The 72089-nt window shown below is 38.7% G+C and overlaps 3 protein-coding genes across 3 annotated transcripts; 2 read left to right on the top strand and 1 right to left on the bottom strand.

Moving 5' to 3' along the window:
- Positions 1–48303: 48303 nt before the first annotated feature.
- LOC141618931 (uncharacterized) lies at positions 48304–48735 on the bottom strand. The gene has a single exon (XM_074435988.1). It carries the CDS (start codon positions 48733–48735, stop codon positions 48304–48306), a length of 432 nt encoding a protein of 143 aa, XP_074292089.1.
- A 4981-nt stretch (positions 48736–53716) lies between these two features.
- On the top strand, positions 53717–54316 carry LOC141618929 (uncharacterized). Its single transcript, XM_074435987.1, has 2 exons — positions 53717–54117; positions 54205–54316. Exons 1-2 carry the CDS (start codon positions 53717–53719, stop codon positions 54314–54316), a joined length of 513 nt encoding a protein of 170 aa, XP_074292088.1.
- Positions 54317–56034: 1718 nt separating this feature from the next.
- Positions 56035–56655, top strand: LOC141618928 (uncharacterized). Its single transcript, XM_074435986.1, has 2 exons — positions 56035–56235; positions 56422–56655. The coding sequence occupies exons 1-2, from the start codon at positions 56035–56037 to the stop codon at positions 56653–56655; spliced, it is 435 nt and encodes a 144-aa protein (XP_074292087.1).
- The last annotated feature ends 15434 nt before the right edge of the window (positions 56656–72089 follow it).

The raw sequence follows: 72089 nt of genomic DNA, 5'->3' as shown, positions 1-72089 counted from the left end.
CAACACTGTATTTCTTTGGCTTCGATGTTCGGGTAGGCGAAACATCGAGTCCGAACACATTTGCGAATTCTACAAGGGTCATCATCCTTGAAACATTTTCTAGCCTAAACTCTATGTAAATTGTTTTGTTCAAGGTTGTAATCTTCAAAAAGCTCAGAAACTCAAGCACAAGAGATCGATAAGTTGGTTCATGCATGTGAAAAAGGGTAGAGAGACCAAATACTTCAAAGAGAGCTTCTACTTGGTGATAAATTCCAAGTTTCCTCAAGGTATCATGACATAAAAACTTAGTGGGAAGAATGTTCTTACTTAGAAGCCGGTGGAAGACTAATCTTTGCTCATCATTGACAAATTCCACATTTGAGAAGTCATCAAGCCTTGTGAGATCTACAATCTCTTCATGCTCCCTTCTTAAAGTGTTGACATGGGAGGTGGAAGAACTTCCCCTCATCCTTGGTCTTCTCCCACTCCTAAAAGAGGATCTCCTTGGTGCCATTCCTTGATTACAGAGTTGAATTCCCTTGATTTGTGAAGGAAGAAAGATGCTCCTTGTTGATTGAGTGTTGCCTTTGGAAACCCTAGAAAATTGGGGCTTTTTGATTTTGTGGGTTAAGAGAGTGGTTTGGATGTGTATGGGAGTCATAAGGAGGTGGGTTTTATAATGCAAGTGGAAGGAGTAGTGATGTGTCACTATATGTGTGGTGGGGTGTAATTTAATTAGGGAAAAGTCGGGTCAAAACACCGTGGGAGGACGAGCGGATTCGAGCTGAAGACGCTCGGATTCGTGCTCCTCGGGACGGGCGGATTCTGGGATATACGCCCGGATTCTGTCACAGCGTAAATCTCCAAAATTTGACACCTCACAGACGGGCGTCCCGAGCATAAGACGTTCGGATTATTTTTCAACGGGACGGGCGTCTTCTTCTAAAGACGGACGGATTCCTTTACAGCAATTTTCCTTGAAATGCACAGGTAGAAAGACGAGTGTCTTTCTTCAAATCCGGCCGGATTCATCAGGACGGGCGTTTCTCCTTTCGAGACGCTCGGATTCAACCTCAGTCCAAAAATCTTCAAATTCTCAGCGTAGCGGGACGGACGGATTGTCCTCAGAACGCTCGGATACCGGTAAGATGGCCGGATTCCGGGGAACACGCACGTGTTCGGGCTGTGAATTCATCCTTTGACTTTCTCTCCTCTTTTAGATGCGTCCCCACACTCGAAAATTGGTCCCTTCCTTCATTCAAAATTCATTAGTAATCCTCCCTCACTTACGCTCATAAAAAGAGTTCATGCTAATTATTGAAACAAATGCAATAAAAAAATAAATACAAGTTAGAGGGTTAGTATATTTACAAGTGGTGGTTTAGGGAGGACTCCACCAAACTCTCCCTTCGATAGTTCTTTCAAGGATTAGAAGGCCCGAGGTAGGTGACCTCGACCTCTCCAACAAGCGCTCCCTCATAGTATGGCTTCAACCTTTGACCATTTACCTTGAACTTGCTTCCATCTTCCGCCTTGAGTTCGAAATCTCCGTATTTTCCAACTTCGGTTATCACATAGGGACCCATCCATCTAGAGTTCAATTTTCCCGAAAAGAGTCGGTAGCGGGAATTGAATAGAAGGACTTTGTCTCCTTTGTGCAAGGCCTTTTGTCTAATTCTCTTATCATGAAGCAATTTCGTCCTTTTTTTGTAAATCTTTGCATTCTCATAGGATTGTAGTCGGAATTCCTCCAACTCTTGGATTTGAATCATCCTCCTTTGACCGCTCAATTTGAGATCAAGATTAAGTGCTCGGATTGCCCAATAAGCTTTGTACTCCAATTCGATTGGCAAATGACATGCTTTTCCATAGACAAGCTTGTAAGGGGAGGCTCCTATGGGAGTCTTATAGGCCGTCCTATAAGCCCAAAGAGCATCATCAAGCTTTGTGCTCCAATCTTTCCGAGTCTTGTTCACAACTTTCTCAAGGATTTGCTTGATCTCTCTATTTGAAATCTCAACTTGACCGCTTGTTTGAGGATGATATCCCAAGCCGGTTCTATGTTGAACACCATATTAGGTCAAAAGGGATGCAAGTTTCTTCTCATGGAAATGCGTTCCTCCATCACTAATGATTGCTCTAGGAACTCCAAATCTTGGGAAGATTATCTTCTTGAAGAGCTTGGTGACCGTTTTTGCATCATCATTTGGGGTGGCAATTGCCTCCACCCACTTTGAGACGTATTCTACGGCCACAAGGATGTACTTATTCCCATTTGATGTCACAAAGGGGCCTTGGTAGTCGATTCCCCAAACATCGAAGATCTCCACCTCTAGAATGCCCCTTTGTGGCATTTCTTTCCTCCAAGAGATATTCCCCGTTCTTTGACAAGCATCGCAATGAATGATGAATTCCCTTGTATCTTGAAACATTGTAGGCCAATAGAAGCCCGATTGAAGAATTTTTGCAACGGTTCTCCTTGCTCCATGGTACCCACCGTAGGGTGATGAATGACATCCTTCCAAGATTCCTTGGATTTCCCATTGAGGGATGCATCTCCGGTAGAGCCCATCACTACACTCCTTGTAGAGGTTTGGGTCATCCCAAAAGTACCTCTTCACTTCGAATAGGAATCTCTTCCTTTGGTTGTGGTTCAAATTTGGAGGGAGTACCTTTCCAAAAATATAATTGGCATAATCGGCAAACCATGGGGTGATGTGCCTTTCAAGTTGTGTTTGAATGGCCATCAAAATATCGTCGGGGAATGAGTCATTGATCGGGGTTTCTCCATTTTCATCATGAAACCGGATTCTTGACAAGTGATCCGCCACTACATTCTTGGCTCCTTTCTTGTCTCTTATTTCCAAGTCAAATTCTTGAAGGAGAAAAATCCATCTCAACAATCTTGGTTTTGCCTCCTTCTTTATCAAGAGATGTCGGAGAGCACGATGATCCGAAAATACAATCACCTTGGATCCAAGAAAGTAGGAACGGAATTTATCCAAAGCATAGACAATGGCGAGAAGCTCCTTTTCGGTTGTGTCATAATTCACTTGGGAAGGGTCGAGGGTCTTGCTTATGTAATAAATGGCGTGAAGAGCCCTCCCTACCCGTTGGCCAAGAACCGCTCCAACGGCGTAGTTGCTAGCGTCACACATAATCTCGAAAGGTAACTCCCAATTCGGGGGTTGGATGATTGGTGCCGAGATTAATGCTTCCTTGATTCTATTAAAAGCTTTAACACACTCATCAGTGAATTGGAATTGGGCATCTTTAAGCAAAAGTTGAGTGAGGGGTTTCGCTATTTTTGAAAAATTCTTTATGAAACGACGATAAAAACCCGCGTGACCGAGAAAACTTCTCACCCCTCTAACATTCACGGGAGGTGGGAGTTTCTCTATCACCTCAACTTTAGCTTTATCGACCTCGATGCCCTTTTCCGAAATCAAATGACCCAAAACAATTCCTTCATTGACCATGAAGTGACACTTTTCCCAATTTAAAACAAGACTAACATCTTCACATTTTTGCAATACAAGAGAAAGGTTATGCAAACATGAGTCAAAGTCCTTTCCATAAACACTAAAATCATCCATAAAAACTTCCATTATGGTCTCTAAGTAATCGGAAAAGACACTCATCATGCATCTTTAGAAAGTGGCGGGGGCATTACATAAACCAAAAGGCATCCTCCTATATGCAAAAGTACCATAGGGGCATGTGAAGGTGGTCTTATGTTGGTCATCCGGGTGTATAGGGATTTGGGAAAATCCCGAATACCCGTCAAGGTAACAAAAGAATTTGTTGGAGGCTAACCTCTCAAGCATTTGGTCAATGAATGGTAGGGGAAAATGATCCTTTCTTGTTGCGGAGTTTAATTTTCGATAGTCAATACACATACGCCAACCGGTGATCATTCTTGTGGGTATTAGTTCATACTTTTCATTTGTCACTACCGTGGTGCCTCCTTTCTTAGGTACCACTTGGACGGGGCTAACCCACAAAGAATCCGATATGGGATATATGATTCCCGCATCAAGTAATTTCATGACTTCTCCTTTGACAACTTCTTGCATGTGGGGGTTCAATCTTCTTTGGGGTTGAATGGTAGGTCTATGGTCTTCCTCTAGATGAATTCTATGCATGCAAAAGTTGGGACTTATCCCCTTAAGGTCATCTAGACTATAACCTATAGCCTTCTCATGTTGTTTCAACACATCAAGCAATTTTCCCAATTGGTCATCATTAAGTCTATCATTAACAATCATGGGTTTGGTCTTTGATTCATCAAGGTAAGCATATTTCAAATTTGGGGGAAGGGGTTTTAAAGTAGGATTTTGTACCTCACTTTCCTCCTTTGGAGTTTCATTGAGAATTTGCTCCATCTCCATTAGACATTCCATTCTCATAGCATACTCAACTTCATTTTCAACAACCTCATCATATTCAAATTCCATGATGGGTTCCTCTTGCTCTTGAGCTTGTAAAATATCTTCTAGGATGGATTGCTCATCTTCTATGGGTTGACATGCTTCCACAAGGATGTTATGCACTAGTACGGATTGTGCATGAGTAAGTTCTTTGTTAGCTAGAGCGGCCTCGAAAAGATCCACCTCCAATTCCCAATACATATTTTTAGCCTCACTTGCTTCCAAGGCCTCCAATGCTTGCATAGGATCTTTGAAGAAAGGTATACTTAAGTGGTCCTCTACAAAACAATCTATAAAGTCCATCTCGAAAAATATCGAACAACTTAAAAACGATTAGAACGAACCTTGAGGAGTTTTACTTCCCCAAGGCAAAGAAAAGACACAACTAATAACAATAAAAGAAAATCTAAATCAAGTAAACACCGTCCCCGGCAACGGCTCCATTTTTGATCGGTCCGTTTCGTGTTCACAATTTAAGGTGTGGTCGTTAGGTCACGTCCGAATCAAAATACAATTTATAGCTTCACAAACAACTCTACAATTAGTAAAGAGGCAAGTAAAGGTCGGATCCCAAGGGACGGGTATTGAAATGAGATTTCTATTGCAACTAGTGGTGTCTTAGGGGTGTCACAAATTGGGTTGATGTAGAAGGTCACTAAACTAAAATATCAATAGAAATAAACAAGCAAGATGAATTAAAGAGTTGTAAACAATTGATTAAAAAGCACTAGGGTGTCATGGGGTCATAGGGGAATCATGGGAATTGATCATACAAACATGTTCTCAAATTATAAGCAAGCAATTATTGTTGTGATGGATTGAGTTGGGTTATATCTTCCAATCCTAGGAAAGTTTGGGTCCCGGAGCCAAATCGATTAGATTGTACAACACCTACAAGTCGACTTAGTCTTCCCTACTCAACAACATGCATGGTCTAATGAGACTCGAGTTGGGTTATGTCTTACAAGTCTCATTGAAAAGATAGGAGATGGTGGTAAATGCAAGGATTCATAGGCTTAGCATTTCATCAAATATAAGATGTGCATGAGTTGAGATCAAAACAAGCAAGCAAATAAAACATGAAAGCATATTAATTTAAGCATGAATCATTCCCTATGTTGGTTTCCCCTAATCACCCATTAACCCTAGCTAAGAGACTACTCACTCATTATCATGTTGATCATGCTAGTAAGGTTGTCAATAATACCAACAAAATGAAACATGATGAATAAATGAAAGTAATTAACAATAATTAAAAAGGGATTAAGAGAATTATACCTACTAATGATTCCAATAATAAAGAAAAGATAAAAGAAGTACTTGATGCTTGATTGAGAGGTTGTCAATCTCCCGATAATAACCCAAATAATCATCAATTACCCAAAACAAAGGATGAACAAAAGAGAGATTAAGGAAATAAAACTTGTATTATAACTTGATTAATTGTTGATTACAAAATTAAAGAGATATTTGATTGGTATTAACTACTCTAAGAATTGACAAGAAGAACATGCTCTTCTAATTAGACTAATGGGGTATTTATAGTGGAGATTAGGGGGATGCATTAGGGTTAACTAAGGGCTAAACTAGTAATTACACTTTTTAGATTGAGCAGGGAGGAGCCGGTATTTTTCGAAGGAAGGGCTTCTTTCTTTGTAGCTTGGAGAAGACGAAATTGCTGAGAGGAATCCGAGCGGATTAGTGTCGGGACGGGCGGATTCTGGCGGTGGAACACGAGCGGCTTTGGAGGAATCCGGGCGGATTGTGGCAGGGCTAACCCGATCGTCTTGTGATGAAACCGCACAGATTGTGCAGGTGGAGGACGGCCGGATTGTAGTCAATCCGCACGGATTGTTCTTCAGCAAGATTTCTTCTTCTTTTCTTCCCTTTTCTTCATAAATTCCTTGGGGATTTCCTTGGGGACTCAAGGATCCTTTCTCAACATTGCTCATCTACTATAATATGTACAAAGGCCTTCTAATCTTGTCTCTCCTTGATGCTTGGTCATTGGATTCGATCAATTTAGTCTCGTTTTGCCATGAAAATGCAAGATTCTTACTCCTTTCCTACCAAGGGATCAAAATCTCAAAGAATATGCAAAACAAAGAACTAAAGATAAGAAATGACCCAAATATGCACTAAAAAGCATGGGAACAAGGCTAATTTGGGGGCTAAATATGCGCTAATTATGGTCACATCAATGTCACTCATCCCCTTACGGTGGACACCATGGAGCAAGGAGAACTATTGCAAAAATTCTGCAATCGGGCTTCTTTTGGCCTACGATGTTCCAAGATGCAAGGGAATTCATCCTTCATTGTGATTCTTGTGAAAGGACGGGGAATATCTCTTGGAGGAATGAAATGCCACAAAGGGGCATACTAGAGGTGGAGATCTTCGACGTTTGGGGGATCGACTACCAAGGGCCGTTCGTGACATCCAAAGGAAACAAATATATCCTTGTGGCCGTAGACTACGTCTCAAAATGGGTGGAGGCAATTGCCACCCCAACCGATGATGTAAAAACGGTCACGAAGCTCTTTAAGAAAATAATCTTCCCAAAATTCGGAGTCCGTAGAGCAATCATAAGTGATGGAGGAACGCATTTTCACGAAAAGAAGCTCACATCAGTTTTGACCAAATACGGTGTTCAACATAGAACCGGTTTAGGGTACCATCCTCAAACAAGCGGTCAAGTTGAAGTCTCAAATAGAGAGATCAAGCAAATTTTTGAGAAAGTTGTCAATAAGACCCGTAAAGATTGGAGCATGAAGCTTGACGACGCTCTTTGGGCTTATAGGACGACCTATAAGACTCCCATAGGAGCTTCCTCTTACAAACTTGTCTATGGGAAGGCATGCCACTTGCCAATTGAGTTAGAATACAAATCTTTTTGGGCAATCAAAGCTCTCAACTTTGATCTCAAATTAAGTGGTCAAAAGTGGATGATACAAATTTAAGAGTTGGAAGAATTCCGACTACAATCTTATGAGAATGCCAAGATCTACAAGGAAAGGACAAAGTTGCTTCATGACAAGAGAATCAAGCAAAAAGCCTTGCACAAAGGAGATAAAGTCCTTCTATTCAATTCCCGATATCGACTCTTTCCCGGGAACTTGAACTCTAGATGGATGGGTCCTTATGTGATCACCGAGGTAGGGAAGTATGGAGACTTTGAGATCAAATCAGAAGATGGAAGCAATTTTAAAGTCAATGGCCAAAGATTGAAGCCATATTATGAGGGAGCATTCATTGGAGAGGTCGAGGTCACCTACCTCGGGCCTCCTCATCCTTGAAAAGATTATCAAAAGGAGAGTTTGGTAGAGTCCTCCCTAAACCACCACTTGTAAATATACTAACCCTTCTTACTTGTACTTTTAATTTTATTGCATTTCTATCATAAACATGATTCTTGCCATGAGAGTAAGTGAGGGAGGGTCACTAATCATTTTGATGAATGAAGGAACTAGTTTTCAAGTGCGGAGAAACATTTATATCAAAGAGAAGGAAAAGCAGGAGAAATCCGAGCGTCCCGTAATGAAGACACCCGTCTAAGCAAGGAATCTGAGCATCAAACTGGAAATCCGCTCGTCCTACGAGAGCTGACAAGCAGCTGTTTTGTTCTGATCCAAAATCCGTGCGTCTCAAGAGCTAATCTGCTCGTCTTGATCTGGATGCCCGTCGCATCGGGAATCCGCTCATCTCATTAGCAACAGTCTCTGGCATTCCTCGCTGGAAAGGAATCCGAGCGTCCCGTAAGGAATCCGCTTGACCCAATGCCCAGAAATCCGAGCATCCCGATGTCGAATCCGCTCATCTCTCTGCGTCTTTTATTCCAGATTTTCGCAACTTAATTTCTCCCCCACCACACAATTTCTGACACCTCATCCTTCCTTCCACTTACAATATAAAAACCCCCTCTCTTATGACTCCAAAACATATCTCAAGCACTCATTTACTCCACAAAAATAAAAAAACCCCCAAATGCTAGGGTTTCAAAAAGATTCAAAAGCAAGATCTAATCCACAAAGAGCATCTCTATATTTCAACAAATCAAATTCCAAATTAACAATCAAAGAATGGGACCAAGAGGATCTTTATTTAGGGAAAGAAGAAGACCAAGAGTGAGAGGAAGTTCTTCTACTTCTCACATCAACAATTTAAGGAGGGAACATGAAGAGATTGTGGATCTCACCAAGCTTGAGGATTTTCCCAACATTGAGTTTGTGAACGATGTTCAAAGGCTTGTCTTTCACCGACTACTTGGTAAGAATATTCTTCCTACCAAATTTCTATGCCATAAAACATTAAGAAAGCTTGGAATATACCATCAAACGGAAGGCCTTTTTGAGTCGTTCGGTCTTTCTACCTTCTTTCACTTACATGAGCAAACCTACCGACCTCTTGTTCTTGAGTTCTTAAGTTTCTTGATCACAACTTTGAACAAAATGATTTTGCATAGAGTTTAGATTGGAAAATGTAACAAGGATGATGACTCTTGTTGAGTTTGCAAATGTGCTCGGTTTGGATGTTTCGCCTACCCGAACATTAAGACCAAAGACGTATAGTGTGGCACCATTGTGGAGAGCCATGGCCGGTCGAGACTTTTTGTATATCAAGGAATGTTTGGCATTTCACATCCAAAACCCTATTCTAAGGCCCACTTACCGGTTCTTATCCGGAACTATCCTCGCACGCCGAGACCCGGCAATTGTGAATGAGCTTGATCTCGTATTCATGGAATCATATCTTGAAATCCAAGGAAGAGGTGGATATCATTTCAATGCACCACTTGTACACCTTGAGAAATGGGCTAAGTTTCGAAATGGGGATGATGATGGGATGAAGCATATCGTCAATGGAGGACTCATTACAAGACTCGCGATACACTTCAATCCAAGGTTCAATGAGAACAATGAGTACACTCCCCTTCCCGAAAATACAAGGATCAATGAGGAGCTACTTCTTGTGTAACATCATTGGATAACCCACGAGGGTTTTGAAAAGAGAATCAAATGGATAACAAAAGGGAGCAATCCTCTCTACTTGCCAATGAACGGCTTACCGAGAATTTCACCAAGGAGGGGCCCTCTATCCCCAATCCCGTCATACCTTATCCCCACAAACCCGAACCAAGCAAACCAAGCACCACCTCCAAACCAACAACAACAACAAAACGAGCCACAACAACAAAATGAAAAGATCAAGATACCTCCCTACCCTTTTCAATATCAACCTTACAATCACCCTAACCCCTTCGTCCTTCCTCGAGACGATTTTGTGACTGAGATTCTCCAAGACATGCATCTCCGTCAATATGAAGCCGCCATGGAAAGCTACTATGCTCTATACCCACAATTCCACCATTTGGTTCAACAAGGGAAGGTTAGCGAGGAGGGAATGTTCCCCTCTTGGGCCCAAATAGACATTCTCTTCCCAAACTCGGCAAGGGCCAATGAAGGAGCAAATGGGCAAGAAAACAAAGGGAGTGATAAGTGTTGTGCTGAAGATACGGTGGAACTCGATAGTGAGGGAGATGAGTTCATGGACTTCAATGCGAGTGATGCATCCAAAGAAGCTTGGGATAGTGACCTAGAGGGGGATGATGGCGATCTCTAGAGATCTCTTCATAGCTTGATGGAGCGGGCAAGAGGCACCCATCAAAGCCTAAGTGAAGTTTCCTTTATCCCTTCTCTTTTTAATTTTCATGAAAAGAATTTGATGTTTTGATAATTTGTTGTACCATATTTGTTTTATGTTTGAGGAGTCCTAGCAACATCGGAGGACTAACACCTTGGCTTCATTAAGGTGTTCATTATTATTATTCCCAACTTGTAAAATCCAAAATGATAATCTGTAGTTTCATGCATTGCATTCCATGTGCATGAACTCCCCCGAAATTCTTGACATTAGAAATAATGTATATTTTGGTTTGGGGAAGTCCATGCATATGCATTGGGAGCTAATCCAAATTATGCTCTCCGCCATAACAAAAACACATGCATCATGTAGTGTAGTTTAGTATAATTTGCATTTAGTTGAAAAATCATGCATTTTCATTGCATAATTTCCTATCGTATTGGCCATTGAGGACAATGCTCATACTAGTGTGGGGATGGGAAATTCTAACTTCACTTTTATACAAAAAAAAAACCAAAAAAAAATTGAAAATCCAAAAACATGTTAATTTCCTTTGTAGTGTAGTCTTGTATATATTGTGTTTGTTCATCCTTTTTCACATTGATTGACTACGCCACATCCGAGACATGAGGATATAGAAGACCGCATGGTATGATCTTTCCAATCTCATTTTTCCTCTTTATGTTAATGACTATGTGGGAAGCTTGACAAGTATATATAGGCCCTAGTAGATGCTTTTTCTTCTTAATACTTTGCTTGTTAGAATACTTGTAAAACACCTAGGATGTGTCATGCTAGTATCCTTTGACCCATGGATTTAAGGCCTAGTCAAGAGTACCTTGTGGTGTGATAACTCCTTGGCTACCGTTTATTCCAAGGTGACTCTTGAAACCATGCAACCATCATCCATATTCTACCACATTTTGTCATCAAAAAGTAAATGGACACAAAAATTGTTCAAAAATATTGAGTTCAAGAAATGAAAAGAAAAGTCAAAAAGTTTGCAATTGCATCAAAAGAAAAGAGGAGTAACAAAAATGAAAACTCATATGCTTCAAATATAAGGCACCCTCGTTACTAATTGGGGTGACTTTGAAAATGTTCGAAAAGAAAATGCAAAAAGTTGAAAGTTGTCAAGTATTGAAATGCGAAACATCAAAAGAAAAGGCAAAAAGAAAGAGTTCTCAAATGTCAAATGCCACAAGAAACTGGGGGGAAAACAACAACAAAAGCAAACTCCTAAATAAAACTCAATTACTATTGATCCCTTTATCCATCATATACACTTTTGTGCATGGTAGAGAGGGGACGACCCTTCTTCTTGTCTAGGCAAGAAGGGAATTCCGCGATCTTCCAGTGTTTCTAACACCATAGGGAGTCTATTCTTGACAAAAGCATTTAACGATTGAGGACAAAGGTACCCTAGCTTGACACAACTTGGAGGTGATTTATTGGTATCCTTCTAGGCTTAATAGTTTGAAGAAACCATATCTATGAAGGACTGTATACCCTTAGATTGCTTCCTCTTTAGATAATTTCCGCCACTTAGATGAGGAAAGTGGCTATTCTTTTTGTAGATGCATCCATTACTTGATTTTGTGTGCTTAAATGATTGGATGTGTCGCCATTTTGGCAAGACCCACCTTGCCTTGGAAGAAGGCATCCTACCTCATGGTTGTCTTGTTATGAGTTGAAGGGGCGGAGTGAGACCCGCTAATTGTGTCATATCGGCTATATGAGTAGGTTAGTTTAAATAAGGGTCCTAGTTTTTGTCACCTTTTTACTCAGGACGAGCAATGGTTCGGTTTGGGGATATTTGATGTGATCAATATTGGAGCATATTTAGTCCCCGAATTAGCCTCGTTCCTATGCTTTTTAGTCATATTTGGGTCATTTACTATCTTTAGTCCTTTGTTTTGCATATTCTTTGAGGTTTTGTTTCCTTGGTAGGAGAGGAGTGCAAACCTAATTTAATGACCAAGCATCAAAGAGAAGACAAGACTAGAAGGCCTTTGTACAATATGTAGTAGATGGGCAATGATGAAGAAGATCCTTGCATCTCCGACAAAATCCTGGAGGATTGTTGGAAGAAGAAAAGAAGAAAAGAAGAAATGGCACGCTTGACTAGGACCCGAGCGTCTCACCTATCGGGACGCTCGTCCAGAAGCTCCACAATCCGAGCGTCCAAGCTGCCAGGCCGCTCATCCACCGCCTACAAAATCTGCTCGTCCCGACCTTTTGGACGATCGGATTGTCCTCCAGTGCAACACGTCCTCTTCTTTCTCCATTCGAGATGCGCATATTTTTGAAAGACTAGCTAAAAGGAGACCCGCATCTTTTCTTGAGAGGAGCGATTCCTCAAGGACTTAATCGTCATTTAAGCCCTTAGTAACCCTAATTTGTGCACCTAATCCTCACTATAAAAAACTCATTAGTCTAATTATATTATCATGTCCTTCTTATCAATCTTTAGTGTAGTCTATATTATTCTAATCTCTCTTTAATCTTGTAATCAACTTTTAATCAAGCATTAATACAAATCTCATTTCCTTAATTTCTCTATTGTTCATCCTTTATTTTGGGTAATTGAAGATTATTTGGGTTTATTTGGAGGATTGACAACCTTCCAATCATTCATCAAGTACTTCTATTATTCTTTGCTTATTATTTTTGAATCATCATTAGGTTTAATTCTCTTAATCCCTTTTTAACTATTGTTAATCATCTTTACTTATTCATCATGTTTTTCTTTGTTGATATGATTGACAACCTTGTTAACATGTTAAACTTGATAATGAGTGAGTAGTTTCCTTAACTAGGGTTCATGAGGAATTAGGGGAAACCAACATGGGGTATGATTCATGCTTAATCTAATATGTTCACATAATTTATTTCCTTGCTTGTTGTGATCTCAACTTATGCACGTGTAATGTTTGATGAAATGCGAGCCTATGAATCCTTGCATTTTTTACCCATCACTTACCTTTTCAATGAGACTTGTAAGACATAAACCAACTCGAGTCTCATTAGACCATGCATATAGTTGAGTAGGGAGGATTAAGTCGACTTGTAGGTGTTGTAAAATCTAATCGATTCGGCTCCAGGACCCAAACCTTTCTAGGATTGTAAGATATAAACCAACTTGATCCTATCACAACAATAATTGCTTGCTTATAATTTGAGAATATGTTTGTATGATCAATTCCCATGAATCCCCTATGAACCCATGACACCCTAGTGCTTTTAATCAATAGTTTACATCACATTTTAATCATCTTGCTTGTTTACTTTTATTGTTATTTAGTTTAGTGATCTTCTTATCTCAACCCAAATTATGACACCCCTAGACACCACTACTTGCAATCGAAAATCCAACATCAATACCCGTCCCTTAGGATCCGACTTTTACTTGCCTCTTTACTAATAGTAGAGTTGTTTGTGAAGATATAAATATTGTTTTGGTCTAGGTGCTCCTAACGACAAGTAACCGAAATCTAAGTTCAAAGCGAACGACCGACCACAGGGATAAGATCAAATATTTTCAGTGCCAAGGCTTTGGCCATTTCAAGAAAGATTGTCCTTCTAACATGGCTCTCACAACTATGGAGATTGAAGAGTGGGAAAGGGAAGGTCTAGTTAAGTATGAGGAGGATGAGACACTGGTCCTAGAAGAAGTGGAAACTGAGGAGGGAATAGAACAAGGACAAGTTGTAGCCCACCCTGACACAGGGCACAGTTAGGTCCTATAGAGGTTTATGCACTCGCAACCAGCTCCTCTTGAAGTTGACCAAAGATCCATGATCTTCAGAAGCAGATGCACTGTCCAAGGAAGGGTATGTAATCTGATCATTGATGGAGGTATCTGTGCCAATGTAGCTTCCACCACTATGGTCAGCAAGCTGAGCTTACCCACCCAAAAACACCCAAGTCCATACAGATTGAGGTGGTTAAACAAAGGTTCTGAAGTGAGAGTTGATAAGCAGTGCAATATTCCTTTTTCAATTAGGAAGGTGTACAAGGATGAAGTGTTATATGATGTGGTCCCTATGGATGCCTGCCACCTACTGTTAGGGAGGCCATGGGAGTTTGATAGGAACACCACTCACCAGGGAAAGGAAAATGTCTATAGTTTCAAGCACAATGGCAAGAAGGTTACCCAAACCCCCTTGCCACCCAATCAAAGAGGCTATGGAAGCCCTAACATGCCTGAGGAAGTCAATGGAGTGTTATTTCTATCCAAGGCAGCCATGATCAAAGAAATAAAGCAAGAACAACCTGTGATAATCATGCTGTCAAGGGAAATCAACACTGAGGAGAGCACTGGTGTGCCTGCAGAGGTTGAACCTCTGATTCAGAAGTACAAGGAGGTTTTTTCAGTTGAGTTGCCTAGTGGATTAGCACCTCTGAGAGGAATTGAGCATCACATAGACCTTGTACCTGGTCCAGTACTTCCTAACAGGCCAGCTTATAGATGTGATCCTACAGCAACCAAGGAATTGCAGCACCAAATTGAGGAATTAATGACAAAAGGCTTTGTGAGGGAGTCACTGAGTCCATGTGCAGTGCCTGCTCTACTGGTGCCTAAGAAAGATGGAACATGGAGAATGTGTACTGATAGTAGGGCTATAAACAATATCACAGTCAAGTACATGTTCCCTATTCCAAGGTTGGATGATATGTTGGATGAGCTCAGTGGAGCCCAGATCTTTTTAAAAATAGATCTTAGGCAAGGGTATAATCAGGTGAGGATAAGAGAAGGTGATGAGTGGAAAACAGCTTTCAAAACCAAACATGGCTTATATGAGTGGCTTGTCATGCCATTTGGTCTCTCTAATGCCCCAAGCACCTTCATAAAACTAATGACTGAAGTTCTAAGGCCTTGCCTTATAAGGTTTGTTGTAGTATACTTTGATGACATACTCATCTACAGCAGCAGTCCAAATGAGCATCTATCACCTGGAGGCAGTTTTCAAAATACTCAGGGAACAGAAGCTGTGTGGGAAGCTTGAGAAATGTACCTTCATGGTCAATGAGGTAGCATTTCTAGGGTATATTATATCTGGAAGAGGAATATCAGTTGATCAGGAGACGATCAAAGCTATGCAGACATGGCCAGTCCCACAAACAATCACAGAAGTAAGGGGGTTCCATGGTCTGGCATTTTTTTATAGGAGGTTCATTAAGAATTTTAGTTCAGTTGTTGCACCAATCACTGAGTGCATGAGAAAAGGATATTTCCAATGGACTGAAGTTACTCAACAGTCCTTTGAGAAAATAAAAAAGTTGATGTGTGAGACTCCCATTCTGAAACTACCTGACTTTGATCAATTGTTTGAAGTAGAATGTGATGCCAGTGGAGTTGGGATATGAGTTGTCCTAATCCAAGGTCAGAGATCTGTGGCATACTTCAGTGAGAAGTTGAATGGAGCCAAGTTGAAATATTCAACTTATGACAAGGAGTTATATGCAATCATTAGAGCCCTTACACACTAGAGTCACTACCTAAAACCTAAACCATTTATGTTGCATTCAGATCATGAGGCCCTGAAATACATCAATGGCCAACACAAATTGAGCCATAGGCATGTTAAATGGGTGGAGTTCCTGCAAGCATTCACCTTTTCAAGCAAATACAAGGAGGGAAAATAAAATGTAGTAGCTGATGCCCTATCTAGGAGGCACTCTCTGCTAACTGTCATGAGCAACAAGGTCCTTGGGTTTGAGTTCATGAAGGAAATGTATAAGGAGGATCCTGATTTCTCTGAGGAGTGTATCACTCACACAGAAGGAGGACCAGTCCAGGGAAGGAAATATCTGCTACAAGAGGGTTTTCTATTTCATGGTAACAAGCTGTGTATGCCAAGGGGATCCTATAGGGATTTGCTGATCAGGGAGGTCCATTCAGGAGCCTTAGGGGGGGACATTTTGGAGTCCAAAAGACTTGAAATTTTATAGGATCAATTTTACTGGCCAAGAATGATAGGTGATGTCCAAACAGTCCTTAGAAGGTGCTCAACATGCCAGAAAGCCAATAGCTCCTTCCAAGCAGGACCATACACTCCATTACCTGTCCCTGAAAAGCCTTGGGAAGATGCGAGCCTTGATTTCATTGTGGCCCTGCCTACGACACAGAGAGGGAAGGATTCAATCATGGTAGTTGTGGATAGGTTCAGTAAAATAACTCACTTTATAGCCTGCAAGAAAACTGAGGATGCTGCCAGTGTTGCTGAACTATATCTCAGGGAAGTTGTGAGGCTCCATGGGGTTCCTAAGACAATTGTCTCAGATAGGGACACCAAGTTCATGAGCTACTTCTGGAAAATCCTATGGAAGCTCCTGAAGATAAAGCTCTTGTTCAGTACCTCTCACCATCCACAAATAGATGGCTAAACTGAGGTCACCAATAAAACTTTGGGGAGGATACTAAGGTATCTAGTCAGCAAGACTTTGAAGGATTGGGATTTAAAGTTAGCTGCAGCTGAATTTGCATTCAACAGGGCATCCTCTACTACTGGTACTGGTCACAGTCCTTTTGAGGTAGTCTATGGGGTTAATCCACTTATGCCCTTGGACTTATCTTCTGTCCCAAGGGAAGAACTGAATTCAGATGCTAAGAAGACAGCTGAACAACTACTGAAGTTACATGAGTCTGTGAGAAGCCTAGAAAGAAGAAAGAGTTTGAGGCAGGAGATCTAGTATGGTTGCATCTAAGGAAAGAAAGATTTCCATCAAAGAGAAAGAACAAGCTTATGTCTAGAGCAGATGGACCGTTTGAAGTCTTAGAAAGAATTGGCCCAAATGCTTACAAGATTGACTTGTCAGGGGATTATGGGGTTCATGGATTATTCAATGTGGGGGATCTCAGTCCATTTTATGAATATTATGAGGAGGAGGAAGAGGATCCAGGCTTGAGGACAAGCCATGTTCAACCAGGGGGGGTTGCAGTAGGAGTTGTTAACCAGGCTAATGATCTTTTGAAGGAAGGCTTGGGATAACCTATCCATGGCCTCACCTTGTCAGGACATGGCCTAGGAATACCAAGCACAATCCATGCCACAGGAGCCCCAGCAAATTATGCCCAGACCAACAACATTCACAGCGACAATACTCAGGCAACATCAACTGTCAGTCTAAGTTCACCAGGCCACAAGTGCACGGTTCAGGCTAACCACCAGCCGCCACCTTGGCCAGCTGAATCTTTATTCAACTAAGTTTAAATTAATCCTAGGAAGCCAGGCTAAATTCCTAAAGCATTTCACAGAAAATCAAACTGAAAAGCAAGTTGCAGGAAGGGTAAATCAGATAAAGTAGAATTGCCATTTTTGGCCAAACAAGGGAAAAGCTCTTAACAAAGGACTCTTGGCCTGTTTCAGCATTCTTCAGATAACACCTAGAGCAATAGTTGGTGCCTGAACCAAGGCCATTTGACTTCACACAACCAGCCAAGGAGGTACAGCAGTCTATGAACAACCTGTCACTATCATGTCTGCAACACTTTTGTTCTTATTTCAGTTTGCCTTAATTCATTTTGTATCCATTGTAGAATATTTCCACTGCTTTTGTTTGCTTCCTAAGACTAATCCTGGCCCTTAGATAGAGATATCTAGGGTTTTATTGTACTGAACTTCAACAGGAAAGGCCTATATAAGGACCCTTCCCCAGTCTGTTTTACCCAGACTTGATTAATGATAAAAACCTCGAGATTTCTCTCAAAACTTACAAATCTTATTAACTTTGTTGAGTTTTTGTTGTAACTCAGACTTAATATCTTCTTGTGCTTTCTTAGAAGGTGATTAAGGATCTATGGTGTTATTCAAAACAGGTCTGTGCTTGCTTGAGCAGTTTTAAGTGCATTGTCTGGTTGAGATTGAATTTAATTCTGTGCTTGCTTGAATAATTCAGTCTTAATCCTCCCAAATTATTAAGTTAACCTTCTGTGCTTGCTTGATGGTGAATTAGATAATTATATCCCATTTTTACACCAGAAAATATCAAAAATACAGTCACAAGAGTCATCCTGAGAAGCTGTCTGTATCAGTGTTGCATCTGTCTGTTAAACGAGTTTTTAAAATTACTTGGAGTGCTTGAAAAATCCTGAATTTTGGCTCAGTTTTAGTTTGATATCTTAACTACATTGTCACCAATTTTCATGATTTATTAAGGCCATTTACTATTTTTACAAAAATCCTAAAGTTCATTGCATTCTCTGAAGTTGTCCTTTGTCTACTGTCAGGGTTTGTCAAATTTGTGTGAGTCCTTGTGGTTTACACTGTAATAATAACTTTAATGTTGATAAAAATATCCGTCTTAAGTTTGTAGTAGGTTTGAGAGGCATTTTAGTGTTAAATCGACTTAATTTAAGCCTTTTGGGCCTAATTTAACTAATGGGTTTTTCTCTTATCCTTATCCCTTCACCAATCATTGGACACAAACCCTAAAACCCTCTTTCTGTTGGAGCTTGTGTCCTCCACAAATTAGTGTGATAACATTTATAAATCTCTTATAGGTTCACAAGGGTATACTTCGTATTTATCAGTTGATTAATGATTACCTAATAACGGTTGGCTTGCTAGAAAGTTTGACATTATTATCATACAGATGGCGGTGATCAACTGACCCTAAAAGTCACACCTAAAGGATGTGTTTGAGAAATGTGATTGTATGAAAATATAATCACATTGATGCCTTATATGACTAAACAGTTAGTCAATGTGTTGATGAGACAATCATTTAATGCCGATTAAATAATATTAGTTGAGACGAATTATTTGTCAATTCGTAAATTGAATATAATAAGTTATATTTAATTAATGTATATAATGTTAGCTTGGACGAATTAATATGTTAATTTGTAATTAAATGTAATCGGTTATATTTAATCAGCTAATGATAAATTATACGATATTGTCATAATAAATTATTATTGACCCGTATTAATTAATGCGGTATAATATAAATGACAATTTATAAATAATGCATTATATACATGGTCGATCGACCGGGTGCGTCAGTCGATCGACCGATATGCCTGTCTCGGTAAATGGGCCGAAAATTAGAAGAAATAAAATCTACCCTAATTACTCCTTATACCCGGTTTAAAGGAAGATGAGGGTGATCACTTCTTAACCTAATTTTCTAAATCATTCTTGCCTCTCATCTAAAAACACAAAAACCGAAAAACCCTAGCAATTTTACAGAAAATTTAGGGATCGATTCTAGCAAGAAGCAAGGGCATATCACATATCGTCTTGGGTGCAACTGATAGGAGAATATCATTGCGATATTGTTCATAGGCCATAAAAGCTAGGATCGAAGGTTATTTCTTAGTCCTTTACGCTTTTGTTTATGCAATTTAGTTTTATGACTCGTAATCATCTCTATAATTCGTTATAATCCTTAATAATAAGGGAAGTATACAGATTATTTCCCACAAGTGGTATCAGAGCCAAGGCCACAAATTTTATTTTGATGATTTTCATAAAATTGGATGTAAACAAAAATTAGTCTCGAAAATTAGGGTTTCGGCTGTAATTTTTTTTGAAGCCGTAGCTGATTTCGTTTCACGGTTTGGTCGATCGACCAGTACCCTTGGTCGACCGACTACCTCGCCTGTTCAACCGAAATTTTTTTTTTTCGTTTTTGATATTTTTATTTCCATTTGATTCATACATATTGTTGTTTTAATTAGTTAAGATGATAATAAAATGAATTTGTAGATGCTTTGATTTAATTCGAATTAAATTAAATTGTAAATGGAATCGTCATGTTGATGATATAAAATTCGTTTTTGCTATATAGTTTTTTAGCATATACGGTTAATTACGTTTCAGTAATTCATATGCTAATCGTGTTCTAATAGAAACTATAAACGATTTTCTTCATCTTAATTTTTTTTTGATTTAGGGCATTTTTGCCGCAAGAAAAAAATATATGACGGCTATTTTATTAGGGTTTGCCGAGAGCCCCAAAGAAGAAAAAAAAGTTTCTGTTTTTGTTTTTTTTTGGGTATTGCCGATATATAAAAAAAATTGTTTTGTTTTTTTTTATCCAGCCGAGAAAAAAAAAGGGGACTGGATTCGGTTTTTGCAGAATTACCGAAAGAAAGAAAAATTGTTTTTGATTTCTGTTTTTTTTCTTTTTTGGACGAGCTGAAAAAATAAAAAAAAAATTTGGTTTTTTTTTGCCGAGATCAAAACAGAAAAAAAAAAGGATTTTTGATTGGTTTGTTTTGGCCTAGAAAGATTATACATTAAATTTACAATGTATAATAAATTATTGTGAAGCGGTTCATAATTCATAGATACCTAATTATTTTAAAGAACTTTAGAATAATGAATGGATTAAATTCATATTACAAATTTAATGTGAATTAAGATTAAAATTAATGTGATTAATTGAGGAATTATCACTTAATTTGATCAATTAAATAGGTGGTTTGGATAAAATTAATCTACATAATTAAAGAATTATGTCTTGTATGTTTAATTTTTTTTAGTTGATGCATTTTATTTAGTTGAATGAATCGTTTGAATGGTTTAATTTACATATTTTTGCAATCGGTTGTAATTTGTAATACCTAGTGTGGCCTTAGTCAAATTATGTTTTCGTAATGATGGGAACATAATTTTTAATGTAATTTGAGATCTCGAATCTCCTTTATTTTTCTTTAGTTTTTGAGTTTTGAAATTAGAATGTAATAAATAGGTTTATTATGTAAATTTATTTATTGTAATTTTCAAAGAAGACTAAAGATGGAGATTGGATCTCACTCCCGCTACATGGATCAAGATGGAACATCAAGACAAGCTTCTCGGGTCCATGGATGGATTCCAAAGTTGTATTTATGTTCATTTTGATAGGATAGGCCACACTAGGACTTTATTTTTTTTACGTTTTACCGTTCTTATTGCTTTTCATTCAAATGCTAGTTAATGCATCATATTCCGCCTAAAACCAAACCACCTACTAAAATGCATGAAAATTGACACATATAGGTTGTATGTTAGTTTTCATAGACATACAGATGTCACATGTTTATTAAGCCATCATCTTAGTTTATTCATTCACGCATGCTAGATATTAGTTCACTTAAAATGAATTAAAATAAAGTTGATGGGATCTTCCTGTAAAACGGAAATTGAGATTAGTCTTTATAAGGGCAAACAACTATGAATCCCTTCTTCGTCGGTAGGCATAATATGACCCCTTCTACGTTGGGTAAGTAGTTTGTGTTGACTTAGTTTATCTCAACATTATAGTCCGAAGAGTTTCTCGTGATTATGATGGACTAAAGATAGAATTTACAGAAATTTATCGACCAAGAATTCTAACAGTAGAATTAGCCAAAAGGTTGGCTTATCAATTTACAGATAATTGAGTCTTGGGATCATTTATATAATTCTTGAGGAAGGTCAATTGTATAAATGCATGAGTCTTCGCGTTATAACAGTATTGCATTAAGACTTAAATTAAAATCGATGCACACGCTTATTATTTATTCTTCTTTTCGCAGTGTAGAACACGATTATTTTTGATAATATTGTTACAAGAAATGGCTGGAAATAACGAAATCCCAATGCCAAGTGCCACACTTAGACGCGAGTCCTGGCTGAAAGTTTTTATGGACAACATGAATCAGTACACGCGACTGAAGAATGATGGGTACAACTTTGCGGACTGGGAGGCAGCACTACGGAATGCTGCCATTGATGACGGTAAGCTCAAGTACTTAACTGAGCCAATACCGGTCAAACCAACCCCCAATGCGGGAGTTAACGAGTCACTTGCTTATAGTGATTTCGTTATGGAAGCGGGTGCGATAAATAAGGTACTTATATTTGCAATGGAAACCAATTTGCAGAGACGCTTCATTGCCCAAGGTGCGAACAAGATTTTTACCACGCTCACAAACGAGTTCTCAAAAGCACCGAGAATCGTTACTTATGAGCATACCTGTCGCTTCTTTGATGCGAAACTCCAAAAGGGCCAACCGGTTAGCCCACACATTCTTAACATGATTGAGAATGTCGAGAAATTGGAGGCACTTGATTTCAAAATCAGTGAGAGCATTGTCATTGACCGAATGCTTCATTCTCTTCACGATGGTTTTGCCCTTTTCATGGCGAACTACTACATGAATCACTTGAAAAAGAGTCCTCATGAGCTACACTCCCTTCTCGTACAGACCGAGAAGGATATGAAATTGAGTGGGAGCATGAAGCAGGACGTTCTCACGATTTCCAAAAAGGGTAAAGGTAAGGGCAAAGCTCAAGGCGACGTAACTGTAGGTAAGCCAAAATTCAAGAAGCCAGGAAACGGTAAGAGTGGGCCCGGTGAGACTAGTGGCTCACAGGGCAAGGCAAAGAGCACGGGCGGTGACATTGAGTGCCACCATTGTCACAAGACTGGACATTGGAGGAGGAACTGTCCCGTGTACCGTGAGGACATTAAAGCAGGCCGCGTCGTTCCTGTTGGTATGTCATCTTATATTCATATGATTGAGATTAAACATGCAAGTTTCGGAACTTGGGTACTTGATACTGTTTGTGGTTCTCATCTCTGTAATCATTTGCAGGGCCTAAGAAACATCACACCTCTCGGAAAGGGTCATGTGGAACTGCGAGTCGGGAATGGAGCCAGAGTTGCTGCTGTCTCGAAGGGAACATATATAATCAAACTCCCTAGTGGTTTTGAGTTATTTTTAAATAACTGTTACTATGTACCCAGTTTGTCGAAGAACATTATTTCAGTTTCCGTACTTGATAAAGACGGATTTTCATTTTTAATAACGGATAATAGCTGTATTTTCTCTTTCCATGAAATGATTTATGGCAAAGCGGTTTCCATGAATGGAATTTACATCTTAGATCAAACCACGGAAGTATTACACGTGAATAATAAGAAATTAAAGGTTGGTGACAAAGATCAAACCTATCTATGGCATTGTCGAATGGGACACATAAATGAGAAACGCGTAAAGAAACTCGTCGATAATGCGACTATTCCCGCATTCGAATTTCTACATATGGCACACGTGAATCATGTCTCATTGGCAAAATGACTCGAATTTCTTCAAAGGTGTTGTAATGCGCGCTAGTGACCTATTAAGACTCATACATACCGATGTTTGTGGACCTATGTCAATTACCGCTAGAGATGGCTATAGATATTTTATCACTTTCACGGACGATTTGAGTAGATACGAATATGTCTACTTAATGAAACATAAAAGTGAGTCCTTTGAGAAATTCAAGGAATACCGGAACAGGGTTGAAAACCAACTGGGTAGAAAGGTTAAAGCACTCTGTTCAGATCGGGGTGGCGAATATCTTTCAAATGAGTTTGATCAACACCTTAAAAGCTGTGGAATCGTTTTACAGTTAACTCCACCTGGAACACCTCAATTAAATGGTGTATCTGAACGGAGAAATCGAACTTTACTTGATATGGTTCGATCCATGATGAGTCACATAGTAGTGCCTGATTCATTATGGGGTTTTGCTCTTTTGTCAACTGCTCTTATACTTAACCGAAGTCCGACTAAAGCTGTCGACAAGACTCCATATGAAATGTGGAAGGGAACGGTCCCTAACTTGTCCTTTATTCGGGTTTGGGGCTGCGAGGCTTATGTCAAGTGGAGACACGAGGATAAGCTCGGCCCGCAATCGGTTAAGACATACTTTATAGGTTATCCAAAAGGAACATTTGGTCATTACTTCTATTCGCCTACCGAACATCGAGTTTTTGTTGCAGCTAGTGCGACGTTCTTAGAGAAAGAATTTCTCGAGAACAAGACAAGTAATAGAACCTTCGAGCTGTCGGAGATTCTAGAACCAACAACCGAGGACAGATGGAGGAAGTGGTTCCACCAACTGATGATACGGTTAGTATTCCTGAGGAACCTAGGAGGTCGGGTAGAGTCTCTCATCCTCCTGACAGATACATTGGTATGGTCGAGGAGAATGACGTTTTACTCCAAGAGAGTAATGAACCCGCTACCTATAAAGGTGCTATGGGCTGTTCTGACTCTAAGCTATGGCTCGAAGCCATGCAATCCGAGATGGACTCTATGTATGAGAATGACGTATGGGATCTTGTTGATTTACCTAATCAGGTAAAACCTCTACAGTGCAAATGGCTTTACAAAATAAAGCGTTCTGTAGACGCGCAACCAGATACCTATAAGGCACGACTAGTGGCAAAAGGTTTCACTCAAGTGCACGGATTGCATTATGATGAGATTTTTGCACCTGTAGTCATGCTACGTTCCATTCGGATAGTCTAAGCAATTGCCGCTTTTCATGATTATGAAATTTGGCAAATGGATGTGAAAACCGCCTTCTTAAACGGTTATTTGGAGGATGAGTTGTACATGGTGCAACCCGAAGGTTTCATAGATCCTGAACATCCTAAGAAAGTATGCAAGCTTAAGCGTTCCATTTATGGACTTAAGTAAGTTTCTCGGAGTTGGAATCATCGTTTCGACCAGGTGATAAAAGAGTATGGTTTCACTCGATCGGTCGAGGAACTATGCTTATATATCAAGTCGAGTGGGATCAAGATTGTATTCTTGATATTGTATGTCGATGACATACTCTTGATTGGGAATGACATTCCTCTCCTATCTTCGGTTAAAGAATGGTTGAAGAACCATTTCCAGATGAAAGATCTAGGTGAGGCACAACGCATTTTGGGAATCCGTATCTACCGAGATGGATCACGATGGACGTTATCACTTAGTCAGGAGTCTGATTTGGATAAAATTCTTGAGAAGTTCAGCATGACCAACTCCAAGAAGGGGAACCTTCCAATGCCGTCTGGGATGCAGTTGAGCAAGTCTCAGTCACCCACGATGCCTGAACGGATTGAGCGCATGAGTCGTGTTCCTTATGCATCTGCAATAGGATCAATCATGTATACCATTATATGCACACGTCCAGACGTGGCATATGCATTGAGTATGGCGAGTCGGTACCAAAAGAATCCAGGTGAAACACACTGGATAGCTGTTAAAAATATCCTCAAGTACCTACGAAGGACTAAGGATAGGGTATTGACTTATGGAGGCGATACTAAGCTATGCGCAATCTATTCGCAGATGTTAGCTTCCAAACGGATCGAGATGACTCAAAATCTCAAATCCGGTTCGTCTTCACTCTTAATGGTGCTGCGCGTCACCGGAAGAGTTCCAAACAGAGTGTTGTAGCAGATTCTACTACCGAATCCGAGTACTATGCCGCTTCGAAGCAAAATAAGGAAGCGATATGGATGCGTCAATTCTTACAAGGACTTACGATAATTCCTAGTTCGAATGACCCGATCACCATCTATTGTGATAATAGAGGTGCCATCTTCCAGGCTAAGGAGCCAAAGTCTAGCAACAAATCTAGACATGTACATCGAAAAACTCACCTGATCCGTGATTACGTGGAGCAAGAAGAGATAGTGATTGACAAGATAGCTTCGGATGATAACATCGCGGACCCTCTCACTAAACCGTTGAATTTTGATAAGCATAAAGGGCACGTTATTTCCATGGGAATTAAACGTGTTCCTGAATTTTAGTAGTTGATTATGAATTTGATACATTATCCTTTTCATATACTATTTATAACTTCATCGTTTTATTATAATATTTTGTTTTTCATGTGAATTGTACTGACAACATTGAACACCACAAAGTGAACTGAATTACATTATATTTTGTTTGGTCCGTAATCGCCTTAATGAGCTGATAACTCTGCCTATTATATTGTGCAGTCGATTGATGGTGGGTTCAACAAGCCATAAGTCAAACTATTGACTGATCGATCACAAATGCGAGATTATAACGATACCTCGTAGGACAAATTTTTATGACAACGTAATGGAGTCCTAAATGTTTAAAAACATTCGGTGCCAGGTCGTGGATATGACATCCATTGTGTTCCTAGAGTCGATTCTTTTGACTATCAACTGTCTCTTGAGATTAAGGCAGTTTTTGGGTGACTTTGGTTTCTTTCTCACGGTCTCCGCCGAATCGGAGGCTAAGTAGATTTTTTCTGGGTCATTTCATACTGTGCTTACATCTCAGGATTCGAGTTGAGGAAAATATCCAGCCTTTATCAGGTATAGTTATTTCTCAGGGCCACTCGAGGAGTTGTAACTGAAATGCATGGCCATGCCCGAATGATGATTCGTTTATCAGTTAAGTTACTCTCTAGTCGGGGAAACCACTCTTGATACAGATCGCTTGTAAAATACGACCTTTGTGAATACAGATTTCGCAAATTGTTTTACATTGAGTGGGAGAAATTTTAGGATATGAGAATCGGTTATCGCACATACACTTGTGAGGACAAGTGGGAGTTTGTTGGAGCTTGTGTCCTCCACAAATTAGTGTGATAACATTTATAAATCTCTTATAGGTTCACAAGGGTATACTTCGTATTTTATCAGTTGATTAACGATTACCTAATAACGGTTGGCTTGCTAGAAAGTTTGACGTTATTATCATACAGATGGTGGTGATCAACTGGTCCCTAAACATCACACCTAAAGGATGTGTTTGAGAAATGTGATTGTATGAAAATATAATCATATTGATGCCTTATATGACTAAACAGTTAGTCAATGTGTTGATGAGACAATCATTTAATACCGATTAAATAATATTAGTTGAGACGAATTAATTGTCAATTCGTAAATTGAATATAATAAGTTATATTTAATTAATGTATATAATGTTAGCTTGGACGAATTAATATGTTAATTCGTAATTAAATGTAATCGGTTATATTTAATCACCTAATGATAAATTATACGATATTGTCATAATAAATTATTATTGACCCGTATTAATTAATGCGGTATAATATAAATGACAATTTATAAATAATGCATTATATACATGGTTGATCGACCGGGTGTGTCAGTCGATCGACTGATATGCCTGTCTCGGTAAATGGGCCGAAAATTAGAAGAAATAAAATCTACCCTAATTACTCCTTATACTCGGTTTAAAGGAAGATGAGGGTGATCACTTCTTAACCTAATTTTCTAACTCATTCTTACCTCTCATCTAAAAACACAAAAACCGAAAAACCCTAGCAATTTTACAGAAAATTTAGGGATCGATTCTAGCAAGAAACAAGGGCATATCACATATCGTCTTGGGTGCAACTGATAGGAGAATATCATTGCGATATTGTTCATAGGTCATAAAAGCTAGGACCGAAGGTTATTTCTTAATCCTTTACGCTTTTGTTTATGCAATTTAGTTTTATGACTCGTAATCATCTCTATAATTCGTTATAATCCTTAATAATAAGGGAAGTATACAGATTATTTACCACACTTTCTCCCTCAATTTTTCAGCTTACTCCTTCCCCACCAACCATTTCAACAAACATTTTTACACAACTTCACCTCCAACCTTAAGACGACCATAAAATCTTCGTTTCTTATCGGCTTTCAACGATTTTCACGCCTATCTCTTCATCTCTTCATCCTCCATCTTTCTAGTTAATAAAGGAACCAAATTTCTCCCACCATAGGGGCTGACGAGCCCTATTCTACACTGTACCCTTTTTCTAATTTCGATTCTTAGTCTTAATTTGTGTTTTCTTATGTTTAGGAGAAGGATTAGTTGACCCAGAAGTGGATTCTTGCAAGTTAGACGATTCCATTAGAGATTAAGGATTTAATAAGGTAACGATGATAGGTTACTCGACATTATGTTGAATTTATGTGTGTTTATGTGGTTGTTTACTCTTTTAGTGAGCAAAGTTTACATTTTTACTTGTGTTTGTACCATGGTTGTATGTGACGGTTTTATACAAGATTTACATGGTTAATTTGTGTAAAGTTTGTGTCTTTATCTTCCTTATGAAATGAGTGGATGAATTGGGAAGTTTAAATGGGTGAATATCATCTTTATTATGCTTAAAATTTTGTCTTAAGACAGTTTCACAATGAGCCTTTGGACCGTGTATTTAGGCGACCGTTTTGGTCAACTTATTGTTGTTGATTTGAGCCAATTTTCTTGCTTCCGTCTAAAGTGTATATAAATGTATGAATTGGGTCATTTTTATGGGTGAATTCCGTCTTGTTCATGTTTAGAATTTCATCTTAAATTGGTCTTGAAATGGGTTGTTTTGGACGGTTGAATGGAGGTCGAATTGGACATAAATTTGGTTGTTGGAATATGTAAAACTATTGATTTCCAGTCTTGTTCATGCTTGAGAATTTGCTGGGTAATTGTCTCGAATTAGACTGTCGATGTGCTGCAGATACTCGTATGACTTGGTTACCAGTCGATCGACTGGAGGAGATTATCTATCGACTATTTTGGGTGTTTCAGCCTGACCTGTTTTCGTAAAATGATCATAACTCTCTTGTTTCTTTTTTTGTTTCGGGCTTATGACCTACCGTTAGAACCGTAAGAGGATAAGCTATCACCTCCAATTAGTTTCACCTCATTCTCATGTTTAGAACTCAAGTTATGACTGTTTGAAGTTTACCCTTATTGTAATCGAGTAATAACTTGTTGTTATAAATTGGGATTTATGTTTCTTATTAGGTATGCATCTTAACCCTGGTTCTAATACTTGTTATAGTGTGTTGACACCTTTTTATCATTGGAGACCATTTCTTATGTCTCAGTCACATGTTAAACATCGGTTTTGGTTGTTAAGTTTAAGTGCGGTTCGGTTTGGGTTTGTTTACATTTTACCTAGTGTTTCCCATTACTTAATTCATTTGTTATCGTTTGTTTATACTATGTTCAATTAAGATGTAAATATGAAGTATAATGTTTATTCAGGTTATAAAAGTATGAAATGATGCTATATACTTCATATTTGAGTTCTCATTTATTTGTTTACGTTTTGCCTCGTATTTCGTATCACTTAATTCACTTGTTATCGCTTGTTCTATTTTAAGCTCAAGTAACTTATAAATATGAAATAAAAAGTCTAGCCATGTTATACCAGTATAAAATGGTATAGTATATTTCACTTATGGGTTGTTACTTGCTCCATTTCATGTTTTCATCATATTTCAATTATGAGCGTTTTATTCTAAGTAACTACTTGTAATGTGTCGTATTCTCGTGAAAATGCCATAATGCTACGCTTTCTTGCTTGACTTATATTTACGCCCTACTTGTGCTATTCTGGCAAGTATGGGTTTGGCCTACTTGTGCTGTTCTGGCAAGTACGCTTTTGGCTACTTGTGATGTTCTAGCAAGTACGGTTTTGACTACTTGTGCTGTTCCGGCAAGTACGGTTTTGGCTACTTGTGCTGTTCTAGCAAGCAAGGTTTTCGCTACGTGTGTTGTTCTAGAAAGTACGGTTTTGACTACTTGTGTTGTTCTAGCAAGTATGGTTATGACTACTTGTGTTGTTCTGGCAAGTACGATTTTGGCTACTTGTGATGTTCTGGCAAGTATGATTTTGGCTACTTGTGTTGTTCTGGCAAGTACGGTTTTGGTCGCTTGTGCTGTTCTGGCAAGTGAGTTTTATCTTAGTCTTTTCCGGGGAAAATTTAGTGTAAGAGTATTAAATGTCTTGCTTGGTTATGGTCATTGGCATATGTCTTTTTATACGAGAGTTTACGTCTTATGTGGTTGATTGTAAGAGTCTTGATCCTATCGGATACTAGAGGTGAGATGCAAGCCTTCTATTTGCGATATGATCGCCGAGATTGATGCTCCCATCCGCTCTTATGGTGAGATGCAAGTCATGAGTGCGCATGTGAAGTTAATAGCCACGTCCCGTGCAATGTTTGTTAGAATATTTGTAAAGTAATGGCTATGGTTTTCATCTATATGTCTTGCGATGATTGACTACTCGTTTATCTATCTCACATGACTTAAGTACTAGTCTGTTATAATTTGGATAGTTGCATATGTCACATTTCATTGGAATTCGTGCTTGTGATTAACTAACCGTATATATGTTCTTTCATTTACTTCACTTATTTAATATGTCTATGACATGCTCATTTGCTATTCTATCTTTCTTTCTCTTATTATTCTAACATGAATGATCCCATGCTTATTTGTTCAAGTGAATTGTATCCCGTATTTATTATGCCTTGCCTTATTTGAGTTCTTTGTTATGTTCATTTTGATATAATGTGGCTGGGAGAACCTTTTGTTACTCCCCACTGACTGTGGTATTCATGTTTCATAAATGACAGGTATTAGTTGGTGAATTTATGGGGTGAAGACATCTGTGAGCTAGCGAGCACCTTGACCGTTGGATTTTTGTCTATCGTTATGCTTAGACTCACCTTTTAGAGTTGTTATTCGTGGGATATCTTTTCCCCCTTATTTGCTTGACTTGGTTTGTAATAACCTAAGTTTGCTTATCATTGCACTTGTTTCATTTTTAATAGTGACCCCTGCATGTTAAACTTTAACCTTAAATAAAAGTTTTAAAAATTTCATAACTTCCGCTTAAATTTATTAGTTACATTTTCCGCATTATCGCGGGGTGTCACAGTTGGTATCAGAGCCTATGTTGCTCCCGATACACACACGTGTACACCGAACTAAATCTTGAACTTTACCTTGAATAATGAATGAGAGATGGGTAGACTTAAGGACCTAAGGTGGTAGTCTACATTGTGATTGCGCTTTGTTAGGTTCTAACTTGTTTGTTGATTGTCAATAATTGGTTCCTGTGCCCTTGAATCGACAAACCATGAGCTTACCCAGTGGTGATCTAATCTTGGTGCCTATTGCCGAAGATTGAAGATTTTTCAACCTTTTGAAGGATGCTTCTATTTCCTTAGAGATATTTCTCATTCTTTGTGTACCTTGCCTTATTCTTTACCTCTTGGTGCTTATCCTTATTCTAAACTCTCTTTTGTTTTACCTTGGAAGCTACTTTTGTAACCTCCCTACTTGTTCTTTCGTTTCTTGCTTATCCTCTCATGACGCCTTGTAGATAGTTCTATTTGTTTTGTGGAATGTTAACCTTGGTCGGATAATTTGGCTTTGAGGAGTTTGTTTGTGGTTTAACCATAACCCTTGTTTTTAGAGGTTGTGTTGTTGGAAAGGCTTAGGTAGTGTGGTGAGACATACCTTGGTGATTCTTATACCTAGTTTCTTGATATAAAGTGAGTGTGATTGATTGGTGGGATTCGTTGTGTAAAGTGTGAGTTGCACATGTTACTAAGGTTATGGAACTTGACTTTGTTAATCTTATTTGGGATTTAAAAGCTTAGTTGGTTGAGCGTTGTTACTTTAGGAGTAAACATGGAGTAAAGTTTATGATGTGAGCTTGGAAGAAAACCCCTGTAGGATGTTGATAACCATACATATATTGGTGTTGTCTTTTGACGTTTGTTGGGTATGAGTATAGCTTTGTTAGTAGTTTTGATATTGTTTTTATACTTTGTCTCATGGAATAACTTAGATGTAAAGTGGCGTAAGTTTTTTTGAGGAAATCCTCGGAGGTAATGTGATTATGAGATTTATTTTATTAGGAAGTTTTAGGAACCGTTTAGGATGATGTTGTTGTTTGTGATTTGAGTATGTGGCGTTTCCTTGTTGTCTAGTCTCCCTTTCTCTATGACCATAAGCTTTACCGTTCATACATCTCTTCCTCGTTCGTTGTGCTTCCCTTTGGGATTGATACTAGTGGCCTATAAAACTCTATGTTCTTTGACCTCCTTGTTGACCTTACCGTGACTTTTTACCCCTAAAAGTTCGTCATAGTCCTTTTGTTGGTTAAGTTTGGGTTCCTTAGCATGCTTTGTAATTATGGTGTCTAAGGTGCTTTTCATTTTGTGCAATTTCTAACCATTTTGAGTTACCGGTTTGGGTTCATTGTTAAACTTTTCTGTTACTTTGGCAAAACTTTACTTATTTTAAAGGTTTGAAAATGAAAGTTTTCTTTCAATTTGGTAGGTTCTTAGAAAAAATTGATTCTTTATCGAAGTTTAATGTTACATTTTCAAAAACTTGACTTCTTATAAAGTTTGAAAATGGATCTTTTACTTTCAATGTGGCTTTTGCAAAAGAAAATTTAAGTGGATTATCATTTTCATTTGGTTTTGACGTTGATGGGATGTTAGGACTCATTATTAAAGACGTCTAATAACTTGTCCTACGCTTATCTGCGAATGATTTTGTTTTCAGCCTGTCTTGGACTTCGAAAGTTAGCGCTCTTGTGTGCACGACAAGAGCAATTTCGTTCCAGGGAAGGAGACTTATACTTTTGAAAACCCTCCATAAATATTTTTTGGAAGAATTTTGATTTTGGATTTCTACAAATGATTTGGTATTTGACCTTGTCTTTGATTTGGAATGTCGATGTTCTTGAATGCGCAACGAGAACACTTCTGTTCCTTTGACAAGAAACTTACGCGTTTGGAAGATTCTTCTTGAAACTTTTGAAGGAATTCTAATTTTTATAATATCAAACTTTGTGAATTTTTTTGGTTGTCGATTTCGAAAAGTTCGACTTTATCTTTATAATTTTTCGTTTCTGCTTTCAAGTTTCGAGGAAGAAACTTTTTAAAAGGTGGGATGATTGAAACACCAGCGGATTTTCCGTTTTGGCATTTATAATTTAATTAGCTGTTTTATTATTTTATTTGTATTTTAAATCCGTTTTTTATAAAAAGTTGGCTTTATATGTATAATAATACTAATGTTGATAAAAATATCCGTCTTAAGTTTGTAGTAGGTTTGAGAAGCATATTAGTGTTAAATAGACTCAATTTAAGCCTTTTGGGCCTAATTTGACTAATGGGCTTTCCTCTAATCCTTATCCCTTCACCAATCATTGGACATAAACCCTAAAACCCTCTTTCTCCCTCAATTTTTCAGCTTACTCCTTCCTCACCAAACATCTCAATCTCCATTTTTACACAACTTCACCTCCAACCTTAAGACGACCATAAAATCTTCGTTTCTTATCGGCTTTCAATGATTTTCGCGCCTATCACTTTGTCTCTTCGTCCTCCATTTGTCTAGGTAAGAAAGGAACCAACTTTCTTCCCCCATAGGGGCTGCCGAGCCCTATTCGACACGGTACCCTTTTTCTAGTTTCGATTCTTAGTCTTAATTTGTGTTTTCTTATGTTTAAGAGAAGGATTAGTTGACCTGGAAGTGGATTCTTGCAAGTTAGATGATTCCATTAGAGATTAAGGGCTCAATAATGTAACGGTGATAAGTTACTCGGCATTATGTTGAATTTATGTGTGTTTATGTGGTTGTTTGCTCTTTTAGTGAGCAAAGTTTACATTTTTACTTGTGTTTGTACCATGGTTGTATACGAAGATTTTATACAAGATTTATATGGTTAATTTGTGTAAAGTTGGTGTCTTTATCTTCCTTATGAAATGGGTGTATGAATTGGGTATTTTAAATGGGTGAATATCATCTTTATTATGCTTAAAATTTTGTCTTAAGACGGTTTCACAATGAGCCTTTGGACCGTGTATTTGGGCGAGCGTTTTGGTCGACTTATTGTTGTTAATTTGAACCAATTTTATTGCTTTCGTCTTAAGTGTATGTATGAATTGCGTCATTTTAATGGGCGAATTCCGTCTTGTTCATGTTTAGAATTTCGTCTTAATTTTGTCTTGAAATGGGCTGCTTTGGACGGTTGAATGGAGGTCGAATTGGACATAACTTTGGTTGTTGGAATATGTGAAACTATTGATTTTTTGTCTTGTTCATGCTTGAGAATTTGTTGGGTAATTTTCTCGAATTGGACTGTCGATGTGCTGCTGAAACTCGTATGACTGGGTTACCAGTCGATCGACTGGTGGAGATAGTCGATCGACTATATTGGGTGTTTGAGCCGAACTAGTTTTCATAAAATGATCATAACTCTCTCATTTCTTCCTTGTTTCGAGCTTATGACCTACCTTAGAAATGTATTGGGTATTCATCTTAACCTTGGTTCTAATGCTTGTTATGGTGTGTTGACATCTTTTTATCATTAGAGCCCATTGCTTATGTCTCATTCACATGTTAAACATCGGTTTTGGTTGGTAAGCTTAAGTGCGGTTCGGTTTGGGTTTGTTTACATTTTACCTAGTATTTCCCATTACTTAATTCATTTGTTATCGTTTGTTTATACTATGTTTAAGTAACATGTAAATATGAAGTACAATGTTTATTCATGTTAGAAAAGTATGAAATGATGCTATATACTTCATGTTTGAGTTCTCATTTGTTTGTTTAAGTTTTGCCTCGTATTTCGTATCACTTAATTCATTTGTTATCGCTTGTTCCATTTTAATCTCAGGTAACTTATAAATATAAAATAAAATATTTAGCCATGTTATACAATTATGAAATGGTATTGTATATTTCACTTATGGGTTGTTACTCGCTCCTTTTAATGTTTTCATCATATTTCAACTATGAGCATTTTATTCTAAGTAACTACTTCTAATGTGTCGTATTCTCGTGAAAATGTCATAATGCTATGCCTTCTTACTTGACTTATATTTACGCCCTACTTGTGTTGTTCTGGCAAGTACGGATTTGGCCTACTTATGTTGTTCTGGCAAGTACATGTTTAGCTACTTGTGTTGTTCTGGCAGATACGGTTTTGACTACTTGTGCTGTTCTGGCAAGTACGGTTTTGACTACTTCACTACTTGTGCTGTTCTGGCAAGTATGGTTTTGACTACTTGTTCTGTTCTGGCAAGTACGGTTTTGGCCGCTTGTGCTGTTCTGGCAAGTGAGTTTTATCTTTGTCTTTTCCGGGGAAAATTTAGTCTAAAAGTATTAAATGTCTTGCTTGCTTATGGTCGTTGGCATATGTCTTTTTACACGAGAGTTTACATCTTATGTGGTTTAATGTAAGAGTCTTGATCCTATTGGATACTAGAGGTGAGATGCAAGCCTTCTAGTTGCGATATGATCGCCGGGATTGATGCTCCAATCCGCTCTTATGGTGAGATGCAAGCCATGAATGCGCATGTGACGTTAATAGCCACGTCCCGTGCAATGTTTGTTAGAAGATTTCCAAAGTAATGGCTATGTTTTCATCTATATGTATTGCGATGATCGACCACTCGTTTATCTATCTCACATGACTTAAGTACTAGTCTTTTATAATTTGGATAGTTGCATATGTAACATTTCATTGGAATTCGTGCTTATGAACTAACCGTATCTATGTTCTTTCATTTAGTTCACTTATTTAATATGTCTATGACATGCTCATTTGCTATTTTATCTTGCTTTCTCTTAGTATTCTAACATGAATGATCCCATGCTTATTTGTTCAAGTGAATTGTAACCCATATTTATTATGCCTTGCCTTATTTGAGTTCTTTGTTATGTTCATTTTGATATAATGTGGTTGGGAGACCCTTGAATTACTCCCCACTGACAGTGGCATTCATGTTTCATGAATGACAGGTATTAGTTGGCGAATTTATGGGGTGAAGACATGTGTGAGCTAGCGAGCACCTTGACCGTTGGATTTTTGTCTATCGTTATGCTTAAAATCACCTTTAGACTTGTTATTTGTAGTATATCTTTTCCCCCTTATTTGCTAGACTTGGTTTGTAATAACCTAAGTTTGCTTATCATTGCACTTGTTTCATTTTTAATAGTGACTCCCGCATGTTAAACTTTAACCTTAAATAAAAGTTTTAAAATTTTCATAACTTCCGCTTAAATTTATTAGTTACATTTTCCGCATTATCACTAGGTGTCACAGTTTAGGTAAGCAACCAACAACATGACCTCGTGTGAGTTAAGCTTACTCACATCTTTCCTATCATAGAGCAAATAGGTCAGGGATCAGAGAAAGATCTTCAAAGTCACATGCTGAACGTCATTAATCAACATGTTACTCGAAGTAGGGGCAGGTCTACCAGTGATTGAAGGCATGTAGCTAGTGGCACCACACTCGGCCGGGACATCTTTAAGATATCCCTTCTTGGCTCGTGAAAGCCTCAGGTGATCGGCGAATTTGTCCAAGGTAAGGTAAAAATTAGTGTTCATCAACCGGAAACCTACCATCTTCTCCACCGCATCATAAGTGAAAGCACTCATGAACTCTAAGGTAAAAAAGGCATAAGAGTGTTTCCTTAGGTGATACAACCCCTCCAAACCCAGAGTCTCAAAGATATGCCGGACATCTACTTCTATTTTCAGATCCTCCAAAATACCCGTGTCGATGCACCTCGTGGGTCTCATGCGATGACTCATCAACTCTACAAAAGCATCTCTTTGCTTAAAATCAGCAAAGATTACCGTAAGGTAGTCAGAAACTGGTGGGACAATAGGCCTCTGACTTCCTTGCCCCACATCTGGCTCAGCGGCACGGGACCTCTTTCTTTGGCGGGTTGCAGTTGCAGCTCTCGGCATCTGTTTCAACATGGTTTTAGCCACACATCGGGTTTTACATTATCAAAGTAAGCTTCAAAGGATTCATACGGAGAAAACATCAACTTAAGTGGATTTATTTGCCGAAACAAGAAAAAAAATTGAGAGAAAACAAGAATTTTCCCCTTCCCTTTACTCTTATCATTTTATAAAAAGAATGGTTTCAAATCTCCAAAACACCAAGTTTTCACAAGTGGTAGAAGTAATTGGACCATACTCTCTCGGAATCAATTTCACAAATTGATCATTATCACAAAATTGAGGCAAAATTTCAGCTTTAGGCACTTTTAAGACGGAGTTTTAAGACGAAGTTTTGTATGAAATTAGCCAAAATCAAGCACTAAACATGATATTAGTAGCATACCCTACTCTATTTTGACCTTTAAAGATGCAAAAGATGAACAAAAATCAAATTTTAAGAGTAAACCCTAGAAAATTCGGTTCACATATAGTCACAAATCGGTTCGATTTTGTAATTTCTAACATCAATAACAATGATTCAAGGTAATTTCTATCAAAATACAACAATTACAACACAAGATTTGGGTATAAAAACCAAAATTCTAGAAAATTCCAACACTAACATGCCTCAAATGGATTTAAAATCAAAGAAGAGAAGTAGAAATTTACCTTGAATAAGTTTGCAAATGGATTGAATGAATGAACTAGAAGGATTTAGGAGGAAATCAAACACAAATTCACCAAAGTTTTATAGGGAGAAAAATTTTATGAAGGATTTTAGGTTTTTTATTGAGGTAAATAATAAGAAGAATGAAGGAATTGGGGTTTATAAGCCCCGGAAAATTTTAAGAGCCTGTGTTACTGTAGCAGAGGTACTCGATCGTGTATTTGAGGTACTCCGTGGAGTAGCCTAGACTTGATCGAGTTGAGGTTACTCGGTCGAGTTTTGACGCTGGCAGAGTAAGCATGGATTCTGGTTTCTATCAAACTCGATCGAGTGGCCCTCTTGCTCGGTCGAGTAAGACTTACTCGGTCGAGTCGTCCCTTGTACTCGGTCGAGTAAGTTAAAACAAGCGACAAAAGATTACGAATTCGATTGGTCGTTCCTGCAAAACAACAAATCGTTCGGAGTCTTAGGTATACTTAGAACTCATTACTAATTATTTCCATACGATTGCTATCGATTAACATTACCTTGCATATAACATGATTACCGCAATCAAACACTACTACTCTTATTCTACTACATTCCAAACAACATACGCTTCAATCCGGCCATGTCATACTTTAACTCACATATCTACTTATAACAACAACAATTTTTTACTCATACTTTTGCATTTCAATTCTACACACAACAAGCTCTTAAATTCACATATACGTTCATATCAATTACGGCATTCCACTTATCCACATATCGAATTTTACAACACTACTTTGCATGTTCATGTAATCTATCAATAAGGCAAACTTGAAAACCATCACCAACTTTCACGTCATTACATATCCTCATGTAAAGTTCCCACACACCTCACCATTAATCATCATACACTTATGCATACACAACTATACAAGCAAATTACATATTCCTATTCTATCACTTGCACACACAAGACATCATCTCATACTCATATATATATATATATATATATATATATATATATATATATATATATATATATATATATATATATATATATATATATATATATATATATATATATATACATACACTACACACGCAATCACACACACACACACACACACAAACACACCATTCCTGACTCGATATTTCCATTTGGAGTGGCTGGCTTAAGCATATTGGGGCCAGGATTTTGGAATGAGGGCGCCTTCTCACCCAAAATCAAGCAAATTTCAAGGGGCTCCCAACACACATACACCAGATTCATTTTATTAAACTCACTACATTCATTAGGTTCATTGGTTACAGGGTCCAAAATAGTCGCTCTGATACCACTTTGTAACCCCCCCCCCCCCCATCCACCAAGGAGCCTTAGCAAGACCTTCCATAGCAGATGAGGGCATTACCATCTCGGTTGCCCGAGGAATAATAAATATCATAACGTCAATAAAAGAACAATTATGTTTGTTATAAGTTTAACTCAATAAAAGAAAAGGTACTACTAATATCAACAACTATCAAGTACGGTGATACTATCCATGCCATGACTCAGTGATAAACTCGTCCCTCCAAAGCACCCATCTAAGCTCCACATATCAACACCTACTATGACTGACTGCTCACCATAATGGATCACAGCAGAGACAACACAGGAAGAAACACAGACAACACCACATAAGGTCGGTTACTGAAGAAATACAAAACACAAAGTACGTCATACACTAACCCAACTCCACCTCCAATCACCCATCAATCATCTAACTACCCGAAGGTAAAGTCCTGCCAGAATATCCATCGCAAGAGATATTCCACACCGCCAGTGGGGAACCGCAGTCTTTCCCACCTAAGCCCCGCTCATCTCCACCGAGCGCATAACCTATGTCCATTAATGTGCACACCCCCCTTGTGGCAGGAACCACAAGGAGCAAATCAAGGGCATGGAGCCATTCCGAGATGACTCCACTCAGCCGAGGACGCACCTCGTGAACCACAGACAATCAATAATAACCAACCACAATACCAATGTAAACAAAACCAATACCAACTAACAACACAACCAACATACCAACAATCAACAGTATTGAGTAGGAAAAACCTACCTTTAGTAATCGGCAGCAATACCGCATACAACCATATGACGACAAACAACCACCATTACGACCTATTACAAACAGTATGGCAAACCATATTACTAACAAACACAACCACAACCAAAACTAAAACAAAGGAAGACGATGATGATGATGACTTACTTATGCTCAGCGTTCCGGCGACAAAACCGCTACCCGACTCATGCCTCCCATCCTATGATGTCTCCAATCATAAAAGGGGTTCAAAGATGAAGGTTGGTGAAGGAGAGAAAGGTGTCGACAATTAGGTTTAGGAATAAATGAAATGAAAACTGATTTTGGGTTCACGACTTCACGATTTATATTCTACCGTTGAACTCGACTTACTCGATCGAGTATGGGACTTGCTCGATCGAGTCACTGGGCTACTCGATCGAGTAGCCTACGCTAGATCGATCCTCCTAATACCAAAGGTTATCATAGCGTAAGATCGAACTAATAAGGTTCCCAGAGGTCTAGACATGTGTCTAAGGTCAGTCAATGATGGTCAACGGGTCCCTAACGGGGCGGGTATTACACCTTTGGCTTTGGGTGAATGACTATTGGCCTTGGGCCTTTGGTTTGGCCTTTTGATTTGGCTTTGGGTGAATGGCTATTGGCTTAGGTTTTTGCTTTGGCTCTAGCTTTGGCCTTTGGGGGCATCGCTTTTGGCTTGGGCCTTTAGTTTTGGCCTTTTGCTTTGGCTTTGGGTGAATGGCTATTGGCTTAGGTTTTTGCTTTGGCTCTGGCTTTGGCCTTTGGGTGCATCCCTTTTGGCTTGGACTTTAGCTTTGGCTTTGTGTTTGGAGATTGACAGGCTTTGATCTATTCGAACTTTCCCATCCTTTGTTGGAAGGTGGTGAAGGTGCAGGCGAGGGCGTACCCCGGGGTAAGAGGTTGGTACTTGGTGATGGGATTTTTTTGTGGGGAATGGGCTTGCCTTCCGTCATTGATCATACGCAAGGAGATGTTCGTGGTTTGTTTCTAGGTTCGTCATAGAATCCCTTTGATAAAAGCTCATTCTAAATTGGGTGTTAATTAAAGGTTTGTATTACCAGACATGCAATGGGAATAGAAAATGGACACGGAGTTTTGGGTCCTTTGCAATTTAGATTGGGACATCACTTGAGTGTACTCATACTGAATTAGAACCTGTTATTTTAAATTCAATTCTCAAATCAGTTGTCGTTGTCAACGGGAAATGGTAAAGGAAGAGAGAAGAATATATGAAAGTTGAAAGTTGTGCTTTAATTTAGATAAATAAGAGGTTAGCACAAACACGAGAAATATGCGTGACTCATGGGGACACCCCCAGTTTGTCACTTAGGAATAGAAGAACAGACACTTGGATAGATATAGGAAAGCCTAAGACTCGGACTCTAACTCTAAATCGATCCGAGATACGGAATCCTAATCATCACTTCCCTTTTCGAAGGTCTGCTTCAGCATCCAGCGGATTTAATGTTTTATCTCTTGCATTGACCCACTTGAGCACTTCACTCTCGTTGTTTGAGACGATAGGAGGACAATGGTCTATGAGACTTTCATGCCCGTGCAGAATGAGACACACGTTAGGGTTGTCTTCATCACTTGGTTGGCATATGGATGAAGCTATCAGTTCCTGGTTTTTGATCACGTCATGAATAGCATGTTTTAGTTTGAAGCATGCTTCAGTATCATAACCTTTTCCTTGATGATATTGGCAATACATATTGCCATCCTAGAAACAGGTTTTCTTATTGGCAGGTGGATCTGGAGTAGGTTCAATTGGTTGTAGCTTCCCTCCAGTCATAAGCCTTCGAAGAGCGGCGACATAAATTGTTTCGAGATTTATGAATGTCCTTTGAGGACGTTCAACTTTGCTGCTTGACTTGAGACATCCAAGAGGATTGTCTTCATTGCGAGGCACGACTATAATTTTGCCAGCTTTAATCATATCTTAAATGGCATTCTCCATCTTGTAACCAGTTTCGGTATCACAGCCCTTGCCTTGATGGTATTGGCAATAGGCATTTTCGTTCTAGAAACTGGTTCTTTTGTTTTCGGGTGGGTTCGGAGTTGGACCAATAGGTTGCAGTAATCCTTCTAAAGCACGTATCTCCAGAGCGGTACCATATGTTATTCCAAGATATGTGAATACCTTTCCATGTTTTCCCATGGTTCCAACATTGGTATTTTTAGGGAAATTTTTGCGAGTTTTGTTTTTTTTTCAACCATGGGCGAAAACAGGACTTGGTCATTGTCAATGGGAAGTATTTGGGATGTTGCTTGGTATTTCGAAGGATATTTTGGTGAGGCAATATCATGTTCCTTGTTGGTGAGCTTACGGGTGAGGGAACCATTAGACAATTCCTCATTTTCAGCACTCACTGGTTGGTGAATGAAGGTTTGCTGTTCTCCTTGATGGCCAGTTTTATTTGTAGTGCCAAACCATTTCTCCAAATTAGCTACCTGAGTGTTCAAATCATCGATAGCCACTTGGAACTTCGAGAATAGGTTATTGATGGAGACGGAGAACATGAGTATACCTCTTTGAATGCCATCTTCATTAGTTGCCTGAATCTTCTCATCGTTGGGAGAAATTAGGTGAGAGCAGTCTAGGAAAGGTTCCTCACTATGTTCAATAGGGCTTTCAGGAGGGTTGTTCTTGTTGTTTACCGAGGGACGTAGGGGTACTTCATCCTTTTCAATCATGTCAAGAATGACACCTTTTAGGGGGAGACACAACTCAGATTCATATCTGCGACCTTTGTGATATTGGCAAAATTGTCCTATGTTCCATCTTCGACCTCGCTTGTTTGGTAGAGGGTCCGGAGTTGGACCAATCGGTTTTTGAGTGTTCCTTTGGAGATTAGCCTTTTCAAGGCTTTGGCGTAAGGTATGCCCAAATCAGGGAAGGACCTATGGGGTCGTCTGGTTTTGTTTTGGCGGAATTCCTAGGGGATTTGCTTAAGTGGTTTTGGTAGCCTTCCAATTAGGGTTGGTTTTGTGGTTGAGAAGTAGTCGATCCTCAAGGAGCTTAACCCTTTGCTTAACATCTAAAGAGGGAAAATTTCTAGTTTTCAGTCATAGTGGATGAAGATTGATCGACTTCTTGAGTTTTTTTACTGACGATCGATGGCACCCAAGGGATTTCTATTTGACATAACGATAGGCGTTATAACTTGTCTTGGCAAGAGATAGCACAAACAACAAGAAGTATGACACGTATGTACAAAAGACAGTTATGTCGCGGAGACACGGTGGTGTGACTAGATTTTGAGTTCATTAAAGATCGTGAATGACCTCTTGCGTTTGAACTCACGGTGCATGGTTTTGATTTAGACTCGAGTGTCGATTTAGGTAAGGTGATGCCTAGGCAAACGTCTTCTAACGGGATTCGGAGGTGTATCGATGGCGTGACGCCGTTGGACGAGATATGTATACAAATTTGAACTTTGACCCGTAACATATGGGAAAGGCGGGTTTAAGATCCTACGGGTTTTGACTCTATTAAAGCCATTGAAGATGTCTCGAATTTAGGCGACACGACTTAAACTAGAAGGTAAGTACTAACTTTGGCGGACACTCAACATTATCTAGACGACTTTGATTCGAACTCGACTCGACTCAACTTGAGGCTTAATCAGAAAGGTGGACTGATATGTAAGATGTTATTATTTAAAAAGGATTTTCGAAAATAGAAATTTTCAAAAAAGCGAGATATGCTTAGGATTATCATTTGAAAATTTTAAATAATCGGGGTCGCGACGGCTTAGAAAACGGTGCGTCATTTTCAAAGACGGTTTTGAAATTCATATTCGCGATTTTGAAGATCGAGAATTGAAAGTTTGGATAGTTGAAAAAGTTACGGCCTAGAACACGGTGCGGTCGAAGACGATTTTCGAAATTGAGATTTCAGACATTGAAATGACCATTATGTCGGCCCAAAAAGTGCATTTTGAAATGGTTCGAAAATCGAGTTTTGAAATTGCCATTATGACGGTGTAGAAAAAGGTTAAATTTGTTTTCAAAAGATTCGAAATTGAATTGAAATTATGAAAACAGCTAAATTTGTTTTCGAAGTATTTTGAAAATTTGAAACTCGAAAACGGTCTTATTTTCAGATATTTTGAAATTTGAAAATTTGAAAACGGTTAAATTCATTTTCAAAATATTTGAAATTGGATTGAAAATTGTGAGGATTGAATTCGTCATTACGATGGATTAGAAAATGGTTTTGATCTTTGAAAGACGATATGGAAATCAAAAGTTGTGAGAATTGAAATTATCATTAAGACATCTTAGAAAGCCTAAATTGGGTTTCAAAAAAGATGGGTTTGAAATTTGAAAATTTGGGGATTGAAATGGTCATCACGACGGCTTGAAAAACGGTCACTCGTTTAAAAAAAAACAGGATTTGCAATATTGAAAAATTACGGGAATTGAAATGGCCGTTACGATGGCTTGAAAAGGCGGTGTTTCTCGATTTGTAAATTGGTTTTGAATTTCGTAAATTCGAGGGTAAAATTTGTCATTACGACGGCTTGGGAAAATGTGCTTTTGTTTCCAAATGCGGTTTTGAAATTTAAGATTTGAGAAATGAAATAGCCATTATGACAGCATGAAAACGGTTTGAAGGTTTTGAATATCGAGGATCTAAATCGTTATTACGACGATGTAAAAAGGGTTTTGAAATATTTTGAAAATCGAGGATAGAAAATTTCGAAGTTGTTGAAATAGTTGTGGTCTCAAAAACAGTGAGTTGTTTTCGAAGACGGTTTTGAAATAGTTTCGAAAACGGTGCTTCATTATCGGGATTTAAAATGTCCATTATGTCGGCGCAAAAGTGCTTTTTGAAATGGTTTGTAAAAACCATGTTTTGAAATTGTCATTACGACGGCATGAAAATGTGCTTTGAAACGGTTGTGAAAAACTGAGTTTTGAAAGCGTCATTACAATGGCATAAAAAGGTGCTTCGAAATGGTTGTGAAAAACCGAGTTTGGAAATCGTCATTAGGACGGCATAAAGAGGTGCTTTGAAATGGTTATGAAAAACCGTGTTTTAAAATTGTCATTACGACGGCATGAAAAGGTGCTTAGAAACGGTTGTGAAAAATTGGGTTTTGAAATCGTCATCAGGACGGCTTAAAAAGGCATTTTTACAAAAATCGGCAAAAGACCGAGGTTTGAAATGACCATTAGAACGGCGTAAAAACGTGTTTTTGTAAGTTTTGAAAATGACAAGGAAGGACTTATAATCACATAGCACATAAGCACTCGTAATTCATTATATTATGCATAATGCTGACACGGGTTTTGGCTTAATAAGGGTGGTTACACACCAAACGATCAATCCCCGATTTTTGAGAGAGATGCCAATCCAAACAAAATGCGTGAGGTTGGTGCCCTAACCTCGTTCACGTAGTAAGTGAATGTGCTTTGACGAAACAGAAATGTGTGACGTCAATGTTATGTTTGACGCAATTGGGATTCGAAATACGGGGATGAGAAAACTTACGCCGACGAGACGAGCCAATTGGTCGATAAAGGTTAGGTTGTGGGCCCGGACAAGAAACCCGACTTATGACCAGAATATCAATTAATGCACTTTAACCATGACCTCATTCGAGTTTCACCATCTGAGGATCACAAAGAAACAAGTGCTTATTGTCCCCAGCGGAGTCGCTAATCTGTGGACATATGCCACCGGTGCGCCAATCTGTGGACATGCGGCAGGCTGAAAGCCACATTCGCTGTCGAAGAAATGCTTTCAACCGAATCGCTTTATATCGGTCGGTTTCGTCTTGATGAAGGTCTCGAACGATACAGAGATGGTCGGAGTCGCCACCAAGCAATTATCAGATGCTTGGAAACTGTTCGAATCCACTTTATACCTCGGACAAACGAAGCAAAAAGTGGTGCTTGACATAGGTACTAAAGATAAGAACTCGTCCCCCTTTAACATCCTATTGCTAGAATGACCCTCGTTGCCATGGATAAGGTCGTCCACTATCCAAAGGTTCTAAGTAACAAGTGACGCTACGTATTGGGAAGCCCTTTAATCGGACACCCAATCCCGCCCGCGTTAGCGGCCTCTACTAATAAATCGTGGTTGCTAGTGCAAAAGTTGATAAAACAGGTTAAATGCATGAATGCGCATCAGAAAGTTTATCCTAACATGTAAGAGTTTGCTAAGTTGGTTGTTTATCCAAGTATCAAGTAATTGATGTTGAATTAGATTTAAATTTATTTGCATGTGAAGACGGGAATTAAACATCCATTTACCAAGTTTAGGTTATGGTGCTTAACACGATCCAATTGTTTGAAAAAGGGTGTCAAATGACAAAGTGTAAAACGTAAACTTGTCAGTCTGATCCGCCATGTATTCGGGTTAACCGTAATCGGGATCGTCCTACACAAGTATAACACCGCGTTAATTTGTGGTCATTTCTGATAGTAATTTAACCTCGTGTGTGTTCGTTCGCCATTTAATTCGTTGGTCGAGTGGTAAGGAGTGGTGAACTTCGGGACGGAGTTCTTTTTAAGGAGAGAAGACTGTAATACTCCGTATTTTAATTAATAATTTACATTTATATTTACATGGGTTGTCGGAAATAAATAATAAGTTGAATAAATAATAAGTTGTTGTCGTAAAAGAAAAGAAGCAAAATAAAATAAAATAAGATGGGGGTGGGGTACACGGTTGGACCGTGTATGTAGACCGTGTGGTACCACGGTGAGACCAACTTGAAGGAAGGTAGTATTTGGTTTGGGTGTTATCTATGCTCCAAGATATTTTCATTATTTTAATATTAAAAGGGATTTCCTAGAACCTTCCTACTTTTCCTACCAATTTATATAAATACCAACCTTATACCTCACAATCATAATTATTCTTCTTCAAAAACTCAAATACAATTGTGAGGAGAGCTTTTGTGAGACAACTTTAAGACGGAATTTTCACCTTGCGATAATTAATTGTGGTAAGTTATCTAATCACCTAATATCAATTGTTTACGTTTTGACTAAAGACCAAAATTGGCGTTGACCGTGAGGGCCGTTGACCAGGCCGTGGCTGTTTGACCGGTAGGTTGACCGCCGTCGGTTGGCCATGTGATTGGGGGCGTGTTTGTGTCGATTTTGCGGGATTATTTTGGGTAGTTTACATATTAAATTCATTAATAAGATTAGTTAATAGTTATACATAAACTAATTGATTGTTTAGATGGTGAATTTGTAGAGGAAGCTTTTTGATATTTGATTATTTGAGAAGATTTGCTAAAAAGTAGGTTAACTACTCAACTATACTATATTGGTAATTGGAGAATTGTTGAAAGATGGATCATTGTTGTAATTATTGTGCTGAGCATATCGTTGTAATTGTTGTCTTGAGCATATTGATATCATTGTTGTCTTATAATCATATCATTATCTTGTTGGTTGGTTCTCTGTTGTTGGTTGGTTTTGTGAAAGAGATTGGCATTGAGATTATCGTTACTATTGAGTTACTGGTCGGTCAAGCACGGGGATGTGCAAGTGTCGTGGTCCTGTACGAATTATGGTTGGCCAGGCACGGTGGTGTTGGGAGTGGCCGTGGACATGAGCAGTACACCGTGTGGTGTCGTGTGAGGCGTAAACGGTTGGTGCTTGTGATGGGTTTCACGGTTCAGCTGTGTGTGTGTGTGTGTGTGTGTGTGACGGTCTTGGTTTGGATCGTTAATTTTATTGCAGGTCGTCGTATTATTATTATTATTATTATTATTATTATTATTATTATTATTATTATTATTATTATTATTATTATTATTATTATTATTATTATTATTATTATTATTATTATTATTATTATTATTATTATTATTATTATTATTATTATTATTATTATTATTATTATTATTATTATTATTATTATTATTATTATTATTATTATTATTATTATTATTATTATTATTATTATTATTATTATTATTATTATTATTATTATTATTATTATTATTATTATTATTATTATTATTATTATTATTATTATTATTATTATTATTATTATTATTATTATTATTATTATTATTATTATTATTATTATTATTATTATTATTATTATTATTATTATTATTATTATTATTATTATTATTATTATTATTATTATTATTATTATTATTATTATTATTATTATTATTATTATTATTATTATTACTTCCTCCATTCCACCCATTTCTATGCATTTCACTTTTGCACATAATTTTAGGAAAATTATTATTTTATTTATAATGACAATTATACCCCTTATTTTATGACACCCACATCTTTAATTTCCAAACCTAACCCCGAACACAACCCACTGCTCACCTAACCCACCAAAGAACCACCACCACTCGTGGGCCAAACACCACACCATGTTCAACTCGACCCACCACCAACATTGCTTTGGTTTTAGGTGAACCGCCTCAGTCGTCAGATCTTTCCCTTTCTTCCACGCACCATACACCACAAATTATTCTCCACCGCACAAAATTAGTCACCACCGTCGCACCCTTTCTTTGCCTTCATCACCACCACGGATCCGCAAGACAAGGCACCCAAAAAGTCAAGGGGAGTGACCAAGGTGTGCGATTTTGATGTGAAGCTTTGGTGGGGTGTTCGTGAAGCGGACGTAGTGGGTTGACTTGGTCGGTCGTCCGGTAGAGTTATTTGATTCTTGAGGTAGCAATGGGTTTCCAGTTGTGAATGGTTGTTCAATGATGGTGATGGACAATTAATGATCTTGATCTTTACAGTGCGGGTGCTGGTGGAGATGTGGCTGGTGTACAGTGCTGGTGGGTCTAGGAGGTGGGGTGGGGTGGGGTGGTGGTGTGCGTTGTGGTCTTAATGGAGGAGTTTGTGTACGAGTGGAATAAAGTATATGATACTCTGATAGATGATGGATGACAAGGAGTAACACACAAGGGCAGCACAGTCATTTGAGCACTTAAAGTTTACTAGATAAGGAAATGTATAGAAGTGATTGAAATTTCTAAAAGAGGAATATGTATAGAAATGAATGGAAAGGAGGAAATATTATTATTATTATTATTATTATTATTTTTTTTTTTTTTTTTTTTTTTTTTTTTTTTGGTAAATGTAAAAATATATTAATAAAACAAGAACCAAATACATCAACATTTCAAGCTGACATGAAAATCAGCTAGCCATGAAACTAATTACATATTACATAAGCTTCTCAAGCCAACTACGATCTCTCCTTGACATTGTGCCCTTGCATTGCTGTTGAATTTTAGCTCGAACTTCAAACTGAATCAGTTTCAGACAACCTGTTGGAGCTTGGATTTGCAACTCATGTCTGCTGCCATTTCGTTGCCTCCAAATATGGTAAGTAACATCATTCAGAATGCTATTAATGATTCCAACTTTCAGTCTGGACAATCTAGCATACCCCCTCCAATCCTGGTCTCTTGTTTCAGGCAATGAGTAACCAGTCCATTCACAAATCAAAGCCAACACTGCCTTACTGTACTGACATTTAAAAAACAGATGTTGCGTGGTTTCTTCCTCAGTCCCACAGATGCAACAGAGATTATCACGAGCAATGTTGAGTCTAAAGAGCTTGTCCTTAGTGTTAAGGCCCCGATGATGATACATTCAGGCTATAATTGAATGTTTAGGGACAGTCCACTTATTCCAAACCTGATGATGCCACTCTATATCAGGAATAGAGTGATGTAGCCAAGCATACCCTTTAGCAATGGAATACTCTTTACCGGCGGGGAGCTCCATTCATTCTGACTGTAAGCAGGCTGCATCTCAGTTTTCAGTCTACAAACCTTCTTCCAAGTCCAACTTGCTGCATTAGGACACTGATAATTCTCCCAGGTAGTCCCTCTTATGTAGATGCTATGGATCCATTGAACCCAGAGTTTGTTAGGGTGAGCATGGATCCACCAAAGAAGCTTACCAATTGCAGCTTTATTCCACATGACTTCATTCTTAAGTCCTAGACCTCCCTGCCTTTTTCCATTACAAATTTTGTCCCATGCCACTGTAGGGGTCTTAAGATATTCAGAACTTCCACACCACAGGAAGTTCCTACATATGGCTTCAATCTTAGCAATGACACCTTTTGGCAAAATGAAAAATATTATTATTATTATTATTATTATTATTATTGTTGTTGTTTTTGTTGTTGTTGTTGTTGTTGTTGTTGTTGTTGTTGTTGTTGTTGTTGTTGTTGTTGTTGTTGTTGTTGTTGTTGTTGTTGTTGTTGTTGTTGTTGTTGTTGTTGTTGTTGTTGTTGTTGTTGTTGTTGTTGTTGTTGTTGTTGTTGTTGTTGTTGTTGTTGTTGTTGTTGTTGTTGTTGTTGTTGTTGTTGTTGTTGTTGTTGTTGTTGTTGTTGTTGTTGTTGTTGTTGTTGTTGTTGTTGTTGTTGTTGTTGTTGTTGTTGTTGTTGTTGTTGTTGTTGTTTAGTTATCCTACTCAACCTCATGGTTGATAGTGTAGTCGTGAACACCTGTGATGAACCATAATGGGGAGCACATTGATTTCAGGTAGGTTGTGAGAAGTGCTGGATGCTTTAAAGGGGGAGCTTGGGACGAGATTATCACTTGAGTTTAGAGATCGCCTTAATTCATTTAGACACTATTAATTGTATTTCCGCTGCAGTTGTTAAAAGAATTTCATAATATTTATTTATCTCGTTGGATATTTGTAAGAAATCTTTTTGAGGCACTTTAATAATATATCATCTTAAAGTACTTTGGTATTGTTTGTCTTTATACTTACTACCTCAGGCAACTGAGATGGTAATACCTTTATTTACTTGAGAATGTCTTGCTAAAAGCTCTTAAATAAATGAGGGTGTTACAAAGTGGTATCAGAGCGGACGTTCCTAAGGCCTAAACAAATGAATTTAATGAACTTAGGATGAGTCTAATAAAATGAACCCGGGGTACAAACTGTTTAGGAGTCCTTTTTTCTAGGTTAGGGAGACGTCCTTGATCTGGCTCTTTTCAGTTTTGAGCCGGTCACCTCGAGGAAGGTTAAAGAGAGAAAAGGGTAGTTAGCGTGGATGCTTTACCTTAAGGGTCTAATTGTGTCCTCAAGCTACGAAAGGTACTAATTTTATTTTTAGGATGAGAACAAAAGATAAGATATTTTAAGACGAATAAAAACAAGAGGCGTGTATGGCCTATGTGACGATTGTGCGGTGGTTGAAAATTGTTTTGAGCCTGATTAACTCGTAGCAGGATTACGCATGAAATTTTGTTGGCTTATCATTAGTGGTATGAATTCGAGAAATATGAATTGTTGAATTATTGCATCTTTATATGAGTTGAATGAATATATATGTGAACTATATGTTTAGTAAAGTTTCATGTCTAGAGATATGCGGTATGTGTTGCCCTGAACCTTTAGACATTGAATTATGAGATTGCATGAATTAATGACTAAACATGTATCAAGAGTAATTAAATTGGGAAAAAGAAGGAGATAGGTCGTGAGGAGGTCATGAGTGCCGTGAGTCACCGTGGTTGGTCGGGCAAGATCAGCTCGATCAATCACACATTCTTTTGTATGCAGGAATTTTATCTTCTATCTTATACCCGAAACCTTTTTTAGAACGGAAACTTATGTTTCTTATTTTATCTTATTAGAACCCAAATGGCACCCAAGAGAGCTACGGCCACAGCTATGACTCAGAAAGAGATGGATAGGCTCATTGCAACCAATGATGCTTTGACTGCTGCTTTACAATCAAAGACTGCGACGTGGGCCCTGCTAAGATGAGTGCTGCTATTGCTCGTCATAATCCAATGAAGTATGATGAACTTGGTGAACCGTCACTACTGGGAGATTGGTGTAGGGAGTTTGACAATCTCTTCGAAGTATTAGATTGTCCTGAGGAAATACAAGTAGATCAAGCTGCTGACTACTTGAAAGGGAAGGCTGGGTTGTGGTGGAACCGCAACAAGGTAGTAATAAGGGTGGCATGGAAAGAGAGTGAGGAACCGTTTATCTCAAAGAGAGGTTTTAAGGATACCTTGAGGGGCACGTTGGTACCTGAGCATGTTAGGAGTAAGATCAGGTCGGTGTTTGATTCATTTAAGATGACAGAGGAGATAACCATAGAAGATTATCATAACAGATTTATGGAGTTAACTAAGTTTATGTCGGACTTGAATTATGGGGATGCGGTGTTGGATTTAAGGTTTGAGAAGGGTTTAACTACGCGTATCAAAAAAAGACTGGTAGCTGGAGAGCGAAGTACTGTAGAGGAGGTGTACCAAAGAGCCGGTCATGCTGAAAGAATTGCTGACATGGTGAAGGAGGAAAAGAAGGACAAAGGAGAAAATAGGAAGGTAAAGGCTACTAGTGAGGGAGCTGGAGTAAACAAGAAGCAGAATTTCAATCAATATCGTTCGTTTTTTGCCGGTGGAGCCGTGAGTGGTGGCGGTTTCGGCCGTAGTGGAGTGACAAGCAGAGCGAGTGGTGGGAAGAGGCCACAATGCTATGGATGTGGTAGGTTCGGTCATAAATTTTTCGAGTGTCGAACCACTGCGAGAAGGAATAATGTGAATAATATGAATGGAGGTTTCAGTGGAGGAAATATTAATGGATTTAAGACACCAACGGCTAGCTATGGAAGTAATCGTTTTAATAGATCCTGGAATAACCAAATGAGCTATAACAATAGCAACAACTTTCAAAATCGCTTTAACAATAGTCAAGGCAATGGAAATGGAGGGAACCAGAATGGCACCGGGAAGCGAGTAGTGGCATTGGCATCAACTGTGCAAGGAGGCGTGAAAAACAGTGGCAAGTTGTTCATGATAGGAAAAGAGGCAGCTGAGGAAGATGCTCATGTGGTTTCGGGTACTTTTCTATCCAACTCTAAACCTTCTTATGTTTTATTTGATTCGGGAGCGACCCATTCATTTATATCAAGTGACCATGTTAAGGTGTTGGGATTAGTTGACCCAGTAGTAATAAAAGATGAAGTAACAATACCTTCTGGGGAGTCGATATCTTGTACCCATGTATATAAAGACGTAGATATTCTTATCGGCGAAGTTTTGTCTTCCATGGACTTAATAGAATTTCCATTGGGTGGTTTCGAGATTATTTTGGGGATGGATTGGTTGAATATAAATAGAGCTTTTATAGATTGTCATCAAAAGAAAGTATCTCTAAAAGGAGAGTAAGAGTGTCTTATAGAGGATTTGTAGTAAGACCAAAGGTGAGACTTATATCAACAATTACCCTGAAATCTTGTTTGAGGAAGGGAGGAGAGTTGATTTTGTGTCACGTAAAGGACATGCGTGAGACAGCGAAAGGCACAAATGAGATTCCAGTGGTGAGTGAGTTTTAGGATGTGTTCCCAGAGAAAATTCCAGGTTTACCTGCAAAGAGAGAGGTGGATTTTAATATTGAGTTGAAACCAGGAACGGGACCTATTTCTAAAGCACCTTCTAGAATGGGACCAAAGGATTTGGAGGAATTAAAGTAGCAGTTGGAGGAGATGCTAGATAAGGGATATGTAAGGCCAAGTGTGTCGCCCTGGGGAGCACCCGTGTTATTTGTTAACAAGAAGGATGGGAGCATGAGATTGTGTATAGATTATAGAGAGTTGAATAAGGTGACGATTAAGAATAGATACCCTTTGCCTCGAATTGATGATTAATTTGATCAATTGAGTGGAGCTGGAGTTTTCTCTAATATTGACTTGAGATCGGGTTATCATCAGTTGAGAATTAAGGAAGAGGATGTGCCTAAGACTGCCTTTAGGACAAGGTATGGACACTACGAGTTTGTATTTATGCCTTTTGGTTTGACTAATTCACCTGCAATATTATGGATTTGATGAATAGGGTGTTTAGTCCTTACCTTGATCAGTTTGTCGTTGTCTTTATTGACGATATATTGGTGTACTCTAAGGATAAAGAGGAGAATGAGAAACATTTGAGGATTGTGTTATAGACTTTAAGGGAGAATGATTTGTATGCTAAATTGAGTAAATCTGAGTTTTGGTTGGATAAGATAGCATTGCTGGGCCATGTGGTGTCAAAGGAGGGAGTGTCAGTTGATCCAAGAAAGATTGAGGCAGTGTCTAACCGGGAGAAACCGAAAAACGTGGCAGATGTAAGGAGTTTTATGGGGTTAGCTGGCTACTACAGGAGCTTTGTGAAAGATTTCTCTAAGATAGGCAAGCCTTTGATAGTTTTGATGAGGAAGGAGAACAAGTTTAAGTGGGATGAGAGTTGTAAGACGGCTTTTCTAACTTTCAATGAGCGCTTGACCATAGCTCCTGTCTTAGCTTTACCTGAAGGAAGTAAGGATTTTGAGGTGTATACCGATGCTTCGAAAAATGGATTGGGGGTGTGTGTTAATGCAAAGAGGGAAAGTGATCGCTTATGCTTCAAGACAGTTAAAACCGTACGAGGAGAATTATCCAACGCACGATCTGGAGCTAGGGGCGGTCGTGTTTGCTCTTAAGTTACGGAGGCATTATTTATATAGAGCTACTTTTAAGGTATTTTCTGATCAAATGAGTCTTAAGTATATTTACACTCAGAAAGAGCTTAATATGAGACAAAGGAGGTGGATACAATTGATTGGAGATTAGGACATGGGGATAATTTATCATGAGGGGAAGGCTAATGTGGTAGCAGATGCTTTAAGTAGGAAGCCAGTTCATGCTTTATGTTTAGCTATGTCGCGGATTAATTTGCAAGATGAATTAAAGGAAATGAGAATTTGTGGGATAAGAAAAGGGGATTCAGTTGAGGATTTAATGATTGAACCGGAGTTGTATGCTGAGGTTAGAGAGAAGCAGAAAGGAGATCCAAAATTGGAGAAGTGGCGTGCGGCCGTGGAGGTGGACGTGCTGTCACATTTTGTAGTAGGAATAGATGGTGGTTTGAGATTCGATGGAAGGTGGTGTGTACCTGATGATGAGGACTTGAAGAGAACGATTCTGACTGAAGCACATTCTACACCATATTTTGTGCATCCTGGAGGAGATAAGTTGTATAAAGATTTAAAGAAAATGTTTTGGTGGCCTGGGATGAAAAAGGAGGTTCTTAAGTCTGTTTCTAGATGTTTGGTTTGCCAAAGGGTGAAAGGTGAGCATAAGAGACCACAGGGTAAGGTACAGTCTCTTGATGTGCCTGAATGGAAGTGGGAAAGCATTTCTATGGATTTTATTGTTGGTTTACCTCGTACATAGAAGGGGAATAATATGATTTGGATGATAGTAGATCGTTTGACTAAGACAACGCACTTTATTCCTATGAAAGACACGTGGAGCAAGGCTGAATTGACCAAAGCATATTTTAAGAATATCGTGAAGTTACACGGAATTTCCAAGGATATTGTTTCTAATCGTGATTCAAGGTTTATTTCTAAGTTCTGACAAGAGTTGCAAAAGTGTATGGGCACGACCTTGAAGATGAGCACTGCATTTCATCCATCTACAGATGGACAGACTGAGAGGCTATTCAGACTTTAGAGGATATGTTAAGAGGTTATGTCTTGGAGTTTGGAGGTTCATGGGAAGAGAGGTTAGATTTGATAGAATTTTTTTTTTTTTTTTTTTTTTTTTTTTTTGGTGAAATGTAAGAATTCCATTAATAACCGTAACAAAAGTTACAACACCGTTTTTTGGTTACACAACAGTTTCAATTCCTAAAAGGAATCTACAAATGCAATTTAACACTACTTAGCCACATAACATCTCGACTTACTAAATTAGGCTGAAGCCGTGAACTAACTCGCATTTTTAGTACCTTCATTATCTGTGACACAACTAGAGTAGGCCTAAGAATACAGCCTGCAACCCTAGCCTGATTACGTTGGATCCATATATGATATTGAGCTGCAAGAACAACATACAGGAGGACCCCTTTCTTTAGTTTGGAATGCTGCCCAGAACCTATCAGATATATCAAGTCAGTTGCAGGAAGAGCAACATCTAACAGATGACCAAGCTCATCATAGATCTTTCTTGCATATTCACATGTCTGAAACAAGTGAATATGATTTTCAATCCCCTTACCACATAGTAAGCAGTCAGCATCAGCAGCTATGCCTAGGGCCAGCAGCCTCTCCTTGAGCAGAAGGGCCTCTCTAGCCACAAGCCAAGCTATAAATTGATGTTTAGGGATACACCAAGGATTCCAGATCTGTTTATGCCATGTTACAGTCTGGAATTTCTGTCTGAGAAGCTCATAACCACTTTGAATTGTGTAGCCTTTAGTATCTAACACCCATTGCCCATTGGAATAACCAGCAGCCAGTTTATCCTTGATCCTGGAAACTGACTTCCAACCCCAACTGATATCAGTCCTAGGTTGATAATCATCCCAGTTTTGGCCCTTTAAATAAATTTGATTAACCCACTTCACCCAAAGTCTATCTAGATTGAAATAAATCCACCATACTAATTTGCCCATAGCTGCAATGTTCCAGATATGATTGTCTCTAAGTCCCAGTCCCCCCTCAGACTTGGGGGAGCAGATTTTCTCCCAACTCACTCTTGGACATCTGATAAAGTCAGGCCCTCCATCCCATAGATAATTTCTACAAATGGAATTGACTTTGTTGAGCACACCCTAAGCTATAACAAAGATATTCACCCAGTAATTGTAAAGAGCAGTAAGAACAGAGGACACTAACACCAATCTCCCAGAGTATGACAATTTTTTTGAACCAAAACTTCTTATACGAGTGATTAGTTTCTCCACCAGAATACTACAATCCAGTTTAGACATTTTGCCACAGGTAATGGGAACTCCCAGATACCTGAATGGCAGGGAGCCTTCATGAACCCCAGAAATTTGTAGAATCTCATGCTTAATATCATTAGGGACCCCATTAAAGAAAGCATTAGTCTTGGTAGGATTGATAGAATTTTCTTATAATAATAGTTACCATGCTAGTATTCATATGGCACTTTTTGAAGCTTTGTATGGAAGGAAGTATGGGAGTCCAGTATGTTGGGATGACGTCACTGATGCCGTGACACTGGGTCCAGAGTTGATTCAGCTGATGGTTGAGCAAGTACATGTAATTAGACAAAAGATGAGAGCTGCACAAGATCGGCAAAAGTGTTATGCAGATTTAAAAAGGAGTGAGATTGAGTTTGCTGTAGGAGACAAAGTGTTGTTGAAACTATCACCGATAAAGGGAGTGATGCGGTTTGGCAAGAGAGGGAAGCTTAGCTAGAAGTAAATTGGACCTTATGAGATTTTAGACAGAATTGGTGAAGTGGCATATCGACTTGCACTTCCGCCAGCCTTGGCAAGAGTTCATAATGTTTTTCATGTTTCACAGTTGAGAAAGTATGTGAGTGATCATACTCATGTGTTAGCAGCTAAGACAGTTGAGATGGATGAGAATTTGTCTTATGAGGAAGTGGCTAAGGAGATCTTTGACAGAAAAGTGAGAAAGACTAGAAATAGTGAGATTTCCTTGGTGAAAATTTTATGGACTAATCATAATGTAGAGGAAGCTACATGGGAGGTTGAAGATGAGATAAAGGAGAAGCATCCTCATTTGTTTGCTTAAGGTATGTTAGTTACGAGGACGTAACCTTTTTTTTACGGGGGTAGAATGTAACACCGCGTTAATTTGTGGTCATTTCTGATAGTAATTTAACCTCATGTGTGTTCGCTCGCCATTTAATTGGTTGGTCGAGTGGTAAGGAGTGGTGAACTTCGGAACGAAGTTCTTTTTAAGGAGGGAAGACTGTAATACTCCATATTTTAATTAATAAATTACATTTATATTTACATGAGTTGTCGTAAATAAATAATAAGTTGAATAAATAATATGTTAAATAAATAATAAGTTGTTGTCGTAAACGAAAAGAAGCAAAATAAAATAAAATAAGACGGAGGGGGGCACACGGTTGGACCGTGTATGTGGACTGTGTGGTACCACGGTGGGACTAAGTTGAAGGAAGGTAGTATTTGGTTTGGGTGTTACCTATGCTCTAAGATATTTTCATTATTTTAATATTTAAAGGACTTTCCTAGAACCTTCCTACTTCTCCAACCAATTTATATAAATACCAACCCTATACCTCACAATCATAATTATTCTTCTTCAAAAACTCAAATACAATTGTGAGGAGAGCTTTTGTGAGACAACTTTAAGACGGAGTTTTCACCTTACGATAATTAATTGTGGTAAGTTATCTAATCACCTAATATCAATTGTTTACGTTTTGACTAAATACCAAAATTGGCCGTTGACCGTGAGGGCCGTTGACCAGACCGTGGCTGTTTGACCACCATCAGTTCTCCGTGTGATTGGGGGTGTGTTTGTGTCAATTTTGCGGGATAATTTTGGGTAGTTTACATCTTAAGTTCATTAATAATATTAGTTAATAATTATACATAAATTAATTGATTGTTTAGGTGGTGAATTTGTGGAGGAAGCTTTTTGATATTTGATTATTTGAGAAGATTTGCTAAAAAGTAGGTTAACTACTCAACTATACTATATTGGTAATTGGAGAATTGTTGAAAGATGGATTATTGTTGTAATTGTTGTCCTGAGCATATCGTCGTAATTGATGTCTTGAGCATATTGATATCATTGTTGTCATATTATCATATCATTATCTTGTTGGTTGGTTCTCTAATGTTGATTTGTTTTGTGAAAGAAAGTGGCATTGAGATTGGCATTGCTATTGAGTAATTGGTCGGTCAGGCACGAAGATGTGTAAGTGTGGACAGGGCTACCCGCGCCGCGCGCACCCGCGCGCCGTTTGTTTCGAGGCAACGACACTTCTCCCACGGAACCTTGGTTTGCCAAAGCACATTATGGGACGTTACCGATTTGTGAGACATTGAAACCGGTGAAAGGTTGAATAAGCCTGCATTTGTTGAGTCGCCACAAATTTATTGTGGAAAATTGGAAACCGTTCGAATACCTCGTGCCATGTCAAGACACAAAGTAATGACATGAACACTAAGAACTCGTTACCCTTAGCATTCTATGTCTAGAATGACTCTCGAGATGCCAATAGACACTGATGTCCAGAGATAACTGGAGTAAGGGGTAAGGGTACGTAAGAGGAAGTTCTTTAATTCGAACACCTAATCCCGCCCGCCTCGATAGCAGCCTCTACTAATGATTAGGGAAGTCGTTCTTATTTGATATGTCGTCGATGTAATGCATGCAATGCAACATGGATTAATACTAGCATGTGAAATTAGACTATGTCGGTTAACACGTGTTTTAGCAAACAATTTGGTCAAAGTAAATGTTAGATTCAATACATGTGAATTCCATACAATTAAATCATACATAATAATTACGATAAATGAATTATAATAATTAAAATTACAAAAATTACATGCTTTATTTGATCTACTTCAAAAGCACGCTCAAAGACGGGATTTCGATGAAGAGAATAAAAGGAAAATAAAATTAGAATTAAAATATGAAAATATGTCCGATTAGAGGTGATAATATGAATAATAGTTGATTTAACCGTAATTAGGAGCTACGTCTAAGCGAAAAAGAGTTCATAGGCAGAAACCAACCCAGAACAGGCGCAACATCTGCCGCGTCCTTTGGAAGAGGCGCAACACTTCATGCGTTTGTTCTCAAGCTGGGTTCTGGGAGTCAGAATCGCAACACTGTTATTGTTCGTTGGTATATTTAAGATGGATTATCGATATTAGACTCGAATTGAAGCGTTTTAACATATCATATGTATCTGGGCAAGTCATAAAACGAATTAAAACCAAAACTTACAGCGGTTTACCTGATTATGATTATACGATGAACTCGTGTCGGAAATACAAAAAGGCGAAATTTGAGGTTAGAGTAAGACGAAACTGGACAAATAAGATTCGGAAGAAAACTTATGTATCAAATTGGGAACTCCAGAACCTCGACATGAACAAGTCGAAACCCCAAAGAATCGATTTGAATTAAAACGACGAAACCGCAAGTATTGAAGTACTCGGGATTAAGGACGAATTAAGCATTGTAATTAAAAGGGAGTTGTTAAAATATAATTTATATACTGAAATAACAAAGAGAACGAAGGAAAATGAAAGAATAAGGAAAGGAGGAAATTTGCAGGAAGTCGAGGAAGAAGAAGAAGAGCAGGAGGAAATTACATCCTTCCTCAAGGCGCAGCTGCTACTGCGTTTCTTCTCGATGACTGACCTCTGCGGTTTCGTAAAAAACGGTTTTAAAAGGTGGATTTTAAATCGGTTTTCGAACGTGCTCTTGATATAGATTTGCATTAATTGATATAAAATAAAAGTACAATAATAAAATGGGATTAACACCCTCAGACTTACATGTTTGATGAAAGGAGATTGACTAAAGTTATCGTTTAGTGATTGCTCGACTCGAATATGCGTGAAACGTGCCCTCGTTAAAGGATTTAGTAGATTAATTAGGTTGATTAAAAGTGGAGTTGGTCAAGTTGGTCGGTCTATGCAACGTGAATGGGACTCAGAATGATCTGAGCTTACGTGGTCAATTGAACAAGCACATAGGCGTCGAAAGGCAATAGCGTAGTCTAGAATGCAAAGAGAGAGAAAGAAAGGGCATAACACTCGCGTGCCAAATATGGAGGACGAATGCCTCTATTTATACTAAACATATGGAAGAGTTTTGGAATGACACGGATTTGGAAACAAATCTCGAAAATATCCTGGAAAATGCGAAAAGAGGACTGGAGAAGAGGTGCAGCAACTACTGCATTTCTTCGAAGAGGAGCAGCATTTGCTGCGTCTTTTCTCCAGCGGTTTCCTCCTTGCCAAGAAAGATTTCCGCGTTTATTATGGAATTTCGGTAGATTTACACTTCCTTATTCCATGAAACACAATATTACGGTAGATATTTACTTAAAATTCTAATTTTAATTAGGAATAAATATCCAGAGAACTCTAGAACATTCCGGACTATTCCGACTCGGCATTTGAACGGTTATTAAAAAATGAAGCGGTTTTTTACCCGGACTCCAAATGAACTCTAATTACTGTCAAAACGACCATATCGGTGCATTAATGACGACCCAGGGGTTGACTCGAGTGTTTGAGCTATCACTTGACGATGAACCTACGGACTGTCATAAATCGTTCCGCGTATCAAACATGCAGACCAATCATCACTAGGTGGTTGGCGGGAGGTGTAGAAATGAGGTATCTATAGATCCCCCACTTTGACTGAGGCTTGGACAAGACAAAAGTAAAAGTATAGCCATCAGGTCAATCGAAGATTACAACCTGACGACTATGGCGACGCGAGGCGGCTCAAGAGGTCTGAACCAAGGACCTGTCGTCGGGAACATTTTAGAGTTTGTCGACTATCGGGGAGGGTCATTTAAATACCTTTAGACTACGTAAGGAAGCTCGCCAGCCATAAGAAGAAACCATAACTAAGACACCCCTGGGTGAAGGATTCGAAGGTACAAATACTCTTCGGAGAATTTTATATTAAACTCCGTGGGGAAGAATCATATGTTGAGTCGACAACGGCGCGTCCTTGGCACCGCTGAGGAGAAAATAAGAGATTGACAATGACACGTCCTTGGCATCATTGAAGAAAATAAAGGTGTTTGATCGACAACGGCGCGTCCTTGGCACCGCTGAGGAGAAAATCCGCTCGGGTCATCGAAGCGAAATTCCGATAAAGAGGAGAAGCTCATGAACTGTATTTAGTGATCATGAATTCTCGCTGGGGAATAAAATGTTGTGGTTGTCTGTAGTATGTTGAAGAGAAAATGCCGATTCGAACAAAGAGTACGCCCAAAAAAGAGCCATATGTTGAAGATAAGGTGTCGGGGAAGAGGCGCATGAAGCCCGGGCCCACAAATAACGAACTTATAACGAATTTTAACGAATCTCGGCTGGAAACTCCCGAGCTCACCCATGTCTGGGTAAAACTTCACTTATACCGTGTTTGGTTTTATTTAAAAAACACAAACCTATTTTGTTTTCTTTACAAAACTCAACCAAATTCCAAACAAATTCCGTCAAAACTTGATCAAAACTTGCCATAAATCATGACTGATCAAGGTATGTGTCTTGTACTTGCTTTATTTTGCATTTTGAGCTTTGATTTGGGTCAAAAAATTAGGGTTTATATACCCATTTCGTTCGAAAATTTGGGGCTTTCGTCCCAAATGAATTTGTCTCATGAAATTGATATTAGAAATGAGTAATTGATCATGGTAGGAACATAACCATGTATCTCTTTCGATTTTTCGTCAAGTATTAAGGATTTGAGCGCGAAATGTGACGGTTTCTTGCTAAACCGCAAAACCATTCGAAAATGGCCCTATGCTAGTCCATTTTTTATGAAGCTTGACGTTTTGGAACCCTTGAGTAATGGGTAAACTTGCTATTATGCCAGATTTTCAATTTGTGACAGCTTCTCCGGGACACTTTTGTATGGCATAATTGCTATTGTAGCGAAATACTGCCGAATTTTTGACTCAAACCCACAACTAGGCTTGAATTTAGACTAGTCTTGACTTAACCTACCATATGTGTGGTCGGGCTTGGAAAACTTGGCGAAAGATGGCTACAAAGACCGTTTTTAAATGCTTGAAACGCTTGAAAATGCTTGAAAATGTGTGTAACATCACTTTGTTTACTTTAATTTTGCAGAGGATATTCCTTCTACGTCGGGGAGAGGCCCCATGGACACTGACTTTGACCCTTCTACCGCTCTCATAGGGCATACGGGAGCGACCCAGGAGATGGAGGATGATATAGAGGATGAGGCCCCGCGGAGAGCCAATGTAGGATGAGGCGGCCGTCAGCTCGCAGGAGCGCCTAAGTGGGCCGAGAAATGGGATGGTATACATCTCATTTGGGCAGTGGAGAGCCACCTGTCATATAGGACGACGAGAAGCATGGTAAGCCTTCAGCTTGTCATTCCCTTATTTATTTATTTCTTACACATTTTATGCTAAAGAAAGCTTTCTTTTGAATTGACGCAGAAGGCTGGGAATATGAGGTCCTTCTCTGGTTATATGATGATGATAGACGCCTTCGGGAAGCTGTCGGAGGAGGAGAAGGCTATCATCGAGCGGGGAGCCTTTGGTGCCGTGGTACGAGGCTGGAGGGAGATCAAGGATAGGAAGATTCGGGCTAACCTCAGCCTGATTCGAGCCTTTCTTGATCGGTTCTGGGACACGACCTCGACTTTCCATATGCCTTTTGGAGAGATCGGGGTCACCTTGGAGGACTACAGCATGATCTCGGGTCTACCGTGTGGAGAGGAGCCGTTGGTGTGGCCGTCGGCGGCTATGAGAGTAGACTTGGTCGAGGCGAGGAGTCTGGTTGGCTGGAACCTGGCTGCGGGTGCGGCCTAGGGTCCTGGTTTGGTGCCGAGTACCTACGTTAGAGACTATTTTGGTGGTAGGGTTCCGGCAAGAGTGATGATGGATGGACGCATGGTGCCTCCACCACCTTGTATTGCTCAGCAACAGATCCGTTTGTGGTTGTGGTGGTTCTTGTCTTCGATTTGCTTCGGAGATAAGGGGGAGAGGCTATCGACGAAGCTTCTTCCATTTCTTTCTCACTTGAGTAGCCTCGGTCGCTGGGACTGGGTTACTCCTAGTTTTGCGGTTCTCGCGCGCTATATGACGCCCATGGTCCGTCCGAAGTTGATGAAGAAAGGGACTTCTTCTGCCACTGTCGATCCTGGACTCCTCTTGGAGGTATGAACCTTTCCTGAAAATATGAAAGATCATTTTGTAGAAAACGGCTCGTAATTATTATTATTTTGCCTGCAGGCGTGGGTGTACTCTTACATCCCTGGCTTTGCGCCCACGATGGCGGAGGATGTACCGAGAGCGTACCCCATCGTGAAGGACTGGGTAGTGTGCCGTCAAAAGAGCCAGCGATCTTCTTATGATGTTTGTCCGAGGGGCGTGAATGCCCTGAAGTTAGACAGCGTAGGTGTCTTTGATCTTCATTTTATTTTTCCTTTATTTAGAGATGATCATAGGAATGAGCCCTTATTTTCTTGCTTTAGTGGGTGCCCAGGCCCTGGGAGAGCTACTCTAGGGCTCCATCCTTTGTGGCTGAGGTTCTCCGTCTCCGGAGTTCGAGTAGGTTGTTGTTGACGACACCCATAGGGCATGTGTAGTACTTGGGTGAGCGTTTGACTCGGCAGTGCTCTCTTGACACTTTTACGGTTCCCATCGACCCTCTATGGACGATGTTTAGGGAGCCTTCAGAGCCTGAGAGGGCAGTTGACCTGGCTGGCGCGAGTGGTGACGCCTTCCTTCTCCCTGGTGAGGAGTACACTGGGTTTGTTCACCGAAGGCTAGCGTACTGGCCGATCGTGGTAAGCATATTTACCGTTTACTTGTCTTTTATAGATTTGATAAATGATGAATGATTAGCGAATAATGAACCATTTGAGTTTTGTAGGAGATCGAGGTGGCGGACGTCGAGCCCTCGGATTTTCCAGAGACGTTGGAGTACACTGACTCGGCGGGCATGGCGGTGATCTCGGAGATTCAATCTTTCAGCGAGGTGGTGACTGACGCTGGCTTGGATGAGTAGCAGCACGTTGTGAGGAGGGTAAGCCCCCAGCTTTGGCTGTCTTTAGTATTAAGCAATCTGATCTATCCTAGCCTGATAGGGTGCTAGACTTTCACTTCGGATTTTCAAGGACCCAGTGATTTGGTTATGTTGGAGTATGTGTCCTCAACAATGGTGCGATCACATTATTGAAACTCATGATAAGAATACGTAAGGGACGATTCAATATACATATAGTCAACTGATCAACATTAATTGGTAATGATTGGCTAACTAGAGTTTGACATTACTGTCGTTTGACGGTGGTGGTCAGTTGAGCCCTTAAGGTCACACCTAAAGGAGGATTCCCTCAATTGTAAAGATAATTAATTGTATATTGTTACAGATTAATTAATTTCTTAAATTGAACAAATTTTATTTATAAGAGAGAGTTTTATATCTTATTATAATTTGATTAAATAAGATTCAATTTAGTAATTAAAATGTTATATTACTAAAATTGATTATTGTTTATGAAATAATTAAGATAAGAATGAATGGTTAATTATAATTACAAAATATTGTGAATTATATTAACATGACCCATTTTATACACATGTTATTATGAATTACTAGATAATTTATTATATGTAATTTAGTTCATCTATATAATGATATTTAATTATTAAATATGCATTAATATGATTAATTACATGTTACATGCTACATGTGACATGTTGTGTGTGACAATTGACATTTGACAAAATAAAATGGATTTCCATTTTATGAAATGGAGCGAAAAATGGAAGGGTATTAGAGTTAGTGGATGTTTATTTTGATTGTAGAATAAACACAATCATAACCTATATCCATAACCATGCATGCCTATGATCTTGATAAGAGAAATTGGTCAACATGCATTGGCCTAGCCAACCCTCTCCTACCCGGCCCCCTTTAGATAAAAATAAGAAAGAGTTTTCTTATTTTTATTCTATTCATTCTTGATTCATTTTTCCAACTATTTCTCTCTTATTCTCTCTAATAGTTAGAAAACCTTAGAAATTGTTCAAGTACTAAATCTAATAAATCATCATAGATTACTATTGTAGTAATAAATAGTTATTATATTTATTATAAGGAGATTAGTATTATTATCTAGTTAATAATAATATTAATATTGAGGGATCGTCTTGGTGCAACTAAGAGGAGGTATACCATTATGAATACTTGAAGACTTTGGAGGATCATCCTAATATGTTTAAGCTCAAGATCTAGGTTAGGAAGGAGTTCTAACCTAGTGCCCATATTTCGTCCATTATAAATGTAAGAAAATAATTTTCTCCTTATTTTTGATTAAAACATCTTGCATGCAACTAGATCCATATGAGTATAAATTATGACTAATTTATAAAATCTATTAAATAAGTTTAATAGGGGTTTGAGAAACTTACAATTGGCATCAAGAGCTTTGGTGTTGCATGCATATCATTTTTATTGTTTTTTATGAGTTATTTGATAACAAAATAAAAACTAAAATTTTAGATTTATAATGATAAATCACGAAAAAATTTGCATGTTATACATTCTGGTCCTAAAATGTTTTTAGGTCACTTTGATGATTTATGGATGATTATTGCTTATTTTTATGATTTTAGTGAAATAATCACATTTTAATGAATAAAATGAACTTTTATTTGCTAAAAATAGTTAAACTTCACTAATGGCCGTGATTTTTTAGTATGACCTCACATGCATATTTCGCATATTGTATGTAAAATTTCGGATAATTGTGATTAGTTTTGCATATTTTATGATATTTATGTGATAAAAATGGTATAAATGGAGGTTAAATGACTAAAAATAGTTAAACTTCGAAACAGTCCATAAAATTTTAATATGATGTCACATACATATTTTATAGATTGTATGTAAAATTTGAGATAAATGTGATTTATTATGCATGATTTATAATTTTAATGGTTAAAATGATATAAATAGTGACTATTTTTAGCAAAAATAGCTAAAATAAATTTATGGCATGAAATTTTTCCCTAATGTTGTATATATGCTATGAACATCAGATCTAAAGTTGCATGATTAATTTTGATTGATTTGGTACGTTTATTGATTTTTATGTGATAAAATCGATAAAAGGTCAACTTTATTAGTCATAAAAAATTAATTCGAAATTTTTCGTTGAAATTTTGCCATTTATGAGTTCTGGAAATTATTTAAGAATGTTAAAAATTTTGATTTTGATTTTTCCATAATTTTTATGTTTAATTTGGAATTAAATGGTAAAAGTTATGATTTATACGATTTATTAATGAAGTAAATTATAAATATTTTGTGGGCAAATTTTATTGAGTTTTTGGAATCTTGGTAATATTCCAGTATATATACATAAATGTGTTTTCAAATTTTTCCAAATTTTTTATGATTTATTGGGAATTATTACATAATTGTTATCCTTAAAAGAAGTTTAAATAAGCAATAATACAAAACCAAGTTGAATTATTGTCAAAAATTGAGTAAAAACTAATTTTTGAGTCCTAAGAGAGTTAGGGTAACTAACTTGAGCTTAAATTTGATTTAAGTGTTGATTTGTGATTTTAATAAGTTATTATCACGCATTTCCATAAAACCGGATTATTTACGATATAAGATTTAAGTAAGGCGATTTGGCACATTAATTTGGCGTGTTAGACACATATTATAATGTTGCAATTTTATTGATGAATGTCATATTTTATTGGGATATTCTACATGGTACCCTTCAATTTTTTGACTTTCTACATGGTACCCCTACACTTTTTAAAACATACATGGTACCCCTAATTGTTGTCATTATGACTAAGTGTACCCCTAAACTTTATTTTCCGTCAATTAAACTTAGTTTTAGGCGTTACGTGATTACTTGGACGTGTAACCAAGCTTCTCATTTATCATCCCATGACATAAGGACTCTATTAGGCTCAAATATCCATCTTTGGACGTGATAATTTGGCATGGGATCAATAAATTTTCCGTCATAAATTTTTTAGCCCATACATATCGATAAATATTAGGATCGAGATGGATATTGAGCCTAAAGAGTCCATATGTCATGGGGTAATAAATAACAAACTTGGTTACGCGTCCAAGTCATCACTTAATGCCTAGAATTGAGTTTAATTGACGGAAAATAAAGTTTAGGGGTACACTTAGTGATAATGACAACAATTAGGGGTACCATGTATGTTTTAAAAAGTGTAGGGCTACCACGTAGAAAGTCGAAAAGTTGAGGGGTGCCATGTAGAATATCCCTATTTTATTTATATAATTTTGAATTATATAATTTTATGTTAGTATGGCCTTAGTTTTAATCAGTATTACCCGTAATGTAAGGGAATACCAATTCGATTGTAATTTTAATGTGATCTCGTATCACTTTTATTTTTACTAGATTCTTTTCACAAATGTATAATAGAAATGCTATGTAATTTTATTATTATTTGTAATTCCGGAGTTCCTTCAGGACGGTGCCAATCGGAAAGGCGTTCCAATCAAGACGGAGTCCTTGGAAAGCATGCCACTTGAAGTTCAAGGGACTAAAGGAGTTGGTTTCCGAATTTGTAAATAGAATATTAGATTTTCTATTTTAGGAAGGTCATATTAGGAAATTTATTTATTTATTGCTTTGCATTATTCTTTATATGTTACATGCATTGCCAAATCGCCATTAACATCACATGCATTTTTAAATATGTATCGTTGATACGTGCCTAATGAATAGTCTTTTTAGCCTATTTCAGCACGTATTTCTATGCTTTTTATGTAGCATCTGGCTACAAATACCCCCGAATATTCTACTTTGGTCCGTTTGTTGTAAATTGCAGGAATTGACTGAAGAGGAGCTAAATCGAGCCTTAATTGTCCCAATTGTATGCATTCATGGAAAATAAGGAGCTGGAGCTTGGACATTTAACATTCGGAAGACGCGTGAGCTGAGTTCGGGAAGCAATTCAAGTCCTAACATGCCTATATAGCTCGATCGAGTAGTCTACTGCTCGATCGAATGCTCTACACATTCAAGACTGGTCGATCGACTAGTTTAAAAGGGTCGATCGAGGAAGTTCTGCAAGCAGTGCTCGATCGAGAGGTTGTTCTAGCTCGATCGAGTGATTTGCGTTCGATCGAGTAAGCTTTCTACTCGATCGAGGGGTTTTCGTGTGCTTTTAGCTTATTTCCGCCTAATCTTTTATGGGCTTTTGTAATTAGTCCATAGATTAGGTTTAAGGCGATTTTTCAGTATAAGACTGAGGAGAACATCACGTTACTCCCATCTCTTCACTACGTACATTTTGGACTGCTACTTCTATCACTGTTCTTTGGATTTTTATTCTCTACATTTGTTACTCGAATTCGGTATTATCGATCTAAGTTTATTTCTTAATCGTATTTACTGCTCTTAAATCCTTTTTCTCTTTGCTTTATAATTGTTCAATCGTTTCCCTATAGTATCACCATGCTTAGTTTTAATTATTTAGTTATTGTAGTTGTTAATCAACGATTATGAGTAGCTAATTTCCCTATGCTAAGACTATAGGGGATCCATAATTTGAAGGAAGAGTAATCGATTTACTAGGTTAATGCCGATCTTGTCTTTGTTGTTTAAGTGCTACAAATAATTGTAATTGCCTAATTGAGTCGACGCAATTAGACCCTTATTCTTAGTGGACCTTAACCTGGACCGAAAGGTTGGAAGAGCGCGACTAGTAGCGAACAATAGAGTATTGCCGCGAGGGCGAAAGTTAAACTGTTTACACTTTAGGGTGAATTAAGGACCGAAAGGTGACGTTCGCTACCCCTTAGACCGTCTTGCATTGACACGGGACCTAGATTACTCGACCAGGATGATTATGGTGAACCGTTGTCTTAGCTATTCTGCTTTATCTGTTAAACCCCATCCTTTTATTTCTCTTTTCCTTATTCTCTTAGTTTAGAAATCACATTTTATAAACCCCCAAATTGGTTACTTGGACGAACCTAAGTTTAGCCGACAAACTCCTACCTCTCTGTGGATTCGACCCGACTTCCCTAGCTATATTAGTTAGAGCCAGTTGGTTATTTTTGACAGGTACGCGACAGACGTGTCAAATTTTGGCGCCGTTGCCTGGGAGGTGGCGCAATTTTGTTTCTTTAATTAAGTTTGTCTTTTGTCTCAAGGAATTTATTCCTTGAGGCTGGTCTCATTTTTCTGCAAAGTTTTGATCAGTTTTGCAGATTAGCTGTTGCTTCGAAAGTTGCTTGACAATATGCCTACGATTACAGAGCATACAGAGCCATGTGGTAGATGTGGCGAGGAAGGGCACGATCTTTATCAATGCACGGCAGGTGTAGAGCGCGCCCTTGCATATAAGAAGTACAAGCAGGGAGTTCCTTTCTCCCAGCTATATGAAGAGATAAAGAGCGTTTCTACCCTTTCTACGCCAGTACCACAACCGGTCTCTCCCTCTGCAAGAGAAGAAATTGCCGAGTTGAAATCCATTATGATGAGTATGTCAAAGATGTCACAGCAATCTGAAATGGTTATATCGGAATTGAAAGAACAAGTCGCGCAGTTGACACACGCGACAGATCAAGCCAAGTTTCTTCCAATTTGCGATCCAGTCAGTGCAATGAACTTTCAAAATGACCCTCCTCATGAAGAAGACGAGGTTTTGGCAGCTAATGATGACTCAGATGATGATCTAGACGAGTTCTTGCAGGAAATACTTGCTGCATGTGCAGTAACCACTCGATCGAGCGACTCATCTACTCGATCGAGCAGTTCTAATCATCCAGTCACTCGATCGAGTGACAATGGCGGTCGATCGAGAAGCGCAGAATTCCAAGTTGGTCGATCGAGCGATAGTACTACTCGATCGAGGAACTCAGCTGAAGAAATCACTCGATCGAGTGAAGAACATGGTCGATCGAGCGATCAAAGTACTCGATCCAGTGCGTTAAGTAGCGGAAATCCTAATTTAGTATCTAATACCGCCACCGTGTCATCTTCCCCTGCTGTGGAGACGTCACGCATCGATAAGGGTAAAGGAAAGGTTGCGGGACCGCTCATCGCTACCAGGGTACCCTTCCCAAGTCGTCTGAAGGACGCGAGGATCGAGCAACGATGCGGTAAGTTTGTGGACATCGTGAAGAATCTTGAATGCTGTCCCTTTTTCTGAACTTGTTACTCAGGTACCCACTTACGCTAAGTTTATGAAAGATATTGTGACGCGTAAGAGAAATTTGAGTGAATTTGAGACGATTTCTTTTATGGAAGAGTCTAGTAACCTGCTGTTAAATAAGGCCCCTCCAAAAATAAAAGACCCGGGCAGCTTTTCTATTACCTGTTTCATAGGTAATATGGTTATTGATAAGGCCCTTTGTGATTTAGGTGCCAGTTTCAGTGTCATGCCCCTTCCTGTCTGCAAGAAACTGAAGATGAGTCATTTCAAAGTGACTAACATTACCCTACAGATGGCTGATAGATCTGTTAGGAGACCCTTAGGTGTCTTGGAGGATGTGCCTGTGAAAATAGGCAAGCTTTACATCCCAGTAGATTTCATTGTTTTGGATATAGCTGAGGACACCCGGACCCAAATTATCTTAGGAAGACCATTCCTTTGTACAGTGGGGCCGTTATTGATGTCGAGACAGGGCGTCGACTCTTGCGATGGGGATGACGCTATCACATTTAGTTTGCCCGATGCTTTAGCCCACCCAATGATAGAGGACACTTGCTATTCGGTCGATATCATTGATGAGTCTATTTATGACTTCGGTCGGGTTCTTTTATGAAGGACCCACCTTTGAAGCTCTTATGCTTTTTGATGAGTGTGCGAGATAGCCCAGGCGCGATGACGACTGCGTTGGATTTGCTTGTTGATGATTTAGATGAGCATGAGGGAGAGCAGGTGGAACAAATGATTAGCACACTTTGCTCCATTGAGGTAAAGGTACCGGAACGTAAGCCTCTCCCTTCTCATCTTAAATATGCTTTTCTAGACGATACGAGAGCGATATCCGGTCATTGTTAGTGCTAAGCTTAGTGATGATCGGTGACCTCTTTGTTAGCTGTACTTAAGAAAAACAGGAAAGCAATGGGCTATTCATTGGACGATATCACGGGGATTAGTCCCGATATTTGTATGCACGGGATAGAGTGGAGGAGGATCACAAACCTTGCGAGACAGGGTCGGCGTCGGAACCGGAAGATGCGGGATGTTGTGATGGTTTGAGGTAATGAAGGCTGCTGGATGCGGTATTATTTATTCCGTAGGTAATTCTAGATGGGTAAGCCCGATGCGGGTAGTCCCGAAGAAAGGAGGGACAACTGTAGTTAAGAATGAGAAGAATGAATTAATACCTACCCGAGTAGTGACTGGTTGGCGGATGTGCATAGATTACAGACAGCTGAATGCCGCCACCAAGAAAGATCACTTTCCCCTTCCTTTTATTGATCAAATGGTAGAAAGGTTAGCTTCTCATAAATTTTTCTGCTATTTAGATGGGTATTCGGGTTCTTTCGGATCCCTATCCACCCGACGATCGAGCTAAGACTACATTTACCTGTCCTAAGGGCGTTTTTGCGTATCGCAGAATGCCTTTTGGTTTGTGCAATGCCCCTGCCACCTTCCAAAGGTGTATGATGGGGATATTTTCAGAGTATATTGAGTCTATCATGGAAGTTTTTATGGACGATTTCATTGTATACGGAAGTGATTTTTCTAACTGTCTACATCTAACCTTGAGAAAGTGTTGCGTTTTGTATTGAGGCTAACCTTGTCTTTGAATTGGGAGAAGTGCCACTTTATGGTCAACGAGGGAGTTGTCTTAGGGCACTTAGTTTCTGATAGGGGAATAGAAGTTGATAAAGCAAAGGTGGAAGTGATTCAGCAATTGCCACCTCCTGTTAATGTTAAGGGGGTGAGGAGCTTCCTTGGTCACGCCGGTTTTTATCGGCGGTTTATCAAGGATTTCTCCAAAATTGCTAAACCACTTACACAGCTGTTGCTTAAGGATGCCCCTTTTGTGTTTACTGATGCTTGTCTTTCTGCTTTTAACGGGTTAAAGCGGGCCTTAGTCTCCGCGCCGATCATCTGACCTCCCAACCGGGACTTGCCGTTTGAGATCATGTGTGACGCGAGTGACTACGCACTAGGAGCGGTGCTAGGCCAGAGGAAAGACAAGGCCTTGAATGCTATTTACTATGCGAGCCGAACTCTGGATAAGGCTCAAGTGAAGTATACTACCACTCGAGAAGGAGCCGTTAGCGTAGTTTATGCCTTAGAGAAGTTTCGTACTTATTTAGTTGGGTCGAAGTCACTGTTTTTTACGACCATGCGGCTTTGAGGAACCTCCTTGCTAAGAAGGAGGCAAAACCACGACTACGAGATGGATACTCCTCCTTCAGGAGTTTGATTTGCGATTAAGGACAAGAAAGGAGCCGAGAACGTTGTA

Source organism: Silene latifolia, chromosome X (genome assembly GCF_048544455.1).
Source record: "Silene latifolia isolate original U9 population chromosome X, ASM4854445v1, whole genome shotgun sequence".
NCBI classification, from domain to species: domain Eukaryota; kingdom Viridiplantae; phylum Streptophyta; class Magnoliopsida; order Caryophyllales; family Caryophyllaceae; genus Silene; species Silene latifolia.
Note: the sequence above shows the minus strand (reverse complement) of the source record. Positions and strands in the feature narration are given on the sequence as shown.

Excerpts from the sequence above, each read along its gene's own strand:
- LOC141618931 (XM_074435988.1), bottom strand. The coding sequence starts at position 48,735 with ATGTATCATCATCGGGGCCTTAACACTAAGGACAAGCTCTTTAGACTC.
- LOC141618929 (XM_074435987.1), top strand. The coding sequence starts at position 53,717 with ATGGGGATAATTTATCATGAGGGGAAGGCTAATGTGGTAGCAGATGCT. Across the intron at positions 54,118-54,204 it reads CATCCTGGAGGAGATAAGTT|GGTGAAAGGTGAGCATAAGA; the intron begins GTATAAAGATTT and ends GGTTTGCCAAAG.
- LOC141618928 (XM_074435986.1), top strand. The coding sequence starts at position 56,035 with ATGGCACTTTTTGAAGCTTTGTATGGAAGGAAGTATGGGAGTCCAGTA. Across the intron at positions 56,236-56,421 it reads GGAGTGAGATTGAGTTTGCT|TTGAGAAAGTATGTGAGTGA; the intron begins GTAGGAGACAAA and ends CATGTTTCACAG.